This window comes from Mauremys mutica, chromosome 4, assembly GCF_020497125.1.
Source record: "Mauremys mutica isolate MM-2020 ecotype Southern chromosome 4, ASM2049712v1, whole genome shotgun sequence".
Lineage (NCBI taxonomy): Eukaryota > Metazoa > Chordata > Testudines > Geoemydidae > Mauremys > Mauremys mutica.
The window spans coordinates 138,846,269-138,902,088 of record NC_059075.1 but is presented as its reverse complement, the minus strand read 5'-3'; the positions used below and the strand labels follow the sequence as shown (position 1 = coordinate 138,902,088).

Here is a 55,820-nt window from a genome sequence, read left to right as displayed (position 1 = left end):
GACCAGGTCTCTCTCTAAGAGACAGGTAAAGACTTCAAGAGAAAAGGCAGATCGATGTCCGGAGGAGCTGAGGGGTAAACTGAGATCCTGGGCTTGATTCTTTGTTTTCCTGAACCATTTGACTTCATTTACATTACAGCAAAGTGGGGTATGGCAAATCCCAGATCCAAATTGTGCCAATTTACACACACACTTTGCACTGGTGTAAGTGACAATCCCAGGTTCACGGCAAATCCTCCTTGATGTTTAAGTGTTAGCGTAACGCTAGAATTCCAAAGTATTTGTCTTCAACCTTTTGCTAATGAGCCCGACTAACCTGTGCTAGGCTAGAGGGGTTTGCTGGTCCTTTAAATGGCTGCTCTCTATCATTCGTCTAGGGTTTACAGAAAGTTTGAAGAAGCCGTAAGCTCAAAATAACATCCATGTGTACAATGTAGGGCTGTCAAGCGATAAAAGTGCAATTAATCGCTATTAATTTTTTTAAATAGAAAAATACCATTTATTTAAATATTTTTGGATGTTTTCTACATTTTCAAATAAATTGATTTCAATTACAACACAGAATACAGTGTACAGTGCTCACTTTTATTTTTGATTACAAATATTTGTGCTGTAAAAAACAAAAAGCAACAGTATTTTTCAATTCACCTCCTACAAGTACTGTAATGCAATCTCTTTGTCATGAAAGTTGAACTTACAAATGTAGAATTATGTACAAAAAAAACTGCATTCAAACATAAAACACTGTAAAACTTTAGTGCCTACAAGTCCACTCAGTCCTACTTCTTGTTCAGCCAATTGCTCAGACAAACAATTTGGTTACATTTGCAGGAGATAATACTGCCCACTTCTTGTTTACAATGTCACCTGAAAGTGAGAACAGGCATTCTCATGGCACTGTTGTAGCGGATGTAGCAAGATACTTATGTGCCAGATGGCTAAAGATTCATATGTCCCTTCATGCTTCAACCACCATTCCAAAGGACATGGGTCCATGATGATGTGGGGTTCTGCTCGCTAACCATCCAAAGCAGTGTGGACTGACATAGGTTCATTTTCATCATCTGAGTCAGATGCCACCAGCAGAAGGTTGATTTTCTTTTTTGGTGGTTTGGGTTCTGGAGTTTCCACATTGGAGTGTTGCTCTTTTAAGACGTCTGAAAGCATGTTCCACGCCTCATCCCTTTCAGATTTTGGAAGGCACTTCAGATTCTTAAATCTTGGGTTGAGTGCTGTAGCTATCTTTAGAAATCTCACATTGATAACTTCTTTCACTTTATATTTGACAAAACGCAAAGTGTTCTTAAAATGAACGACATGTACTGGGTCATCATCCAAGACTGCTATAACATGAAATATATGGCAGAATGCAGGTAAAACAGAGCAGGAGACATACAATTTTCCCCCAAGGAGTTCAGTCATAAATTTAATTAACACATTTTTTTAAAGAGCGTCATCAGCATGGAAACATGTTCTCTGGAATGGTGGTCGAAGCACAACGGGGTATACCAATGTTTAGCATATCTGGAACGTCACTACTTTGCAATGCTGGTTACAAAAGTGCCATGCGAACACCTATTCCCACTTTCAGGTGACATAAATAAGAAGCCAGCAGCATTATCTCCCATAAATGTAAAGAAACTGGTTTCTCTTAACAATTGGCTGAACAAGAAATAGTGGACTTGTAGGCTCTAAAGTTTTACATTGTTTTGTTTTTGAGTGCAGTTATGTAACAAACAAACAAAAAGATCTACACTTGTATGTTGCACTTTCACGATAAAGAGATTGCATTACGGTACTTGTAGGGGGTGAACTGAAAAATACTATTTCTTTTGTTTATCATTTTTACAGTGCAAATATTTGTAATAAAAATAATATAAAGTGAGTACTGTGCACTTCGTATTCTGTGTTGTAATTGAAATAAATATCTGAAAATGTAGAAAAACATCCAAAATATTTAATAAAATTTCAATTGGTACTCTATTGCTTAACAATGCGATTAAAACCGCGATTCATCACGCTTCATTTTTTTGAGTGAATCACGTGAAATAACTGCGATTAATTGACAGCTCTAGTACAATGCTATTGTAAGTGCTGCAGTATTTTTCTTGGGGGCTAAATGGGATTCCATCAGTAGCTGCCGAGCAATAGCCCAGACAATTCCAGGGGGCCGTTGCTAGTTTTGAGGAACCACAGACAATAAACGTGTCATAGCCTCCTGCCCTCCCGCCCTAAAATGACAGCTTGGTTTTCAAGAGCCAGCCACTTTGTGCATTGCCTGCATGTAACTGAGGGCTTGGCTACACTTGCAAGTTGCAGCGCTGGTAGAGGCTTTCCAGCGCTGCAATTAGTAACCGTCCACACCTGCAAGGCACATCCAGCGCTGCAACTCCCTGGCTGCAGCGCTGGCTGTACTCCTGGCCAGGTTGGGGTGTAGCGATTGCAGCGCTGGTGATCCAGCGCTGCTCATCAAGTGTGGACACACACCAGCGCTTTTATTGGCCTCCAGGGAATAAGGAGATATCCCAGAATGCTTTTAACTAAAATTACTCTCTTTGTTTTGTTATGCAGCCTCTCTTTGTTTTGTTGTGAACTCCGATCGGAGCTCCCTTGAACTGCTTATCTAAAAAACAAACACTGATCACAGCAAACAGGAGCTATCTGTACCTGGCTGTGAACGATCAAATGAGAGGCAAGCAGTTTGCTTGACAGAGAAACAGCGTTGGATGCAGGCTGTTGCAATTAAGACTAAGGGCTCGCGAACATTTTGTGATTTTTCAATCCAGGGAAGCTAACACACAGTGTTGGCTCCAAAAATCCACTCTCTCTATCTTCCCCGCTCCCTGTCACAGTACACCACCCTCCACCCCCCTCTTTTGAAAAGCACATTGTTGCCACTTGAATGCTGGGATAGCTGCCCATAATGCAGCACTCCCAACAGCGCTGTAAATGCTGCAAATGTGGCCACACACCAGCGCTGGTAGCTGTGAGTGTGGCCACACACCAGTGCTGGCCCTGCACAGCTGCACGACCAGCGCTGCAACTCCCAGCGCTGCAACTTTCAAGTGTAGCCAAGCCCTGAAAACCTAATACGAAGTAAAGGTCAGAGATATATTGAGGGAATGCTTTTACCACAGCTGAGCTGCAGACCTTCAGCATCCCGATTCCAGTGGCACCGCGCCTTACTCAGAAGCATCAAACGGCTCCACTGCGTACAGCAGTTCTGCTTTCAGCCAACACCTCTGTAACTGTTTTGGGACCAGTTCACACCCATGTAGAGGTGGAATTAACTCCATGCAAGTCAGTGGAGTTATTCTGGATTAATGTGGACGGGACAGAGCTGCTACAGAGCGTAAAGCAAGAACCACCTTTGCCCAGGGGCTAGTACAGAGGACTGAGGGCCCAGGTTGTTATAGATACACACAGAGCCATGACAGCTGGGTTCTATTCCCAGCTCTCTCTGACAGATGTGTTTAGTGCAAGTCAGTCCCCCTTTGAGCTTCTATTTTCTCATCTGTAAAAGTGGGGGGAGTTACTTAAATTACCACCCCAGGTAGTAAGGATTGGTGTTTGCAAGGAGTGTCAACATTCTTGGAGAAGGGCTGTTCTAGAGATGCCAAGTCTTACTATACGAGACCCATACTGGCATCGTCAGGAACAACAGCGCGAAGGTCCACATCATCTTCCAGACAAAGTGCTAGAACTGGATTTGTCTTAGGAAAGCAAGAAGTGCCTATCCCAGCCCCAAGCACTGCTCCTGAGAGATGGGCCTCCGATACTGGGGTGACCTGGGACAAGTAATTGCCCAGCCGTGCCTCAGTTTCACCCTCTAAAATGGGGATAATGATACTGACCTCCTTTATGAAGCACTTCAAGATCTACAGGTGCCGAGTACCATGTAAAAGCGAGGGGGTATGAGTATTATTCAGCCCCCACCTCAAGACACATTTAGAGTAAGTCTGTCTACGGAATGACACACCTTATGCAGCCGGAGAAACGGAAAAGGTGGCTCAAGTTTTCAGCTTCTCAGCCTTCAGGCTCTCTTTAGAAATGTATCAGCTTCTGACATAGATGTGGCAAAAAAAGTTCTCTTGTTGAAGTGACATACAAGTACCATTCCGGCCAATCAATGAACAACAGTGGCAGCTGCGCATCAAATCCCAGATCTACATCTCAGCCTTTTAGCCTCCAGTAAGGAAAGGAAGTATCCGAGACCTGCTCTTTGTTGCTCTTGACAGGCAGCTGTCTCAGCTGGGTGCCTCCTTTGACTCAATAATTTCATCCCATCATAGAAAGCAGATGAAAAGCTGGAGACAAAAGTGATCTGATTTCTTACAATATTCCTGCTGTATCAGTAAGCACTGGAATGTATTTTCCTGGAAGCATGTGGCACTGCAGAGAGAGGGAATATGCCATACTCTTGTACGTGGCAGGACCAGATGCACTGAGAATTTACATGCGGCAACTGTTACATTGTCAATTTGTGGGCTGGCTTCATAATAAAGAAGTTACCAGTTAGATAGTCGCAATCCCTGGGGTATCAGAATTCCGTGTATATGATCTAAAATGTAGTTTACTACAAGCAAGCAAATCTAGGCTTTTTCAAAGGGGCCTCTGGTCGTCAGACATCCGAAATCTCCCAAAACCTCCCCCCAAATTATCGTCCTTTGATGCCTGTCTGAACCTAGTTGGGTGGCCTACATCCAGTTCTTATTAAATCATCAACAGGAGATAACACCACAGCTGATCATCTTTCGAGATAGAAGGACAACTCCTCGCTCAAGGGGAGTCAGGATGCGGAAAGCTTACGCAGCATTGCTGAAATTGCTCTGGGGAACAAATATTCCTCGATGCTGACTTCCCCCATTATTCCTGCACAGCGTTCACACACAGCCAACAGTTTGTCAATGGGACATGAGATGAAAAATCAAGCCAACAAGCATAGCACCTGTGCCATTTGTCATGCCCAGAACTTAATGATTTTATCCCAAAAGCCTAAAATATTCGACGACAGCGGGGGAGATGCAAAGGGAAAGCTGCAGCTGACCGGGCATTCAGTACAGGTTCCTTGCTGAGCTATAATAGATATTGTACAGTTGGCTGGCAAATTAATAGATCATTCCAGATACACTCCAGGGACTCTAGCCAATTTCATTATAGCCATCTTTTCTCAGCACATCATATGCTCTGTAAGTAAAACAAATAAGCTGCAGTTGCGACTGGCAGATGGAAGAAACAAATTGGCTCTCATGTAGCAGGCCTGGCTAGATCAGCATAAGAACAGTCATCAGAGCAAGTCAGTGTTGCTCTGGGGGACTTGTAGGGGGAGAGACGGTACAGTTGGAAATTCACTAGTGTGCCAATAAATATCAGCCAAGATTTTCCAAGAGCAACTGGTGATTTTGGGTGCCCAAGCTGACATACCCCAAAGGACATAGTTGACATACCCCCAATTTTCAGAGAACAGATGCTCAGCATTTTCTGAATAAACTAACCAACCAACCATCAGGTCTGGTTAAGGTGCCTTAAGCTGGGCATCCAAAAAATCACTAGTCCCTTCTGAAAAACGTGGCTATTGTTCTTCTGGTGTTTTGACCCCATGATCATACCAATATTTGATAGCATTTCTCCCAGTACAAGTGGAGGGAATATTTCCAAGTCCAATGCCATCAATGGGAGTCTTTCAATGGACTTCAAGGGGCTTTGGATCTGGTCCTTCAAGCATACACTTTGCAGGTGTATTTTAAGCTCTGATGTTTGAAAGTGTGGTCCTATTCAGCATTGCCAGCTCTTGTGATTCCATCACGAGACTTGTGATACTTGCTGTTTTTATAAAAGTCCCAGCTCCTGGAGAACTGTGATTACAAGAGAATCTTATTGTTCATTTAAAAAAATACCACAAAACAAAAATATCTGCAAGTTGCTAAGCCTCATGGTTGAGGAGGAAAACTGGAAAGTGTGAACCACGCCCACATGGACCCAAGCCACAAGAAGACAAATATAAAGCTTGCCAAGATGTATTACTGTGTAATTCTCAGGATTAAGCCCAATCTCATGGTTTTGGCTCATGATTTTTTGATTGCTTGGGGCTGGCAATACCACGGGCAAAATCCACCCCAGACAAGGGTGCCAGCCCAAGGCCTGTGCAGCACTTATTATCAAGACTTAAGTGATACACAGGCATCCTACACAGGTGTGAATTTCACCCTTAAGATCTTAGGCGAAAGGGTTCCAATACCACAAGTCACACCTTCGTAAGCAGATTTGCATGGACTTCTCATTATGCTTGGAATCACTTGATGTATCTAGTGGTATCCCTGAGATGTGTCTCTCTGATATATTTGTGATGTCTTTAACGTTTGCTTATGCACCTATAGATGCTCTTTAAAATAAAACAATACCACTGTTTTAATTCATTAGAGAAGAACGAGACTGGAAAGGGAAGGAACACAACTGCCATAAAATTCTAGACAGCAGCTTTTGTAACTGAGGATAATTATAAGCCAAAGGTGGCAGTTTATCATAATTGCAGGGACCCTGGTAATGCTGTCCAGAGAGGAGAATAATAATGGCCATAGTAACGCTGTTGCTAATAGCTGTGCCTGAGTAGGCGTTTCCATTTAGGAGATGTTCGGCATTCTGCTCGTTGCATATTGTCTCGAGTTGGAGACTGGCTCACAAATCATTAGCCTGGGTTTGATTCTCCATGACACCCACATTGAAGGGGATCTCATTTAAATTCTGTAATTGATCACTACCCTACAAAGAGATTTGTTTGCCTGCTACTGAACATAGTACATGGGTGCTCTCCTGAAAGCACTTCACAAACATTAAACTTCACAAACTCACCCCCTCGCCATGTGGTAAGAGAAAAGTGTTAGCCTCACTTGAAACTGAATCAGGAGATGAGCAGCCTGACTTTTCAAAGGTGACGCAGTCATTACAGGCCGTGAAAGCTCAGCATCTTCCTGGCTCAAGTTCTACAGGGAGCGGGCGTTAGTGCTCACGAATTCCTGGCTCTCAATTCTGTGCTCAGACCCTCTTTCTATGGGTCTGATTCAACGCCCACTGCAGTCAATCAGAACACTCTTATGGACCTTAATAGAAATTGGAGCAGTCCCTATGGGCTCAGTCCTGTTCTCATTTAAGTCAATGGCAAAGCTCTTATTGACTGAGGGCTTGGCTACATTTGAAAGTTGCAGCGCTGGGAGTTACAGCGCTGGTCGTGCAGCTGTGCAGGGCCAGCGCTGGTGTGTGGCCACACTCACAGCTACCAGCGCTGGTGTGTGGCCACATTTGCAGCATTTACAGCGCTGTTGGGAGTGCTGCATTATGGGCAGCTATCCCAGCATTCAAGTGGCAACAACATGCTTTTCAAAAGAGGGGGGTGGAGGGTGGTGTACTGTGACAGGGAGCGGGGAAGATAGAGAGAGTGGATTTTTGGAGCCAACACTGTGTGTTAGCTTCCCTGGATTGAAAAATCACAAAATGTTCACGAACCCTTAGTCTTAATTGCAAACAGCCTGCATCCAACGCTGTTTCTCTGTCAAGCAAACATTCACTCCCTGCCTCTCATTTGATCGTTCACAGCCAGGTACAGATAGCTCCTGTTTGCTGTGATCAGTGTTTGTTTTTTAGATAAGCAGTTCAAGGGAGCTCCGATCGGAGTTCACAACAAAACAAAGAGAGGCTGCATAACAAAACAAAGAGAGTAATTTAGTTAAAAGCATTCTGGGATATCTCCTTATTCCCTGGAGGCCAATAAAAGCGCTGGTGTGTGTCCACACTTGATTGCAGCGCTGGTGATCCAGCGCTGCAATCGCTACACCCCAACCTGGCCAGGTGTACAGCCAGCGCTGCAGCCAGGGAGTTGCAGCGCTGGATGTGCCTTGCAGGTGTGGACGGTTACTAATTGCAGCGCTGGAAAGCCTCTACCAGCGCTTCAACTTGCAAGTGTAGCCAAGCCCTCCGTTAGTCAAGGGTAAAGCCATACATACAATGGGACACAAGAGAATGTGCCCTGTGCTATCCACTGCAGTGTGATATCTCCACATACAGGCTGAATCTCAGTGTTATAAAAAAAAAAAACCATGAAAATCAAATTGGAAAAAATTCAGATATTAAACCTGTTATGCCTGCCATGAAACAAAGCAGTCAATTCTTCTGCCAAATGCATTTTAAACTAATGGTCATAAGAGATCCCAAACTCTGTATTTTGCAGTGGAAAGGGGAGGATGTAAATTGGTAATAAAAACACATATTATGCTTAATGATTTATTGACAACAAGAGTCAGAAAATTAGCTGTTCTAATAGGGTTTTACCATGACAAGCCATACGTTAAGCGGTTAGAAATTGTGTATATCATTATCAAGCCTATGAAGAAAAGACATGGTCTTTGCCATTACAATTTGTGTTTCCCTAACAGCTTTGGTTTGAACTCATTTTTGGTACATGATTCAACACAATACCCTGATGTGCAAAGGGCTAGGTGCAACAACAAGAAGTGTTTCTCTGGGCAGTAGGGCTTTTTAAGCCTCCTTGTGCAAATATTTCTGAAAGCCTGTTTACATGAAGTCCATCCTGAATGTGAGAAGACAGCATCAATGGGGACACAACTCAACTGGAAACGGAATACATCCCACTACCACTAGAATACAGAGTGCCCAAGAGTCAAATGAATTGGCCCTCCAAGATGGACAGGATTGTCAGCACACAAGAGGTCTGGGAAATAGATTTGAGTGTAGGCAGAGAGCTGTATTATAGATTTCTTTAGTTTACTGAGGCTTATAATTGACACCAATGTAGGAAGGCTAATTATGCATAGTGCAGTTCTTCCCTGCTTTACAGAACACCTTTTTACAAACATCAAGCTGCTTTACAACCTACACCCACCACTAAATTGCAGAGCACAACTGCTTTTATAACGGTGCTGTCAACAATGCACAGCTGGCTTAGGATAAGGACAAATATTGTATGCAACCGAAACTGCAGAAGGAATGTAGAGGAGTAGAAGATGGACAGAACCCATATGAGACTTTGCTAGGACACCAGAGCCACGGCCCAGCCCTACCCAGCTCTTGCAAGAGTGCCATGGGATCTTTAATAACCCCCAGTAGTTTTAGATCTAACCTTAAAGACCACATCCTCCCACACTACTCTGAGACAGCTGCTGAATGTCTCCCTCCCATCCAAGTACTGACCTAGCCTAATGATGCTTAACTGAGGAGATCGTAAATGCTCACAACCAAGGCCTGGTCTGCACTAGGGGGCAGGGTCAATGAGAGATACGCAACTTCAGCTACGGGAATAGCGTAGTTGAAGTCGAAGTATCTTATTCCGACTTACCTCACGGCGCAGGATCGATGGCTGCAGCTCCCCCTGTCGACGCCGCTACTGCCGCTCACCCTGGTGCAGTTCCGGAGTCGACGGGCGCACGTTCGGGGATCGATATAGCACGTCTAGATGAGACGCAGTATATCGATCCCTGATAAACTGATCGCTACCCGCCGATCCGGCGGGTAGTGTAGACATACCCCAAAGGTGTTACAGCTGTGGGCTTCCCTTGGGAGCTGGAGAGACTGCCCTACACACACTCTCTTCTCTGCCTAAAGGGATCATTTAGCAATGGATGTCAGAGTAGAAAAGTGACACCTCACCATCAGGTTATGCAGGTGCGTTATTGCATTAGCTCTTAAGACTCAGGATTTGGACACTGCAGTAGGTGACAATGTGCAGTGAACCTTTAAGCCAAGTGATTTCAGACAGGAAAGGTAATAGGAAGTGCTGTTGTGCAAACAGCTGGTAACAACAGATGCCCATGGGGTCAGGTCCTTAGAGGTGCTAAATAGATTAGATCCATTGATTTTCAGTGGAACTACACTCTTTTCAACCCAGCGCATCCAGCCCTTTTAAAAATTGTGCTTGCTGAACTGCCTGGAGGGGAGAAGAGTGGACTATGCAGGATGCATCTGCTTATGGGGGCATGGTAAGTTAACAAGAACATTACTCACCAGTCAGCCTCTTCCAGGTAATCAACTCTGTGTTGCACTGTCTGGTTGGCCAGAGCCACTTGGCTATCACTCATCCTAAGCGGGATTGGCAATGCTGTTGTACTAAAGTCAAAGGAAAAAGTCAGACTCAGCCTCCAGAGCATTTGTGTGTGAAAACACACCATTAATTTCTCCCTCAGCTCCCTTCTCTGGACTAACAAGCAGCCAGAATACAGAGAGATGGAGGGCTTCACCAAAACACAGCACTGCTCTCTTTCCCCTATAAAAACTTCTAGCTCCCACTACTCATCAATTCAGCGCACTCAGAAGGAGCTGAGGGGAATGGCCTAATTAGCCACCACCAGTCCAGCCCTGCTCCCTTGATAATCCTAACTATAGACCTTCCTGTTAACCCTCTGCCTGCCAATCCCAGCACGCCATCTACCTACCTCATTGCAGGCTGTTTCCTATTTCAGGGAGTTCTGTAAAAAGTACATCCTGGAGAGTGACAAGGGAGCTAATAAAGTAACAACCCTAGCAATCAGCAGGATCCAGAATGCCACAACTGGGATAAGATTGCTGGGTTAACTAGGAGTCGGGAGAAGAATACAAAAGAGCAGTGCACTTGGCAAGTGATTCTATTTCCTTTGCTGTTCGGAATATATTGTAGCAAAGCCAAACACACCTAGCACTTCATGGTGGTCACTATGCTGCATGGTGGTCAGCTAGAACTTTGTGGTGATAGCAGGAACAGAACTCAGATCCTCCAGTGCCAAAAGAATGAGCCGCTAATCACTTGTGCCAAAGGAGAATCTCTTTTAGCTGCTTTCATTACAGAGCCAATGACACACAGTTGAGCAGTTCTGCCTCTGTCCACTAGAGAGCAGCAGTTAAGTATTCCATAATTATACTGTAAAGAGCACTGAGGGTCTCAGATGAAAGCTGCTATAGATATCCCAGGTATTAATGAATAATGACAAAGGAATACGAGCAGGAAAGGGACCAAGCTCTCATTGAAACACAGCTTTGAAAACACTAGCCAATGTGGCAAACAAAATGATGAGAAACAAGCAATGAGTACATGTGTTTATGTTTTAAGGTCAATCTGTTTGAAAGATTTCCCTGAAGTTAATGTTGTTCTTTAATGACTTCTTTTGATTTCTTCCTTCCGAGGATAATTTGTCTATTGTGGATTAGCATCATTCCTTTGCAAATATCTTTAGAAACACATTCTTTGCTCAGCTATCCTGGTGTAAATGCAGAATAAGAGCACCAGCTTTGAAAGAATTGCTCCAGGTTTAAACTTATGTAAGTGAGATCAAAATCTGCCCCTGAAACTATTTAGATGCATCCTTCTCTCTTCAGAATCTTCCCTTCCACCTCTACCTTCAATTGGTTTTTCATTGGTGTGTCCTCTATTACACTTTTAAAAAAAAAAATCTGGTAGAAAAATCAGCTGTCTGATCCTAAACTGTAAAATATTGCATTAATCCCTGTAATACATCCCTCTCTCTAACAACTCCAGGACCTCAGACAGGCATTTTATAGGGATGTGCAGTTTCTGTCCATAGGGTCACTCCTGAATATAAATGACCTTTGATTAAATACAAACTGTGCTCCTTGTGCCCTTTAGAGGTGAACTGCAAAATTGCAAACCTTTATTAAGAAAATAATTGGACTCTTACAGGCAAACTAGCTGTAACATTACAAATACCCTGAGTCATAGCAGTCCAACCACCAGCAGGCAACAAATCCCATATCAAGAAAAACAATTTACATCAAGGGCCGGGCTTTGTTTTTGTTTTTTCCTGCAAGGAATGGCAACAGAATTGTTTATTGATGAGTACATTCAGTTTTTGTTCCCACAAAACAGAAATAATTGGCCAGTGGAAAAAGAAAACATCCACACTGTAAACTACAGGGCAAGGATATATACACCCCCGCTCCCCCACAATAAATGGCATGCAGCGTAAGAAATAAACACCGCTGACTTTGATCTGATACTTTAATAAAACTGCATATTGTAATAGTGTGAATTGCAGTTAATGGTCTCAGTATTTTCTTTTTGTTTTTCCAGTGTAGCTTGTTTCTGAAACGCTTAGTGGAAGCAGTTGTTGCTCAAACTTCCAAACTCAAAGCTCTGCCGACATGCTTCGAACTCTGATCTGCAACAACCCCTGCTGTTCTGGTTCTGAACCAATCATTCTGACAAATCACAGTGTATAAAAATTAAAACTAACCTTAAAAAGAAAAAAAACAAAACAAAATCCTCTCCCCTGGATTGAAAAAAAAAAATCCAGCGAGTTCCTTCAGAACAAGCCATGCAGCACAGTTAAAAATCCCACTGTCCCAGAGTGCTCAGGTTCTCTTCTCTTCCTCTACCGTGCCCATCACTGTGGTATCTGAACCCATTGTGATCATGGAGATACAAACTCGACCGGTACCAATCTTTCCAGGACCGAGATAACAAATCATAATGTACTTTACATGTCTTCCTCGAAGCTCCTTTTTGAGATCAGGGCCTCACTGGACTTAAACATAGCACGAAACAGCTCCCACCCCAAAGAGCTTACACCCTAAACAGTTAAGACAGACAAAAGGTGGGAAGGAACAAAGGATGACTCGCCCCATCTTACAGACAGCGAACTGTGTACTAACACTGAAACGAAACCTTTCCCACCACAGCAGGATTTTTTAAATTTCAATTTCCTGCTTATCCTCAAGAACAGCAGCCTAGCCAGGCCCAGGAGACACTGCGACATACAACGGCCTGCACATCTACACAAAGCAGGGGGGGAGGAGGGTGTCTCATTTTAGGGCTACCTACTCTCTGGGATTGTGTTTACACTAGGATTTTGTAATTGCTAAAATTTCCCATCCCCAGTTGATCTCCACCAATTACAGCAGCGGTTAGCTCCCAGGGGAGAGAGGGCTGCAGGGGACTGCCAGGGTTTTAAGTACTATGTCATCTGTCCCTGCTCAGAGCAGGTCTGCACGAAGAAGGAAAATTCCGTTAGGGAGAACACAGTTGGGAAGTGAGAAAATCAGGGCAGCAGGTGGAAAAGAGGGAGAGAAATAGTTTTTGAAGGAAAAAGAAGGAAAGGGATCTTAAGAATAAAGAAGTGAAAATCCAGGGGAGAGAATATTATGGGGCAAAGGGGCATTAAACCCCCAAATAGAGGAAAATCCTCTTAATTATCCCTTCTAATTAATATAAAGCACACATGCAGATAAGGCTCTTTATAAGCATTCATGAATTGAAACTTCACGACATTCCCAAGAGGCAGGAAATATTATTATCCCCATTGTACAAAAGGGCGAAGTGACTGGCCCAAAACCACATTTTGAACAACTGGGCACAGAAGCCAACTCTCCTGACACCCAGCCTCAGGGTTTAGCCACAAGCCCAAAATTCGCCTCCTGCAGGCAAGAAACGCAGTCTCCTTCATACAGGAGAGAAGTACACTATCATCTGTATTTTTGGCACTGTAATTTGTCTGTTGACAGAAGCTATTGCATTTCTAATTGAGTCATCTATTGTATTTCTTTTGGCTCAAACTATCTGTAACATGCTTTGCCTACTGACGGAAATTATTGTGTTCGCATCCCTTTCCCCATGAATTTTCATGAGGCTTTTTTAACTGCACAGCACACACCCTAAATCTATGACAAGGAAGACTGGACAGTTATTCCAGACTGAAGACTGAAACTGCTCTGCAGATGGATTCACAGAGGATAGGTTCTTCTTCGCTGGCTGTGTAGAAGCTGCTGGCATGACCCTTCCACCAAGAGTCTAGAGATTGTTTAAGTTGTTCTGAACTAGCCGTAGTGGAGTAGCCAGTTTTCTGCTCCCTGTCCGACGGGGGACAGCTGTCTGTCTGATGACGTGAAATTGCAGTGTTTGGGCTAGGAAGGCTAACCAGGCTTGTTAGGACATCAAAAATTTGACCAGTTTCACAAAATTCTTGTAATGGAGGTAAGTATCATTATCCCATTATACAGCTGGAGGGACAGTGGTAGGGAGGTCATGCAGTGAGTCACAGAGAGAGCTGGATCACTTAGGCATTGATGTCAATAAGAATCTTTCCACTGACTTTAATGGGAATTGGATCAGACCCTTAGTTTGTACTATTGTACAGAGGAGGAAGCACAAGTCCTCTATAAAGTGTATTGATACCAGAGATTAAAATCAGTGCCTTAGCTGTGAAAGTCTTGGGAAGTAGACGGTACCTCACCCAGTGCACTAAATGCCCTAATAACAACTATGTGGGTGAAATGAGACAATCACTACGCTCTCCAATAAAGTCACACCGAAAAATGATAAGACAAAACACCCTATCACCCGTGGCCGATCACTTTTCACAAAGGGTCACTCCTGATCTGACCTCTCAGTCCTCATCCTCCAAGAAAACCGGCACAACATTTTCAAAAGATGAGCCTGGAGTTTAAATTCATAACTTTGCTAGATATTCAAAATCAGGACTCAGTAAAGACACTGAATTTATGGCTCATTACAATAAGCGGTAAAACACTGACCCTCCTTTGCCCGACAACTGCAGAGTTGTCAAGTGCCCACTTCACCTTGAATGCTCTCTTGCAATGTGCTAACTCCTTGTGCTTAATCTGTTCCACCTTGTATATAGCTGTGTCTCTCTGAGTACCTTTTTCAGGTCTGAAAAAGAGCTTTGTATAAGCCCCAAAGCTTGTCTCTCTCCCCAACAAAAGTTGGTCCAATAAAAGATATTACTTCACCCACCTTGTCTCTCTCAAATCTCAGAAGAGGTGGGATGGGAAGGTTTGGGAACTGCAGAAAGAGGGGAATATGGCTCTGTAGTGTGTTTGACAGGTGATAGTGCAAACAACTGAAAGAGGGTGAGAGAAGGGAGAATAACATTCCCTGCCTGGGAGGCTGCTGAGCATTTAAAAGCATCAAAACAGACAATTTAAGGATGGGGTAGTATTTCTGGGGTCTCCCTCCCCCTTCCTACAAATAAATCACTGGTGGTGAAAACAGGTCAAGTGTTAAGTCCTGGAAATCTCAGCTTTGTAGGAGAGTCAGAGTGAGCAGAGATATTCAGCAGAAGAGATGCAAGGCATCTTCTTTTATTCCCTAAGGGAGGAAATTGACAGCCACCTGTGTGTGCTGCTTCTCTGACTCCAGCCAGCCGCAGCTCAGCAACAGGGTGGCAGTGGAAGGGAGCAGGAGAGGGCAGGCAGCTCCCAGGCTATAAAACTCAGACCCAAGCCAGACGCTGTTCACACATCGCAGGCTGCATTCAGAAGGCACTACAGCACCTAAACAGAGACCAGACATTTTAACACCGGAAACCTGGCTTCTTTAAAGTTACTCTCTGGATGAAAAATCCAATAGATGGAGCATCTCTAAGGTGCTTCTTATTTATTTTTATTGCATTTTTAAAAAACAAGAAAGAAAGGTTTTTTTCCCCTGAAACTTAACAGCAGGGGTGAAGTGGGTAGGGGGGATTTGGGAGCTGACTAGCCCCGGCTGAAAGGAGATTTGGAGCTGGCTAGCACAAGAGGGAGAAGAGGGATTTAGGAGCTTTCCAGGGGGATATTGCATCAAATTACTCAAGAAGAAGGTTTGAAATTGACCTGCCTACCAGGAGAGGAGATTTGCCATCAGTTAGTTGAGGACTTGTCTGAAACCGAGAGAGAGAGAGAAAGAAAGGACTCACTCAGGTTTGGGGAAAACAACAGGGGAAATGCCCAGCTCCAGGGTCTGGGGGGTGAGGAAATGGAGCAGCTCCAGCTCAGCTCGCTAGAGGGATTCATTTTAAACACGCCTCTTTGAAAAAGAAGTTTGCTGGTTCCACGGTTGTCTCCAGCCCCAGCAGCTCTCTTCCCCCCTTGCCAGCCGGCCGCCTCCTCCGGCCCAGCTCTCCCAGCAATGGAGCCGGGTTGGGAAAGGAACAGCACTCCCTGCAGCGACCCTGGGGGCATCCTGACCCAGGTGGGGGATCTCAACTGGACTCTCTTCCACACCCGGGACGAGGAGCTAGCCCAGGCCGAGATCGGGGTGCTGGCCACCATCCTGGCAGTTGCCGCCGTGGGCAACCTGGGGGTGCTGCTGGCCATGTACCGGCTGAGGAAGAAGATGAGCAGGATGCACCTCTTCATCCTGCACTTGGGGCTGACCGACCTGGGGGTGGCGCTTTTCCAGGTGCTGCCCCAGATGATCTGGGAGGTGACCTACCGCTTCCTGGGGCCCGACCTGCTCTGCAGGGCCGTCAAGTACCTGCAGGTGCTAAGCATGTTCGCCTCCACCTACATGCTGATCGTGATGACCCTGGACCGCTACATGGCCGTGTGCCACCCGCTGCGCACCCTGCGACAGCCAGGCAGGCAGGCCTACCTGATGATCGGGGCCACCTGGCTGCTCAGTGGCCTGCTCAGCCTGCCCCAGGTCTTCATCTTCTCATTGCAGGAGGTGCATCAGGGCTCCGGGGTGCTGGACTGCTGGGCTGACTTCAGGTACCCTTGGGGCGCCCGGGCCTACATCACCTGGACCACGCTGTGTGTCTTCATCCTGCCCGTGGGCATCCTCACCATCTGCTACAGCCTCATCTGCCACGAGATCTGCAAGAACCTCCGGGGCAAGACGCAGAGCGGAGCAGAGATGGGAGCGGGGCGCCACTGCAGCCAGGCCTCCCGGGTGAGCAGCGTGCGCACCATCTCCAGGGCCAAGATCCGCACGGTGAAGATGACCTTTGTCATCGTGCTGGCCTATGTCGCCTGCTGGGCGCCCTTCTTCAGCGTGCAGATGTGGTCGGTGTGGGACGAGAACGCCCCTGATGATGGTGAGTGATGGGGGGCAGGGAGAGAGCCGGGTTGCAGTGCAGGGGCACCTCATACAGCTTGCCAGCCGCACCCACCCCCAGGCTGGGGTGTGTACATGGGCATTCAGGGCAGCCACTGGCTTCTAAAGCGTGACCCCTGGCCCCAACACAGGTACGACACACACAAAACACACTCACACCAAACATGCAGAAGAACACACTCATGCAGAATACAATATACAGATCCTCAGAACACACAAACAGCACACACAGAATGCACAAAAAAAACTGAACTCAGAGAATGCATACATGCATCCAGAATACAATATACACACACACACACACACCACACTCACGCAGAACACACAGAGAATACACACAGCACACCACAACTAAGATACACTCACATATTCAACCCTCCAATATGCAAAAAAAAAAATTTGTTCGCACACAAATGATAAACACAGCAAAAAGATAATCTCTCCGATGGTTTGTGATTATTTACACACATTCTACACACACACACAAAGACACAGTCTATGCACACACACACATTAAATGCACATCCAGTCACAAAGATATACTCACATATTCACTCACAAAGCTATATATACACACTTTTCCATACACAGACACATTCATTCAACAAAGATACAAACACATAGTCACACCCACATAGACAGACCCACACATACTCACAGACTGAGCAGCACACATTTTTACAAAATAAACCAGATGTCTGTTGTCTGTCTCTCTCTCTCTCTCTCTCACACACACACACACACACAATTTATTAAACTGATGATTTAATAATCATTCATCTCCATTTAGCTTAGAACGAGCAGTATGCAGGTGTGTATTGTGTGTCTCTGAGTGGATACAGATACAGACCTTTCAGTCTGAGACACAAAAATTTGCTGGAAAATTGTCCCACTATTGTTCCATTGTTATTAGAGTTTGTATGGCAACACCCATTTTTTCATGTTCTCTGTGTATATATATCTTCCTACTGTATTTCCCACTGCATGAATCCGATGAAGGGGGTTTTAGCCCATGAAAACTTATGCCCAAATAAATTTGTTAGTATCTAAGGTGCCACAAGTACTTCTTGTTCATTCCACTAGTCACTGTGGTACAAATTATTTCCAAACTGATCAGAGACCCATTTCCAACAAACCACCGTTTTTTGTAATCAATCAAAATGCTGTTTTTTTTATCTTGTGGAGTTTAAAATGTTACCAATGTCACATCGCTAAATGCAATTAACAGAATCCCAGTGCAAAGTGCTAACATGTTATCCCTGATGCAAAATCTGCTGGCAATACTTTGATTTCTCTGTTCTTGCTTCAGAGCTTTGCCACACTTCGGATCGACTAGTTCTTCAGACATAAGCAGTTTTTCAGTGTTGCTTTCATCCCAGTCATTGCAAAGGATGACATTTTACAAAGAGATATAGATGCAAAAGGCAGCAGCATTTTTAGGAGGAGATCATTAGAAGCATGTATGAGATTTCATTTATTTCTATGTAAAATAATAAAGATTCTGATCCAAGGCTCTAGATGCTCTAACAATCAATCAATCGTACAACAAATACAATTACATTAAACCCAATGGGACTTGTGCTCCTAAATCCTCTAAGTGCTTTTGCAGATCTCCCCCTTACAGCCTCACACATTATATCTGGATATTCAGTAAGGGTGAAATGCAGCCCCTGGGCAAAGGGACAGCACAAAACCCCATAACCTAACTCTAAAGGCTAAAGAGGGACTTAAGTAGTGTCTAAGCCTGTGCAGAGAGCCAGCACAAGGGTGAATTTCATCCTTAAGGCATAGAGCCGCCGCTGTCACAGTGTCTTGAGTCTGAAATTCAGTTCCCATTGAGCCGTCAGTCCAAACTCCAATCACCATCTCTAGCTATTTAATGTTCAGAGAAATAGAATTAACAACTGCTTCACTGGAAGCAGTTCTCACCTCGTCATACTTACTAAAAAGTCTTTCATTTCAGACACTGGAGCAGAAGACGAGAACTTAATTTGTAATCTTCCTACATGCCTACCAACAACACTGCCTTTCACAGGGTCCATTAGGATTTCAGCCTCTAAATGGAAGCTTTTACAAAATTCAAATGAGATTATTTACATTGTTGTCTATTCTACCCCCTTCGTTCCAAATTGTGTTTTCTCAGACTTTGTCTATCGTTTGAATCAGATCCCTGAAGTGACAAATGAATCCTATTGAATGTATCAACTCTCAGCCGGGTATGCTGGATTACACAGCCACTCAGGGTCAGAAAACAGTGGGTCAGATGCTGATCTTTCCTACAATGTCATAAATCCAGAATAAATCCACTGGAAATTAATGGAATTACTCCAGATTTATTCTGGCGTAAGTGATACCAGAATCCGGTCCAGTTTCTGCACAATGTTCCCTTCAAGAAATAAAAACATCCTGGGCCAGATTCTCATTTCCGCTAAGGCCCCTTTACTCCGCTCTGACAGCGGGGTAAAGATAATCCATGCCCACATTAAGGATCTTTACACTGCTAGAGCCGTGTAAAGGGGACCTTAATGTAAATGAGAGTCAGATCCTTCGAGTTCAAGCCGCTGGTTTAAAACTTATTAGAATAGCCACTGTACATGGATATAGAAAAGCAGCTAATGGGTGACTTTAGATAAACCTAGGTAGAAAAGAAGTTGCTGGTGCTCAGCTCCTATCTCCTCACAAAGTCTGTAGAAAAATCTTTGACAGGGCCATTGAGCTGATAAAATTTACTGGTGTCACAGCAGCTAAGTTGCACCTTAAGAGATTTTCTCTGTGCTGCAAGAGCCTTTCTGTGTATGCTGCAGCAAGCTCCCTCTATACACTTGATCCAAAGCCCATTGAAGTCAGTGGGAGCTTTTCTGCTCACTTCGGGGGTCTTGGAAAGCTTTGATCCTAGCAACATGGTCACTCCCCAGGCCCTGACAATAGCTGCTTGCACCATCAGTCTGGACAGAATAACACCATTCCCGCTGAGCTCCAGACACCCTTACACACGCTGCGTGGCACTTGATTCACGGAGTGGTCCACAGACTTCAATGGGACTGTTTGAGGAGTGGAATACGTTTCATGAGTAAGGGTGCTGGAATCTGGCCCTGCTAGTTATTTTCTTGTTAAATAATGGAGAAGGCTGAGCATTTGCTTGCCTGTCGTATTTGTAGAGAAAAGTCTGCAGAGCCAAATCACTGCTGTTATTAGAAATCTAGCCAAGCCCAGGACTTCTGCCCCTCCAGCAGCATAGACTCCTCAAAATGCCATGCAAACATCTTGGCCTTGTGCAATCCCAACTGAGTGGAAACGATGCACATCAGGAGCTGCTCCATTGTTTTGGCATGTAACAAGGCTGTGGGAGAGCAGGGAGGATTTTAACTGTGTCCACTGGTTATGATTTCAGTGACCTCCATAATGGACGGCAGGATAAAGCTATTTGCTGGGGCTGTGTAGCCCTAGCCGTTCTTTAACATACAGCGCTGGATGGCTTGCAGGCTTTTGCCGACACAGGTGCAGACTTTTGAAAAGGTGCCTTCTGATTGCTGAGAGCAGATCACCTCCTCTGAAAGTGTGCAGTGAGGCTCCTGGGAGGGGACTGATGGTGTGTTTGCAGGTGTCTGTGACAATTGTTTACATGTAGGATGTCATAAGCCACTCTCTGGTTACATCACACACACACTTTGGGAAATTGTTTCAGCCAGTAAATGGAAAGCCAGGCACCAGCTAGCTCCTGTCTCAGTATTTACAGGCTCCTGATGGTTCCACAGGCATGTCTCTTCCCTCTGGTGGCATGGGAAGTCTCTTTGCACTCACTTGTGTCTGGAAGTTAGGCACCCAAACAGGATGGACATGCCATGCACTGCCAGATCACACCACACATGTGAGTTGACTTACAGCCTCAATCCGCAAAGATGCAGGCTATCCCCGCAGAGTCCTGGTTGGGGCAGTGTTCTCCTGTAATGTGCATGGATGTTATTATTTGTTTGCCAGTGACACCTGCCCAGATGAGCTTAGAGCCCCACTGTGCAGGGTGCTGCACAATCACACAGTCTCTGCCCCATAGAGCTGATCGTTTAAATAAAATAGGCAAAAAAGACAAAGAGGGGAAGGGACGTGATTCGCCCAACAAATCAGTGTCAGAAGCAGGAATAGGACCTACATCACAGGCCAATGCCTTGTCCACTGGACCATGCTGCTTCTGTCAATACACCGCAGGAGAATTAATAGGTGTTTTTAACATGTTCTTTGCAGAGTCCACCAACATGGCATTCACCATCACCATGCTGCTGGCCAGCCTCAGCAGCTGCTGCAACCCCTGGATTTACATGTTCTTCAGCGGGCACCTCCTGCACGACGTCCTGCGATACATCTCCTGCTGCAGGAGCTTCCGGCCTGGCCTCAAGAGGCAAATCTCCAACGGGAGCCTCTGCAGCAGGAAAACCTCCATCCTGACTCAGAGCCACCAAACCGCCACACCTGGGATCCAGCTGCAGCAGGGGGACTTGAAAGATTTCTACCAGTCCTACGAGGACACGGTGACGGAGTCAGGTGTGCTCTAGAACCACGGCTCGCACCAGCCGCCATTGCAGGATGCACTGTGCCGTCAGGTGATCCTCGCTGCTTGCCTGTCACTCAGAATTTTGAACGGACGTGGGACTAGAGGACACACCTGATGCCTCCTGGGTGGGGTGGAGGACAGGGGGAAGGGAAGTCCCTTTGCATCAGGCAGGATCTTATTCTGCAGGAACCTGTGGGTTTAACCCGGCAAGCACCACGGTGTCTCTCTTGCCTTATGTGCTTTGCTACTGTGCAGAAGCAGCATCTCTTTCACTCTCTTTCCCATGCGCAAAGGAAATCAGGTCTGGTCCCCCTTCCACCTGCCCCTGAAACACCAGGAGAAGCAGTCTAGTGAAAAGATATGGTCAATGTGCCTCTGAAATAACATGGCTCCCACTCCCCACCTTCAAGGCTGTTCTACCTAGAAGTGGGTATAAAAACAAGCATCACTGAAGCTTTTACAGGGCCTTACTGAAGCAAAGCTTCCATTGAAGTCTTGGGGGCCTGATTCTCACTTACACCGATGTCTGGAGGGAGTCAGCCCACTTATGTCAATGGGGTTCCACCCGTGGACAGTGAGAGGTGAATCAGGCCTATAGACTACAATGGACACTTTGTCTGAGTAAAGCAGCATTTGGTGCATTGCTATGAAGGGTCCCTTACACTGAACTGTACATTTGCAGCTCAGCGTAGGAACGTATTACAAACCAGCCCCCTGCCCTGAGGGCACGGCAGTCCAACGCTGGGGGGCCACAGTTCACATCCACATGGGTGGGCCCTTATGCCGGCTCAGATCTGATTGCAGGATCAATTCAAGGCAACAAGTCTATTCTTGCGCCATTCAATTCAACGGCCAGACTCCCCTTTGCTATAATAGGAGCAGGAGCAGGCTCTCAGGGCCAAGCCGTGCTGTCCTTTACACCACTGTCAATCCAGAGTAACTCCCCGGGTGTCCGCGGGATGGTTCCACGTTTCTTTAAAATACGATGTCAATTAAAGTTCCTGTAAAGTGACCGGTGCTATTAGCAAGAGGCAGCTCAGCTAAGCCTGCCTGAAAATTCATTAAAAATAATTACGCAGCCTATGGACATGGTTTGCTCAGAGAGAAGAAAATTCAGCTCCTCCAGGTCAAAACGTACCTTTTACAATGTGTTAGCTGCTCACTCTGTTAGTAGCTGTGTGCGACGCTGCCCTCTGCTGCATTGCATGTGTAGAGTTCCCTCAGTAGACTAACTCCATTGAGGTCACTGGAGTTTTATTAATTATTGTCATTTATATTGTGGAAGCACCCAGGAACCCCAGCCATGGACCAGGACCCCCTTGTGCTAGGTGCTGTACAAACACAGAACAAGAAGACAGGCCTTACCCCACAGCACTTACAATGTTTTTACAGCAGTAGATTGTAAGCGAGCAGGGAGTCAAGCGAAGTATTTAGGAGCCTGATTCACTGTTACTTTGCCCCATGTGCAGCCATTTACACCCGTGTAAAGGGTGTGTAAAATGCCGCCAGATCCGAATGGTATGCACTGGTATGAATGACAGCACAAGAGGCAGGATAATAGAGAATCAGGCCTGGTGAGTTCTCTCCCTGTGCACGCTCTTCTGGTGAGTTTGTTCTTTGTATGTAATTGATGGCTGCAGAGCTTCATCGCCTGGCACCTAATTTGGCTGGAACCCTGGAAGTCTGTATCAGGGGTCTGCAAAGCACAGGGCTGTACGTGTGCCATCTATTGACGGGTTGTTTTAGGGCAGATCCCATCGACAGCCCTCCTTGCTTTTTTTTTTTGTACCGTTCCACAAGCTCAAAGCAAATGGCAGTTTTGCTGTGGTCAAGTAGCTGATGCCCAGACCTTAGGGTAATTCAAATTATCCCTTTGAATTCTGTAAACCCGTTTCTCCTAGTCTTTAGCAACATTAGGCACCTGTCAGGGATGGTGTAGATAATATTTAGTCCTGCCTTGAGTGCAGCGGACTGGATTAGAAGACCTCTCAAAATCCCTTCCAGTCCTATGATTCTATTATTCTACTTCTCAGACTCTCTCTCTCAAAAAAAAAACAAAACAAAAAAAACCAAACCAAACAAACCACCAACAATCCATCATGTTTTTTCCAAGAGGGGACAACTCAGAATGACAGGGTCATGAAAGCAACATTCTATTCCCTGTGCCACAAGGCGGAAGGTTACCTGATGCTTGTGATGCCTGTATGTGGCCACATGTTATTACATAGCCTAAGTTGGCCTGTGAAATTACCATCAGTGGGTTTGCAGTGTTGTTGTGGCCGTGTTGGTCCCGGGATATGAGAAAAGGTGGATGGGGTAATATCTTCTGTTGGACCAACTTCTGTTGGTGAAAGAGACAAGCTGTTGAGCTCCACAGATCTCTTCTTTGGGATCCCTTGGTGGGAAAGTACTGGTCCTCCCTGCAGAAAGAAAAGGTTCCCTCTTTCCACCCTGCAAAGGTTAGTTTTGTTTTGAGGTGCAGCTTGCCTTAGTGCTTAGAGTAAACCTGCCTTGTAGAGACCTTTGTCTGAGCTCAGTAGTTCACCTGCTCCTTTGCTGTGTAACTTCCCAAAGGTACTTTGCTGCTGTAGGAAGCACTGGTCTTGGTTCCCGAGAGGGACCTCTTTCCTCTGAGTCTGCATAAGCCCCGGCCCATCTGCCACAGAGGATGCTGTCATGTTAGAGATGTAGTTGTTCATGTTCTGGAGTCCTGAACACCTGTGATCCTTAAAGGGCTAGGTGGAGGAGTCCTGGCTAAATTCCAACTAATCTAGACAGTTCCGCCCTCCCTAAATGCATTGTGCCATTTCAGCTGGATTCAGCATTCTTATTTCTTGGCCTCGGCTGTTGTGCAGTGATACTGTGCGCTATTAAACAGCTGCTGCATTTCATCTCAGAGGTGGCTGCACCCCAGTGGCCGATGAAGAGGAAATTGTACTATGCATAGGTTGTACATCAGTTAGTTAAGCTTGCAACCCATGCAAAGCTTGTAGAGTGCTCTGGGGTGCTACAGTGGGGACTTTCAAAAGGACAGAAGGACAGTTCAGGGGTTAGGGTGCTAGCCTAGGACTACCTGGGTCTCTGCCACAGGCTTTGGCAAGTCATTCAGGATCAGACCCTCAAAGGGTACCTAGGCACTCAACTCCCATTGATTTCAGTGAGAGTTAGAGCCTTAGCCTCTCTGTAAAAAAATAGGAGACAATAACACTGCTTACTATACAGAGGCATTGTGAGGCTAAATACATTAAAGATTGGGAAGCGCACCAGTATTACAGTCCTAGGAGCCATATACAGACCCTAGATATGTATCCCACACTCATTGAGTTAGGCACATCATTCCCTTAGGCTCTGTTGAAAACTCCAACCTACATATAGAAAATGTCAGATTACATTACGCTTCTGCGCTGACCTCTCCCTGCATTGCCTTGACTTCAAATCACATCTCTCCCTTTTTGCCAGCTCTTCTAGAGAGAAAACCAACAAATCCATCTCTCTTTTTGACATCTACCCTTTTAATTCTGTAGCCCCATTTCTCCTCAGCCTTAACATCATTTCCCAGTCTCAAAAACAATCCATCATGTCTTTTCCTACAGGGGACAAGTCAGAACAACAAGATCATGAAGACCAAAAAAAAAATCTCTGAACTCACAGATCGATAAGTCTCAAAACCCTTCATTTAAAAAATAAATAAATCCCAAGTTTGACTCTGTTTGAAATGTACTGGAGGCTTCTGGCAGTTCCTTTGTTCTGACTGCAACTGCTGCCAGATGCTAGGATAGATAATGCACATCAACATAGGAAATAGAACCTTACCGTATCACAAAGGGACCCATGTCTTCGAAAGCTTTTATTGTTTCGCTTTATTTCTTGCCAAATTCTAAGTGGCCCAGAATAGAAAAGATGGCAACATGCTGCATTTTCAGCAGTCACTTGATAATCAACAGATTTTCCATGAGCATTTGGTATTTATTCCTCATGTGTTACTCAAGGCACCTGTGTTACATGGCAGACAGAGCCCTAGCAAGCTGACTATATGTGTGGCGTTATTTAGTCCTCCATTCAGCAGAGCATTTAACTCCATCCACACTTTCACCAAAGAGCACATTTATCTTCTGAAGTTAAGCATGTGCTTAGGGGCTTTGCTACTAGGATGCTAGCACCTTCTTAAAGTTAAGGCTCTGCTTAACTGCTGTGCTGAATCAGGGCCTTTCTGCAGAGCATTACCTGGGGAAAAGCATGTCCTGACTCTTCCGGGTAAATCTCCCAGCCCCGGTGGATAGACTCAGGCTAGTGGGGTGCACACTGGTACTCATTGTAAAGCTGAGTAGACAGAGCTTTAAAGGTGCGGCTCGGGTTTTTCTGTATCTTTAATAAAAGCGTAAAAGGACTTGTAATGGTGTGTTTGCCATGATACTAAGCAGACTGAGCATATCAGACTCCAAATCTTGTTTGAAACTGTTTAGTGCAGGGCCGTGACTGGGTTATATCAATACTGCTGGCCTTTCTAAATGAATACAAGGCTCCTCTTCAAACTACCAACCACCATCAGCTCAAGCCCTCACTCAGAATTTCAGAGATCACTAAATACCTCCCCTGGAAGCCTTTGACAGGCGATACTTCCCCACTCAAAAGCACTGAGATTGTGAACGAAACAAGGAAAACTTCACTAGGGAAAGAGAACACAGCATCAATCCGGGAGAACACAGCAGCAATATAGTCCAATGATATAGATGCAAAGTCAAACTCTCCCACAGTGACCTGGGCAGTAGTCTACTAACCCCACCTGCTGGTGTCAATAGCCAATAGCCTTTGCTATATCCCAGCAACTCTCACATTCGTGTACTGGTGACCCCTTTCACATAGCAAGTCTCTGAGTGCAACCCCGTTATAAATTAAAAACACTTTTTAATATATTTAACACCATAGACTCATAGACTTTAAGGTCAAAAGGGACCATTATGATCATCTAGTCTGACCTCCTGCACAATGCAGGTCACAGAATCTCACCCACCCACTCCTGTAACAAACCTATAACCTATGTCTGAGCTATTGAAGTCCTTAAATCGTGGTTTGAAGACCTCAAGCTGCAGAGAATCCTCCAGCAAGTGACCCGTGCCCCATGCTGCAGAGGAAGGTGAAAAACCTCCAGGGCCTCTGCCAATCTGCCCTGGAGGAAATTCCTTCCCAACCCCAAATATAGCAATCAGTTAAACCCTGAGCATGTGGGCAATCAGTTAAACCCTGAGCATGTGTGCCCCAGGAAAGAATTCTCTGCAGTAACTCAGATCCCACCACATCTAACATCCCATCACAGACCACTGGGCATACTTACCTGCTGATAATCAAAGATCAATTATAGACCATTATAAATGCTGGAGGCAAAGTGAGGTTTGGGGTGAAGGTTGACAGCTTGTGACCCCCCATGAAATAACCTTGCAACCTCCTGAGGGGTCCCAACCCCCAGTTTGAGAAACCCTTCTATATCCCTTCCCCATCTGTTAAACCCCACTCACAGTTTGGAGTCAGTAGGGTGGATCACAGTTTCAGAGTCTCAAGGGGCACTTGAGCAGAATTGGTTCCAGCCCCCTGGAAAATGCTGCTTGGTTCTGTCCTAAGGCTCCACTACCTAAGATGTAATGACTTCAGCTTTATTTAGTGGCTGGGTCTGAGTGGCCTCGCCAGAGTTCTCCCTGCTGTGCTGAGGTCCTCTGCAGCTTCAGAAAAGAGCCCTCTCTGCATTGCACCCTGCAGAAAAGCTAGCCGTGTCTCTTGTCTTACCATAAAGTCCTCTCAACAACACATGATCCTCGGGAAAGGAAAATCAAGAGGACATGGAATCCTCAAACAAAGTCCTTGAAAGAAATTAAGAACCGCTTTCACCTGGATCTTCTTTTAAGCCAGTTCCATTACCTAACCAGTTCTGAGCTTGCTGCTCCCAAAGTGTCACTGGAGGAATTCTGGTTAGAAAGCTTATGCAAAAGAAGATGTCTGTAGTTCCACTTCCCCCTGTTCACCAATAAATGAGGGCAGAGATTTCCTCCCTCTCTGGAGCTTCTCTCCAGCTGGAGTACTGGGTAAATATACAGCTGCTCGCTGGCTGTTCTGCCTGCTGTTCGCCAACAGATGGGAGTAGAATGCTCCTTCCCCTTGCCAGCTTCAGGCCACCTGGTTTACATAGACTTCAGATTATCCTTCTTATTGATTTCCTACTTACTCCCTGCATTCCTTATGCACTCAGCATTCCCATGAGCTTCTCTGGTGCATATTGTTACGAAACTGATCCTTTAGTTTCCTGGGCACTGCACCTTTACATTTCTGAGCATGCAGCTTGCTTGTCTGCAGGAACCCAGCTGTTTTCTTCTCAGAGCTGCTGCAGCCTGTTACAGCCAAGAGATCTACATGCTGTGCTCTCTGTTGGGGCATTTTCTTGATGTTCTTTCTTGTTGCTTTTTTTACTTCCTCTGAAACAAAAGCCATTTTCAGCTGAGAGCCAGGTCCTCTGCTGGTGTAAATCAGCATAGTTCCATTGAAGTTAATGGAACTATCCCAAATTTTCACCAACAGAGAATCTGGTCCCAGAAGCCTATGGCTGTTCTTGGAATCTAGAAAGACATAAGGGGTCTGATTCTCCTTGACACAAAGGCCTCTTTGCATCACTCTGTCAGCATAAGGAGGCTTTAAAGCGAGCGTGAATTTACACACCCTGAAAGACCCCTTTCCTCTGCCTGAACAAGCAGTACTGCCACCCCCAAATCTTCCAAAAGCATGAGTCCACTCCCCCAAAATCATGAGACTTTTTAAAAAAAATAAAGGATGGAACCTTTTTCTTTGCCTTCTGGTTTCTGCACCTTTAGCTCGCACTTGGTTCACATTTTCAAGCATCCCTCCGCAATCATGAGGGCTAGAAATTTACTTTTTAGACTGAAAGAGTGGCCTAGCGACTAGAGCGCTGGTCAGGAATTCAAGAGACTGGGGTTCTAAGCTTGGATATTAGACTGGTTTGACTGGCTGACCATGGGCAAGTCACACCCTATCCCTGTGCCCCAGCTTCCCCATCTGTAAAATGATGATGAACGATACTAATGTTCTTTATAAAGCGCTTTGAGATCTACTGATGAAAAGCGCTAGGCATTAATACTCAGGGCCGCCCAGAGGGGGGGGCAAAGGGGGCAATTTGCCCCGGGCCCCGGGCTCCGCAGGGGCCCCCAAGAGAACAGCGGAGGCTCCCGCCTCCGCCCCTCTCCTGGAGCCTCAGCGCATCAAGCGCCGAGTCTCCGCCGGGGCCCCTGAGCCCCGCCCCGCTCCGAGCCGCGTGGTCAGGGGGCGGGGCTGGGAGCTCCGGGCTGAGCTCAGCTCCCTCCTCTCAGCCTGGAGCTCCCAGCCCCGCCCCCTCACCACGCGGCTCTGAGCGGGACGGAGCTCAGGCCCCGCCGGCCACACGCTGCGGCTGTTCCGGCGAGGCGCTGAGACTCCGGCCGAGGAGGGAGCCGGGGGTAAGAGGCTGGGGCCGGGGCGGGGGGGAAGCGGGCCCCGCTGCCGAAGCACAGCCCGGTCTTCGGCGGCGGGGGGCCCCCCCCCCCTGCCGAATTACCGCTGAAGACTGGGCTGCACTTCAGCGGCGGGTCCCGCTTCGGTGGTAATTCGGCGGCGGGGGGGCCCCGCCCTGGGTCTTGGGGCACTTCGGCAGCGGGTCCCGGAACAGAAGGGCCCCCCGCCGCCGAAGACCCCGGGCCCCCGGAATCCTCTGGGCGGCCCTGTTAATACTAGTGTCATAAACCACCATGGTTCCAGCAGCTGGGGCTATAAGAAAATCACTAAAAATACTGAGATTTGTGATAAAAATCACAAGAGTTGGCAACACCGTGTAACTGAAGACCAAGCCTTTTGGGTGCTAAAGCAGTACAGGATCGTTCTAGTGAGTACACAGCCACGGCTCCTTTACAGTCAGTAGCTCAGATATGAGGGTGATATGCTTTGAGTGGGGAATAAATGGCAGGTGCAGATGGATCTTGAACAAAACTTCTGCTTTCATATAAAGCAATAGGATGAGGGAGCAGAGCTCCTACTTGGACGTAGTGGTGCAGATGCTTCTAAAAGCCACTGATTTCAGAAGTCTCTCATGTGCTCTATCTGTTTCTAATTTGACTTGACAGAAAGAAGACCTGGGCGGCTTTGAATCAAAATACAATTCACATCATGGCCAGTTCTCACTGCATTCCAAGCTAATGGCACAGCTCCCATGGCCTTGAACGGGAACAGGAGGAGGACTTGGGAAATCACTACAAAATCAGCTCATTGGTTTGTGCAGCAGGCAAACTAATATACGCCACTCGCTGACAGCCTTGCTCAGTCCCTGGAGAGCACAGAGACGTTGCTGCAGATACAAGTTCCCTTTGATGAAGCGTGTCTTGATTATTAATGTACTTCTGCAAAATCAATTGGCCGAACAACCATTATGGGCAGGAAGTTAGAGAGAGGCGTAACCTGGGAGGCTCAGTTCCAGCCCCACCTAACATGCCAGTGTTCTGGCTTAGGCCCATAAGCAATAGGCCTGATCCTGTGAGGTGCTAAGTATCCTGGACTCCTATTCAAGTTAACAGGAGTTGCGGGTGCTTGGCACTTTGTAGGAGAGGTATAGCCCCACAGGAGCAGGACCGATATTACCAGGTTGGAACTGCTTTCATTACTTGGCATCATCCCAGTGCAGCACAAGGCCCCTGCACTACTTTAAACTTATTGTGAGCACTTAAGCGGCAGTTAAATCATGCATAGACCTTGCATCTTGAATTTCATGTATTGACTTTGAAATTGAATATAATGCATAGGGAAATCTATTACACACAGAAACCAACAGCCTGATTCTCCACTGCTTTGCACCTGTTGTTGTCACGTACACTTTGCACTGGTGTAAGTGACTACACAAACTATAGGGGAATGGTCATTCAGGCCCCAAGTGTTTGCCATACCAGTTCAAAGCATAGGTTCCGCAAATCCCTCATCCTGCATCTGGCAGGGACCAGCTCCCTACAAAACAGCACACCAAAGCCAGGTGCCTACAGGGACGCCGAGTGATAGGATTCTGTGTGTTCAAGTGCATCTTGTGCCCACGGACTGTCAAGCGTGTTCTTAAATCCTGGCTCTGACGTTACTCCTGACATTTCAGAATCTGGGCTCCACTGCTCAGAAAGGTAATTGCGAGACAGTCTGGGATCAAAGCTGCAGGCTGGAAATTGCTGTGGAGGCCGAGGTGGTGTTTTGGGACAGGATTAGGAAAGGCTCACAGAACACGTAGGTAGAATTTCAATTCATGGACTGAGAAGGCCAGAACATTATTGCAAGACAAATAGCACAGGACTGAACCTTAAATCCTTCCGTTCTCATACTGCATCTTGAAATTTAAAGTTTGAAGTTTATTTTTATTAGCCAGGATGGGCAGGAATGGTGTCCCTAGCCTCTGTTTGCCAGAAGCTGGGATTGGGTGACAGGGCATGGAGCACTTGGTGATAACCTGTCTGTTCATTCCCTTTGGGGCACCTGCCATGGGGAGGGAGTTAGGGTGTGGGAGGGGGTTGTGACCTGGGGCAGGGAGTTCGGGGTGCGGGCTCTGATCGGGCAGCGCTTACCTCAGGCGGCTCCCAGTTGGCAGCACAGCAGGGCTAAGGCAGGCTCCCTGCCTGCCCTGGCTCCGCACTGCTCCCAGAAGTGGCTGCCATGTCTGACACCTAGGTGGAGGGGCTAGGGGGCGCTGCGTGGTACGCAATGCCCGTGCCTGCAGGTGTCACCCCTGCAGCTCCTATTGGCTGCTGTCCCCAGCCAATGGGAGCTGCGGACCTGGCGCTGGGGGCAGCGCGTGGAGCTTCCCTGATCATCTCTGATCCTAGGGGCCGCAGGGGTATGCTGGTCTCTTCCAGGAACTGTGTGGAGCTGGCCAGACTTTTAACAGACTGTGAACCCCAGCTTCCCCCCACAGCGGGGCAAGCCAGTGCTCACGGCTTCAGCCCCACCGGGGTGTGGGGATGAGGCCCGGGGCTTCCGGCCCATAGTGCAGAGACTTGCCGTGGCCTGGATGAAATGAAGCAGCGGGCTGGATCCAGCCTGCGGGCTGTAGTTTCCCCACCCCTGAGCTAGCTGGCTGTTACATGCAAATTAAGTATTGTATAGTTCACAAGGGTTCTCTTCTCACCAGTCTGAACTGACTGTTAATGAAGGATCGGAAAAACTTCAAAGGGAGAAAAATAACAGCAAGAAGCAAATAAGGGAGTGGGGGTGAGTTGAGAACCCTCTCAAGATGCACATCTAGGTTTTGCTGTACTACAGCAGGGCGGGGGAGCCAAAGAAGTAATTGGACAGCAAGTTTGCTTCATGAAAGAGGGGCCGCCCAGGTTTGGCAGAGAATGTTGGGTTAGAGACCGGGCCGCCCAGAGGGGGGGGCAAGAGGGGCAATTTGCCCCAGGCCCCGAGCCCCACGGGGGCCCCCACCAGAGTTTTTCGGGGCCCCTGGAGCGGGGTCCCTCACTCGCTCCGGGGGGCCCGGCAAACTCTTGCGGGGCCGGGCGTAGGAGCTTCTGCCGCTCCCGGTCTTCACCAGCGGGGGGTCCTTCCACTCCAGGGCGGAAGGACCCCCCGCTGGCGAATTACCGCCGAAGACGGAGCGGGACCCGCCGCCGAAGTTCAGCTCGGTCTTCGGCGGTAATTCGGCGGCAGGGGGCCCTTCCGTACCGGGACCCGCCGCCGAAGTGCCCCGAAGACCTGCGGCGGGGCCCCCCTCCGCCGAATTACTGCCGAAGACCGGGCTGCACTTCGGTGGCGGGTCCTGCTTCGGTGGTAATTCGGCGGCGGGGGGGGCCCCCGCCGCGGGTCTTCGGGGCACTTCGGCGGTGGGTCCAGGAACGGAAGGGCCCCCCGCTGCCGAAGACCCCGGGCCCCCGGAATCCTCTGGGCGGCACTGGTTAGAGAAGCTTCTTTGGACAGGAGAATAATTTGCATGCAGTGTTGTTGTAACCATGTCGGCCCCAGGATATTAGAGACAAGGTGGGTGAAGAAATAAGAGATATTACCAGGAGGATAGTTTGTTAGTTAAGTTCAGTGTCCAGGAAGTGCGTTATGATTTTGTTTTATACATAGCCATTTGTTTCCAGCAGTCTGACGCGTGGTCATTTGAATTTCTGCTCTTGGATCATCAACTTATTCTTGTTTTCACCACCACAATACCTTCGTGCTCTGGTGTTAACTGAGGATCGCCACTTTGCTTAAGTCTTACAAGCTGGTGTGTGCTGTTCTTTTTGGAAAAGCAGCCTTCTCCCCTGTGGGAGAGCCTTCTCCTTCAGTGGTAAAGGGCTGGACTCTGCAGGGATGTTCCAAGGACACAGGGGGCTGGCGTGTGCCTATCACTACCTGTGCAGAGACTGCGAGGCCTGTGGAGGCCTGGAAGGTAGCACTTGCAGGGAGCTGTTCCACAGCAGGCACAGGAAAGACTCCCTCACACCCCGGACAGGTGGTGGAGAGGTGCCTCACAACCCTGGGTACCCCTGACGAACATGACTGTCCTCAGCTAAAGAATGTCGCAGGCAAATCATCTTCAGAAAAGAGAGCCCCTGCCTTGTGGCTGGGTCTGATTGCCTGCAGAAGTGCCCAGGGAACTGTCACTCGAACACTATGAAGAGCTTTTAAAAAAATTAAAAGAGGAAGGGAGGAAAAAAAAAGTCAGCATTGGTCAAGAGAAAAGACAAAGGTGGTCCAGGAAATATATTGAAACATTTTAAAAGTTGGGTTTTTTTTAATTAATTGACCTCAAGCAAATAAAAACACAAGTCAAATCAAAGGGCCAGTTCAGTTGGTGTAGCTCCATTGAAGTTGAATTAGGTTTTACACTAGCTGAGGATTTGGCCCCGTATTATATTTATTGGGTGTTCTTCATTACTCTCTCCTCTAACGTGAGAACAAGGGGAAGCCAATGAAATGGAAGAGCATGTTTATCTCTGAGGAACGGAAATGCTGTTTTTACACAAGCTGTGAATAACCAGTGGAACCCACTGCTGCATTGTATCAACACAGCCAAGAGCTTTGTAGGATTCAGAAAGGAAGAGACCTTTGTATGGATAACAAGAACATGCACAGTTACATTAGGCAGAATAAAATGTTATAAGGAATATAAAGCTTCATGCTTCAGGACATGACAGCCACTAATTGACGAGGATTAGGAGGAACATACCTATATGAACAGGTTGCCAGTGACCCATGTGAAATGTGCAGAGACAAGATACAGGATACTGACTAAGGATGGATCACTGATTTGACCTGCTGTGGCAATTCTGATGTTCCTAAGGAAAACTTAGTTAATAGCATCTCAATAATCACAATTTCACTTCAGTATATTCTCCGGGGTTGGAAGATACAGGGCTCGAGCAGGTCCAGAAATCCACCTTCCTTTTTTGGGGATCCACGTTGACATAGTCTGCTCCCATCTTCATGTTCTCATAGTCCCCTGCAGTGCTTGCACTGCGACCGGTAGCTTGGAAGACCAGGGATGTGTAATCGACCCCTTCTTCTGACCGAGGACACTAGCGTATGACAAACAGAAACCAGACCCGAATTCAGTCTAGTCTTCACAGCCATGATCAGCTCTGGTTCAATCATAGTGGCATGGCTCACTTTAGGGGGTCCTACGACCTCTAAGCTCACTACTCAAATCCTACCCGTGTGTACATTTATCTATAGTCAGACACATTTGCATACCATGGAGAACAACTGCCATTCAAACCTTAGTGATTTCACTTACTATTTTAGTAGGATAATGAAGTGAATTTGCTTGGGATTTTGCTGCCATGTCAGCAGTTTGATTTTGGGTCAGCAGCAACAGCTGTCAATACTGCAGATGGCACTGAGATCATGAACATTCTGTTGCTTTTCAGTGTTTTTCTCACACACACACACACACACACACACACACACTCTCTCTCTCTCTCTCCCTTTCCCACCCCCCCCATCGCACATACACAATATTCTGGAGTCCTGGATCTGAGTAGCCCTAAAATTCAGGCACTATGCATGCTCTTGTTGGCACCCTCCCCACCCCAGCACCTCAGTCCTCCCCTGCTAGTTTCTCATGTTTCCTCCCCCAACCAGGAAGTACCCTGCAGAAAGCACCATCATCTGAGAGCCAATGTTCTAAAGTGTAAACCTGGGGAGGACATCATCAATCAGTGGACCAGGAAAAATTGCATGTGTGTCATCTAATCTGGCCAGCTGTACCCTCTGCAATAGTCCCACTCCCATTTTATCTCTCTTCTCTTTAAGTCCTGATGCCCACACCTTTCTCTTGGCAGTCTGCTGAATGGTGCCGAAGCTGGGAGTTAGGCTGAAGTCCTGTGGGGCAGGGATTGTCTCTTACTATAGGTCAGATTTCCACGAGAGTTCAGCTCCTATTTGTGCACCAAATAAGTGGGGAGATTTTCAGGGGAGCTCATCATGCTGGGTGCTGCTGAGCTCTTGGGAAATCTAGTCTCAAGTGTCTGGACAGCAGCATCTAATAAAATGGAGCCTAGACCTGGTTCAGGGTATACATTATGTCTACATTAAAAGAATAAATAATATGAATAAATAAATAAATAAGCATGAGGTTGGTGCCATTCCATTACCTGCCTAGTGGAAGGGCTGCTGTCTGAGCTCTCGGAGCTGTCTGAGGAAGTGCCACTGTCACCTTTTAAAAAAAAAAAAAGTAAACATTTGTACCTCGAATAACTATAAGTAAGGAAATGGGCAGGGAGAAGAGCTGAATGGGAAAGGGGGTTAGCAGTAGATAGAGGATCTCTCTCTCTCTCTCTCTCATATGGTGTTTGTCTATGCACATGGCACCATTTCTCAAACAATAATGCACAATTCCATTTTCTTGTCTCTTGGGGGTTCCAGTCATGAGTCCAAAATGGGGCCCAATCCTGCTATCTTAATTTTTTGGCAAAGCTCCCATTAACTTCCGGGGAGGGAAGGGAGGGAAGGGTTGGGCCCTTTAATTGTTAGGATGTGATTCTCATTTACACTAATGCCTCTTTACACCACCCTGGCACTGTAAAGGGGCCTTAAAATGGGCATATGGCCCCTTTATATAGCGTCATAGATTCTAAGGTCAGAAGGGAACTGCCTGCATAACACAGGCCACTGAACTTCCTCAAAGTCATTCCAAAACATATATTTTAGAAAAACATCCAATCTTGATTTGGCAATTGTCAGGGATGGAGAATCCACCATGACCCCTGGGAAATTGTCCCAAGAGTTAATCCCTCTGACCATTAAACATTTACACCTCATTTCCAGTTTGAACGTGGCCGGCTTCGGCTTCCAGCTATTGGATCACGTTATATCTTTCTCTGCTAGATTAAAGAGCCCGTTATTAAAATATTTGTTCTCCATGGAGATACTTATAGACTGTAATCAAACCACAGCTTAAGCTTCTCTTTGTGACGCTAAATAGATTGTGCACTTGGAGTCTACCACTAGAAGGCATGTTTTCCAAACCTTTAATCATTCTCATGGCTCTTCTCCGAAGCCTTTCCAATTTATCAACATTCTTCTTGAATTGTGGGCACCAGAACGGGATACAGTATCCCAGCAGAGGTCACACCAGGGCCAAATACAGCCATAAAATAACCTCTCTACTCATACTCGAGATTTCCCAGTTTATGCATCACAGGATCACATTAGCTCTTTTGACTGCAGCATCCAAATGGGAGTTCATGTTCCACTGACTATCTATCACAACCCCCAAATGATTTTCACAGTTACTGCTTCCCAGGATAGAGTCCCCCATCCTTATGCTGCCAGATGTGGTGTAAAGGGGCCTTCAGGCTTGTCTACACATGGAGCTATTCCTGATTAACTCCATATGTGGGTGTCTTGTTCCTGTTTAAATTAACCATATGGCTTAAGGAAGTCCCTGAATAACTCCATGCATAGACAAGCCCTTAACAGAAATGAGAACCAGGCCCTTAATATAGTCCAACTCTGCAGCATTATGGTTGATTTTAAATTGGCAATTTGAAATTTTGCTTTTCATGCTGATTTTTTTTAATGCCCCCTCCCAATATGTGCAGTGAAACTCCACCTCCCCCCAGCCCTGCAGCCTGACACGTGGCATTACTGTACATCAGCAATATTGATCAGGGAATTCAAAAGTTAAGTGTGTTAGTGGCGCCCGATGATCATATTCTCTAGTATAAAAATGTAAAACATGAAGAGTGCTGGTGTCACAGGCCCTTATCCGCCTGTCTGGAGGACTGAATGGACACGAACTCATCTGGCAAATGGAATGGGGAGGGAGGAGGTGATGTGAATTGCTAATGCATATAGATCACTTGTACAGGTCCTTCATCCCCCGTCCTAAAGCTAGGTTGCGTTTGCGGTTGCTGCTGCCCAGTTCTACTGCTAACATATAAAGAGAGGCTCATCCCTTCCAGTGAATCAGGCTGACAGCGAAGTATTTTCATAGCTAGTTAAAGAAGAAATTATTGTGTAATGAATAAACTGTCCCCACCCCCCACCCCCTTCTCAAACACAGAAATATGAATGCAGGACCCACACCTTATGTCACTCATCATTTGCAAAAAGAGTGCAAAAAACACACTACCATAGCAGAGGAGTAACGTTAGACTCCCTTAGAATGGGTGTAAGTGTCAACATGAGGTGAAACGCAGAGGTGAATCTGGCCCTGTGTTTCCAAATACCTGTCTGCAGGAACAAGTACCTGAGGTCAGATATTCAGCCAGCTTCAACTGGCATTGGGCCACTGAAGTCAATGAAGCGATGCCAATTTACAACCGCTGAAGAGCTGGTGCAAGCACAGATTTGAAGATTGCAGGCTGCACCCACTGAGCCAAGACTTGATTATTTGTCCCCAAAGATGCAATCTTACCCCGGATGCGTGGCCTTTTCAAAACCTCATTTGCTGCCTGGCAAGTGTTGGGTTGTTCTGGTTTTGTAGAAGGGCTGCTGCTGCTCACCTGATTGCTACAGGAATGATTGTCTGAAATGGAAAGTCAGATTTGCTGATTACTTCTGCTACTGTAGGGAAAAACATGACAAGGACCATCGCTTCAGGGCATGAGCTGATCACTAGGCAGGGACAATAAAAAAAATCCTTCCTACTATAGTATAATGATGCACAAGGGGCTAGGTTGTTTGTGGTTTTCTTGTCTGTTGTCATTTCTGTGCCTCCCACTGGAGCACACAGTACAGGGCATTACAGGAGATGGTGCACTGAACTACAAGCAAAACTGGTCCCTCCTAGAAGTGCCCAGTGCTTACAAATATGAAAAAAAGTTCCCCCCCCCACACACACATACGTATACCAGCTATTCCAGTCCTGTGCTCCCCACATCCAGATCTGCCAGTGCCCCTCAATCCACATCCCAGCATCCTCTGTTATTCCATTCCTGGGACTTTCACACACAGATCTACCACTGCACTACAACCCAGTCCTAGAACATCTCATGTCAATCCTGTGAGGGCCTCTCCTGAGCAGAAGTAATCATTTATATCATACAACATAAAAGTCAGAGTGGGCTATTTTATTTTTGAGGGGAACAAATGAATGAGAAATTACTGAAACTACCAAATTGCAAGGCCGCCCAGAGGGGGGGGGGGCAAGTGGGGCAATTTACCCCAGGCCCCGGGCCCAGCAGGGGCCCCACGAGAGTTTTTCGGGGCCCTTGGAGCGGGGTCCTTCACTCGCTCTGGGGGCCCCGGAAAACTCTCGCGGGGCCCAGGTCCCCGGAGCTTCTTTGCTCCCGGTCTTCGCTGGCGGGGGTCCTTCCTCTCCGGGATAGAAGGACCCCCCCCGCCACCGAATTACTGCTGAAGCGGGACCCGCCGCTGGAGTGCAGCCGGGTCTTCGGCGGTAATTCGGCAGCGGGGGGGTCCTTCCATTCCGGGACCCGCTGCCGAAGTGCCCCAAAGATCCGCGGTGGGGGCTGCACTTCGGCGGCGGGTCCCGCTTCGGTGGTAATTCGGCGGGGGGGTCCCCGCCGTGAGTCTTTGGGGCACTTTGGCGGCGGGTCCCAGAACGGAAGGACCCCCCACTGCCGACTTACTGCTGAAGCGGGGGCCCCCCGCCGTCCAAGACCCCGGGCCCCCGGAATCCTCTGGGCGGCCCTACCAAATTGTGATCTAAAGCAGATTTAGACTCAGATATCTTGTGGTGAAAGGTTCACTGTGCTTCTGAACCTCCATCTGTACAAATGCAAGATCAGATTAAGCAATAGGGCTGGTTGTTTTTGATGTTGATTTTGATGAAAATTTCCCACATTCCAACAGGGAGATTTGAAACAAAAAATGTTTCAAATCAACTTTTGGAAATGCAGTGGCATTTTTTGTTTTAAAATATCTATTCAAAAGAAAAAAATTGTTTTGAAACAAAAACAATAAAACATCAATCTATTGACTTATTTCATTTTGATCCAAAGTGTCAGAATTTTCCATTTCAACATTTCTGATGCAAAACTTTTTGGAGTTTTTCATGTCACAATTTGTGTAAAAATATTTTTGACTTTTCATTCTGATTGGGAACAGAAAATAATTGTGAAGCGTTGACATTTCCCGTGAAAGGACAAATGTTCAAATTGCTGTAATTATAGACTAGTATAGACTATTTCATGTGTAACGTCCTGTCAGACAGCTGACATTACGGGTCAAATTCTGCTTGTCTCACTCATGCAAGTTGTCCCGTTGACCTGAGTGGGTCTACTCGTGTGAGTAAGGCTGGCAGGATTTCAGCTTACTTAGTATGTATGTGATGACAACACAGGGTACCTCTACATAGCAGCTGGGAGGTAGAATTCTCAGTTTGCGTAGCCATACACACTGTAGCAAGCTTGTCTACACCAAGGGCTTGTCTACACCACGCGGCTTTTAGCGACAAGGCTGTGTCAACACAGTGTAAAAAGTCAGCCTGTGTAAATGCTCTTTTTCGGTACTTCATTGGCACGTTTGCCGACAAAATACTTCCAGCCCCGCGAGCGGCGTTAGCTTTGTCAGCAGGACAAAGCTGCGTTCACACTGCCACTTGCGTCGGCAAAATGTTTGTCTTTTGCCGGGGGGAGGGGGGAGGAGGAGGGAGGCTGGGGCTTTTTTAAGTACTCGCGAAAGACAAAAGTTTTGTCGACAACTTCGCAGTGTAGACAAGCCCTAAATCTAGCAGAGTGGCCTCAGCAGCATGGGTGGCAACTCAGGTTAGCAGCCCTGGTACATACCCAGGCAATCGGGCGGGACTGTACGTGGTGTCTAGCCTGACTCAGTGCTGCCACAGCCACACTACTATTTTTAGGTGCTAGCCCAAGCAGAGCTAGAGCGAGACGTCTCCCGAGTTGGAAATCCCACCTTCCCCACTGCCGTGTAGACATACCCATAGTGTCCTGTTGTAATGTTGTTGTGCTGCAGCAAAGCCACCCAAACACCGATTCTTTAACCCCTGCACTACTTGCTTTTTACTCCCAAATATATTACGTCTGTGGGCCCCGCCTGTCCTGCATTCCACACACACCGGGCCAGAACCTCAGCTCGTGTAAATCAAAGTAGCTCCTTTGCCTTCAGTGCATGACGTCAATGGCACTACGATTTACACCTGCTAAGGAGTTTATCCATCTGTTTGTCAAATCGCATTGGAACTTGTTTAAAAAGGACCCCCATTCATTCTCCTCCCCCATCTCCTGGAGTGCTTGGCATTTCATAACCAGGACTAGCCATCGCAATTCACCAGTTTGTGACCCTTAACAAACCAAAGAGTTACTTTTTATTGGCTCTTGGGCCAAATTCATCCCGTTCACTTAAATAGATTCACACCAGGGATGAATGGAGGCACATTATAAATGAAACCAATAAGAGATGAAATTACCTATTTTCCTGCTGAGCTTGATGTAAAGCACTAGTAGGAGAAGAACATAGAAGATAGAGGTCACACCTGAGATGCCAATGTTTATCCACCAATAATCACACGTGCTAAGGGAGAGAAAACAATCAGGTTATGTTAGATCTTTCAAGTGCTGATGGGCTGACATGGTTTCAGATAGGACGTCATTTTTAAGGTGATTTTCAAAAGACTTTGGCAAAGATTTTCAACAGTGACCAGTAGTTTGAGGTTGCCAAGCTTTTGGGTGTCCAATTCGAGACAAACTAAATCTGATTTTGGGTGCTCTGCACTTTCTGAAAAAAATCAGGCCCCTTTAAGGAATCTCACATTGAAAGGCACCCAAACAAGACAGTGGCATGGCATAAGAATCTATATAGAATAGGATAGAAATTGGGCTCCTAAAAATGGAGACACCCTAAAATCACTAGTCACTTTTGAAAATCTTGGCCTAACTGACTATCAGACCTGGTTGTCCAGCAAGAATATATAGTTGCCCCAGTGACAGCCAAAATGAGATTTTAAAAATAAGCAGAGAGGAGTCCAAACCCCTTGGGGCTGGACACCCTTGAATTTTGATGCCTTCAAAATCTGGAGCCCATTTCTAGTTCTACAGATCGGGTTACAGGGGAGAAGATCAACCACCAAACTCCATGGGGAATCGATCATCAACTCCCTTTCATAGCAGTTTTCTCCCTCTAATAAGCAGCACTAATGGCCACTGCTCCATACCGCGGTTGGGAGCACCGAAAGGAAGAGCTGTTTTATGCAGAGCTTACCTGAGACTCATCCTCCCAGCAGAGAGTCTTCACAGGCACGAAAAATGCTGAACAAGTTGCTGAGGGTTTCTAAGGAGAGAGAAAGAGACAGGGCAAGGATATCTAGGGAGCTAATAGCAAAGAGGCAGCAGTGTCTTCAGGGCCAGATGAACACACAAAGGAACATGGCTGGGTCCCCCCGGCTCCGATAAAACAACAATAATAATACTGTGCACGTCTATATCGCATAAAAGTGGGGAAAACTCAGGAACAGGGAGGCTGAGCAATTTGCCCAGAGCAACACAAGGGCTCAGTGACTGAGCCAGGAATGGATCCCAGAATGCCTGACTCCCAGTCCCTGATCACTAGACAAAGCTCCCTCCTGTGCATCTTGGGCTGTCTATTGCACTCCTCTTGGCTTTCATTTCCCTGGAGCTGCCCTGAACCACAGAGGTTAAAACCATCCAATACCTCACGGGATGCCCTACGTCCTGCCCCCATAAATCAGCTACCAATAAGTGGATCAATTAATGCTAGCTATGGCACTGCGCTGCACTGGGCAAATAGCAGCTTCCTTAAGTCTTTCTTACCATCCACTGACCCTTATGTGGACTTGGTGATGGTTCACCGCCAACTGCAATAAGGAGACAGAAACGATGGAGAAAAAATGCAATAGTCTAAGCAGAGAGATCCAACAAAGAAAAGAAACTGATGCTGCACTATCATAAATGGAGAGGCAAGGGGATAAAAAAACAACAACAATGGAATGGACTGTGTGCTGGAAATGAGGGAAGAAGTAGGGTTAGGAGGAGACATTATCATCATTAAGCCAGACCCCAGCCAGCTCCATTGACTTTAATGCCGATTTCCACCAACCAAGGATCTGGCCCATTAGGTTTCTACAGAGGCATCTGCCCGGTAGGACTTTTCCAAAGCTGCAAAAATTAGGTGTAGGAAAACAAATAAAGGGCCTTCCTCTTATTTCTAATTCATGGTCTATCTTTTACGAAGTGTTGCTCCTAGGCCTATCTACCAAATTCTCCATTCTGTGACAAACTCATTGAAACCCACCAGGTTGCCCTGGTGTAACCAAGGGGAGAATACAACTCCCTTTGGCTTGTAGGGGAGGTTTTCCATTGACTTCAGCGGGAGCAGGAGCAAGACCTGCGAGGGGAATCTAGTTGTAGGCATGATAGTAATCCAGATACGCATCGCGCCTGTTTTGCATTGTAATGGCCCCTCCTGTTGTTTGTACATGCAGTTATTTCCCATATGCTTTGCCTCACCCCAATTTACTTTATATGTATCGCCATAATAAAAATGTTTTAGAGGGGAAAACAAAGTGCTACTTTATCAGACAGGCCTGCAGCGACAGGTGCTTAATAAAAACTTGTCACAGTCACAGATAATACAGAACTGTAAATAATAATGTTATTTCCCTGTCCCCCAGCGTCTACCTCCATTAGACAGCCACTATCTCACATTCTCCCACTGACTCAGGAGCAGGATTAGGTTTCTATAAGGGATTCTCTACATAGTATATAATTAGAGGTTCATAAAAAGGACTCGACACCAATGAGAAAACTATTTCTTTTCCAATTATAACATTCGGCTAGATGACACATTTTTAATGCAAAGCTCTGTTGACTGCAAACTGTGGTCCTGCTGCATGACAGACTCTTTTTACTTCAGCGGTACTTCTGATTGCAAAGAACATCAGTATCATTCTGAAGAGTATGTTTCTCTATGGGTTCTAAAGGTGCAGAGCAGCAACAATTTCTATTGACTTCAGTGGGAATAAAATTGCACTATCAGGATTCAGCATTTCTCAGTGCTTGATCCAAATCAGGGGTAGGCAACCTCTGGCGCGCGTGCCAAAGGCAGCACGCAAGCTGATTTTCAGTGGCACTCACACTGCCCGGGTCCTGGCCACCAGTCCGGGGGGCCTCTGCATTTTAATTTAATTTTAAATTAAGCTTCTTAAACATTTTAAAAACCTTATTTACTTTACATAAAACAATAGTTTAGTTATATATTATAGACTTATAGGAAGAGACCTTCTAAAAACATTAAAATGTATGACTGGCACACAAAACCTTAAATTAAAGTGAATAAATGAAGACACGGCGCACCACTTCTGAAAGGTTGCCAACCCCTGGTCCAAATGGTGCAAGTTGGGCCAAAAGTTATTCAGTAACAAATAATAATACTTAGCTCTTGTATAGTGCTTTGCATCCAAAGATCTCAAAGTAAGGCTACTGTAGCCTCAAACATGCAGATTGTTAGTTGCAAAACCAGAGCTCCATGAAGCATCCTTTACTCACATGAATAGTCCGTACTCACATAAGCAGCCCCACTGACTTTGGTGGGTCAATTATGTGACTAAGGCCCATAATTAGCCATTGCTAATGAGAGAGAGCAAATATGCAACTGCTAATTTTCAGCTGCACGATGTGATAACAAACCAAGTGAGCTTTTCTCCGGATGAGGCATGAGAGAATTTGCAGAGTACTATGCAAATTTGGGTTATTTTAAAAAATGGCGTATTTGGCTTTCTTTGCCAGGGGTTGGGAGTTCCACAGAATGCTCCTGCATTGATCCAGTGCCATGTGCCCCTGGGGCATTCTTTGGGTATGTCTATACCATCTCCAACAGCGAGCCTCCCAGCCCGGCTCAACACCTTCGAGCTAGGGGGGTTTCATGCCAGTGTTCTAAAAACAGCTATGTAGACAGCACTTTGAAGATGCAGCTCAGGCTGGAGCTTGGGCTCCGAAGCCCACCCCCACCCCAGGCTTCAGAGCCTGAGCCACAACTTCAAAGCGCTGTTTATATAATTATTTTTAGCATGCTAGTGTGAGCCCCACTAACCTAAATCTATCCACCCAGGCTGGGAGGCCCCAGACCAGGAAAACACTTTGTCTCCAATGAGTGCTCCCTGAAGAGAGATGCTTTACCGAATTGGGGCCTTTGGGCCAAGATGTAACTGACTGTTTTCCATGAGTTTTACCAAAAGACGACAACACTTTCCAGAGCTTTGTGATCCCAGAGGGTGTGGGAAATCATTAGGGTGTCTCAGTGACCTCTGCTAATCATTCCCAATGCTGAAAAACAGGGACATTTTGTGGGGTCTTTCTGGTGTATATGTTACAAAGGCCTGTTCCACAAGGTTTGCTTCGGTGAGTTTTATTGACTTTAACCTACAACTGGAAACCCTAATCATTCCACTCTGCATAAACTTCACTGGCCATGTTTTAATAGTTAAAATAGTCATTACATGAGTGGGGCAGAGACACAACTCTGTGTGTGCGTGTGCGTGCGTGTGTGTGTGTGTGCACGCACTGCCCTTCTCAATGGGGCCCTGATCCTTGACTGGAACTTCTGAGCACTACTGCAATCCAATAATTCAACACAATTAGTACATAAATTAAATAAGTTAATAAATAATAACAATAGTAAACCTAAAATTTGTTTTTCATAATTTTATCCTTTTTTTTAAATGCCCAAAAAAGCATCTGAAAAATACAATTTAAAAAAAGATGAAGTAACAAATAAAAGCCACAAACCACAAGTGCCGAAAGTTAGGCTCCTAAACCCATCTAAAGTTAAGCACCTAAATAAAGGACGTTGGATTTTCAATGTGCTGAGCCCCAGCAGCTCCCATTGGGATTTGTGGGCACTTAGTGGAAAAAAAATTACATCTCTTTTATTTAAAGCCTACACGTGGACTTAATAGCCTAACGCTAGGTACTAAGACCCAGACCCTCAAAGGGATTTAGGTGCCTTACTCTCATTGAATTCAGTGGGGGCTAGGTGCCTAAATACCTTTGAGGATTTGGCACTTAGGTCCTGATTCAACAAAGCCCTTAGGCACTTTTGAAATTCCTAGTGTAAGCTAATTAGGTGTCCAAATTCCATAGCAAATTAATGGGAATTGGGCACCCACTTCCCTTATACGCCTTTGAACATCCCAGACTTAAACATGTGCTTAACTTGAAGTTAATGCTTACATCCCATTCAAGTTAGTGAGACTTAAGCATACGGATAAAGTTAAACATCCGCTCTGCTGCACTGGGGCCCTCAGCTTGAAACTTTTGGCCATAATATCCGAGAGAATTCAACTTTATAACTAAGGTTTACAAGCCAGATTTAATTTGCATTGTGTGTTTTCAATTTTGTAAGGGCACGTTCAGTTTAGATAAATGCTTTAAAATGATCGAATAACGAAAATGAAAATAAATGCTTATGTATAATTTTTAACAACAAACGTCTCCTATACAGAGACAGGTTTTAGATGAGAGGAGCCATAGAAACGAGATAGATAGAGGCTCCGTCTGCACTGTGGATCAGAAAATTATTTTCTATTTTGATCCCAGAACAGAATATCCAAGAGTTGCTCAACAAAACATTTCTCGAGAATCCTATTCAATGTCCCTCTGAATCCATCTTCGATATAATTCTACTTACCCGAAGAGTTAGGCAACTACCAGACTAGACGTCCATTTCTTGCTTTTTTTTTCCACCTCCCCTATTGAACTGATGCATCCCCCGAAGTATCCTTCTTAGAGGGCTGTCATTCTTAAATGGTTCATTTCCTACTGCGGTGCAGGAGATGATGCTGAAGCAGATAGCAATCTGAAAAGTGAGTCGGTGTAAAGGAAATTACAAAGAAAGACACAAATCCAAAATTCACTAGCAGGCGTCTTCTTTGCTTACATGGTTATAGTTAGATAGAAGAGATTATTTTCAAAATGTATTTAAATATATATTTTAAAGATAAAACCTAATGAGATATTGACTGCAGCTGCGCTTGCTTTGCTCATTATGTTCTTTCTGCCTTCTTCCGCCCCCCGCCTTCCTCCCAGCATATTAACGCTGCAGATTTTGTGAAGCCTTTATTCCTGTTAGTAGCTCTGGCTCAAGGAAGATGCCCCATTGAAAGCAAGGATTTGCAAGGAACTTGTACTACTAATGTCCACTGAATGTAGCAATCGGAGGATATGTGCCTGATCCAAAGCCCACTGGAATCACAGGAAAGACTATATTGATGTCAATAAGCTTTGCTGTGTGGCCTCAGTTCAGCAGAGTGCTTAAGCATATGCTTAGAGTGAAGCATGCATTTAAGTGCTTTGCTGAACTGGAACTTATATGTACAGCTTGTGCCAAATCTTGCCCTTATTACCGGCCCCTTTGGTTTCAATGCCATATACGCTGCTCCAGGGGTTTGAAGCCAATGGAGTGGTGCAAGCAAACATGCTTGTGTTTTACATTAGAGATTCAGGCCTTGATTATGTTCATTTTCTTTCAGCACTCCTGAGCTAGGAGGACGTCCCAGCCTTGTCTAGATTAGGATTTGAAGGGAGTGATGTTAACCTATTCTAGCACAGTTAGAGGTCTGGCATAGACAAGACAGAGTAGGCTTCACAATGTGCTAACCTGGTTGAGTTGAAGCATAAGCTTTCTTGAGTTTCACTGGGCCACTGTAGTGCACATTAAAGGCAATGTGCCTTATCCACACGAGGATTTTAAAGCACATCATTTAGAACCTGTGAATCAACCTGTTCCAACAACACCCCTTTTATCCTGGTTTAGACAAGGCCACACACACCAAGCAAGTGACCCTAATTAACTGAGGGAGGGAGGAATCATTATTCAGACTGTTTAAAGCGTCTTGGATTGTTAATATCTATTTAATTCAAAGGCTTGAATAAATAGGAAGAAAAGCTCTTTCGTTAAAGGTTCACCATCCCGGCACCTTCCAATTCAAGCTGAGAGGGCCATGCACCATGTACATCCCATCTGAGCTTTGTCTAGACTGGGATTTCAAGGGGTGCTGTTAAGAACATAGCAGCTAGCTAAGAGGTGCTAACCAATGCAGTCTAAGGCTTTGGCTACACTTGCATTTCAAAGCGCTGCCGCGGCAGCGCTTTGAAGCGCTAAGTGTAATCAAAGCACCAGCACCAGAAAACTCTCCCAGCGCTGTCTGTACTCCACTTCCCTGTGGGGAATAACGGACAGCGCTGGGAGCGCTTTGACTACACTGGCGCTTTGTAGCGCCGCAATTTGCAGCGCTGGAGAGGGTGTGTTTTCACACTAAGGGTATGGCTACACTTGCAGCTGTACAGCGCTCCCGCGGCAGCACTTTGAAGTGCGAGTGTGGTCGCGGCGCCAGCGCTGGGAGAGAGCTCTCCCAGCACTGCAGGTACTCCACCTCCCCATGGGGATTAGCACTGGGGCACTGTTTACACTGGCGCTTTACAGCGCTGTAACTTGCTGCACTCAGGGGGGTGTTTTTTCACACCCCTGAGCGAGAAAGTTGCAGCGCTGTAAAGCGCCAGTGTAGCCAAGGCCTAAAAGCCTAGTGTAGAAAAAGCAGGGTAGATATTAATGAGGATACTGATTCTCACCTCCTTTTGTGAAGCACTTTGAGATCTACTGATGAAGAGTGCGACATAGGAGCTATGTATTACTAATTATGATTAACATGCCTTAAGATGGTGGCACCCCGGGGGCTATGACAGGCTGAAGCAGGACACATACCTAGTGCTGGCCCTGGGTCTAGGGATTCTCATTCCACATCCCGGAGTCCTCCAAGGAAAGTGCTAACAGAAACCAGAAAACACAAGACTGGACCTTCCTGGCATTTCTAGAGTAAAAGACACATCATTAAAATTAAAAAGTTCTCAGGACCTTTCCTAAACCATCACGAAGAAGGAACAAACAGGCACAAACTCAGCTATGTAACATATGTTCCTTCCCCTATGCAGATTCCCTTTAAACACTGGACCTAGCTGCGAGAGGGGGCTCTGAGTTACATGGGGATGAAACAGGCCCTTTGGTATTTATTTTATTTGCTCTAATTTAGAGTTGAGACCATCCCTGCTACTGGCTCAGTTTGTCTGGCTTCCCCCCGGCGTTTTCCCTCATTTGCCTGCTCCCTGCTGGCTTTGTCACAATTGCCAAGTGACCCAGTGTCTGCTCAGGCGAGGCGGCCCACTCATGTGGGCTGAGTCACTTTCTTTCCAATACTGCGGAGGTCCCCATCTTACTGGGACAGGTGGCTGGGAGGGGGTGGCAGACAAGATGGGAGATGTCAGGGAAGAGAAAAAGGGCAGAGAGCGCAGGGTGGGCGAGAGGAATTTCAGAAGCAGCGTAAAGGAACAGGTTTACTTCTGTGGAATGGATGGAAGGCAGGGGGTAGGGTCAGTGGCAGTGAATCTGCTTAATTTGACAGGTTTCAGAGTAGCAGCCGTGTTAGTCTGTATCCGGAAAAAAAACAGGAGTACTTGTGGCACCTTAAAGACTAACAAATTTATTGTAGCATGAGCTTTCGTGAGCTAAAGCTCACTTCTTCGGATGCATAGAATGGAACACACAGACAGGAGATATTTATACATACAGAGAACATGAAAAGGTGGAAGTATGCATACCAACAGGCAGAGTCTAATCAATTGAGATGAGCTATCGTTAGCAGGAGGAAAAAAAACTTTTTGAAGTGATAATTAAGATGGCCCATAGAAGGTGTGAGGAGAACTTAACATAGGGAAATAGATTCAATTGGTGTAATGACCCAACCATTCCCAGTCTTTATTTAGACCACAGTTAATGGTATCTAGTTTGCATATTAATTCAAGTTCAGCAGTCTCTCTTTGGAGTCTGTTTTTGAAGTTTTTTTGTTGCAAAATTGCCACCTTCAAGTCTGTCACTGAGTGGTTAGGAAGGTTGAAGTGTTCTCCCACTGGTTTTTGAATGTTATGATTCCTGATGTCAGATTTGTGTCCATTTATTCTTTTGCGTAGAGACTGTCCGGTTTGGCCAATGTACATGGCAGAGGGGCATTGCTGGCACATGATGGCATATATCACGTTGGTAGATGTGCAGGTGTACGAGCCCCTGATGGTGTGTCTGATGTGATTAGGTCCTGTGATGGTGTCACTTGAATGGATATGTGGACAGAGCTGGCATCGGGCTTTATTGCAAGGATAGGTTCCTGGGTTAGTGTTTATGTTGTATGGTGTGCGGTTGCTGGTGAGTATTTGCTTCAGGTTGGGAGGCTGTCTATAAGCAAGGACTGGCCTGTCTCCCAAGATCTGTGAGAGTGAGGGATCATCTTTAAGGATAGGTTGTAAATCTTTGATGATGCGCTGGAGAGGTTTTAGTTGGGGGCTGTAGGTGATGGCTAGTGGTGTTCTGTTATTTTCTTTTTTAGGCCTGTCCTGTAGTAGGTGGCTTCTGGGTACTCTTCTGGCTCTGTCAATCTGTTTTTTCACTTCAGCAGGTGGGTATTGTAGGTTTAAGAATGCTTGATAGAGATCTTGTAGGTGTTTATCTCTGTCCGAGGGATTGGAGCAAATACGGTTGTATCTTAGAGCTTGGCTGTAGACAATGGATCGTGTGGTGTGTCCGGGATGGAAGCTGGAGGCATGTAAGTAAGTATAGCGGTCAGTGGGTTTCCGGTATAGGGTGGTATTTATGTGACCATCGTTTATTAGCACAGTAGTGTCTAGGAAATGGACCGCTTGTGTGGATTGGTCTAGGCTGAGGTTGATGGTGGGATGGAAATTGTTAAAATCTCGGTGGAATTCCTCGAGGGCTTCTTTTCCATGAGTCCAGATGATGAAGATGTCATCAATGTAGCGCAAGTAGAGTAGGGGTGTTAGGGAACGAGAGTTAAGGAAGCGTTGTTCTAAGTCAGCCATAAAGATGTTGGCATACTGAGGGGCCATGCGGGTACCCATAGCAGTGCCACTGACTTGAAGATATATATTGTCCCCAAATGTGAAATAGTTGTGGGTGAGGACAAAGTCACAAAGTTCAGCCACCAGGTTAGCCGTGATATTATCGGGGATACTGTTCCTGATGGCTTGTAGTCCATCTTCGTGTGGAATGTTAGTGTAGAGGGCTTCCACATCCATAGTGACCAGAATGGTGTTTTCTGGAAGATCATTGATGGATTGTAGTTTCCTCAGGAAGTCAGTGGTGTCTCGAAGATAGCTGGGAGTGCTGGTAGCATAGGGCCTGAGGAGAGAGTCCACATAGCCAGACAATCCTGCTGTTAAAGTACCAATGCTTGAGATGATGGGGCGTCCAGGATTTCCAGGTTTATGGATCTTGGGTAGCAAATAGAATACACCTGGTCGGGGTTCTATACAGACACATGCCTGGAACCCCGACCAGGTGTATTCTATTTGCTACCCAAGATCCATAAACCTGGAAATCCTGGACGCCCCATCATCTCAAGCATTGGTACTTTAACAGCAGGATTGTCTGGCTATGTGGACTCTCTCCTCAGGCCCTATGCTACCAGCACTCCCAGCTATCTTCGAGACACCACTGACTTCCTGAGGAAACTACAATCCATCAATGATCTTCCAGAAAACACCATTCTGGTCACTATGGATGTGGAAGCCCTCTACACTAACATTCCACACGAAGATGGACTACAAGCCATCAGGAACAGTATCCCCGATAATATCACGGCTAACCTGGTGGCTGAACTTTGTGACTTTGTCCTCACCCACAACTATTTCACATTTGGGGACAATATATATCTTCAAGTCAGTGGCACTGCTATGGGTACCCGCATGGCCCCTCAGTATGCCAACATCTTTATGGCTGACTTAGAACAACGCTTCCTTAACTCTCGTTCCCTAACACCCCTACTCTACTTGCGCTACATTGATGACATCTTCATCATCTGGACTCATGGAAAAGAAGCCCTCGAGGAATTCCACCGAGATTTTAACAATTTCCATCCCACCATCAACCTCAGCCTAGACCAATCCACACAAGCGGTCCATTTCCTAGACACTACTGTGCTAATAAACGATGGTCACATAAATACCACCCTATACCGGAAACCCACTGACCGCTATACTTACTTACATGCCTCCAGCTTCCATCCCGGACACACCACACGATCCATTGTCTACAGCCAAGCTCTAAGATACAACCGTATTTGCTCCAATCCCTCGGACAGAGATAAACACCTACAAGATCTCTATCAAGCATTCTTAAACCTACAATACCCACCTGCTGAAGTGAAAAAACAGATTGACAGAGCCAGAAGAGTACCCAGAAGCCACCTACTACAGGACAGGCCTAAAAAAGAAAATAACAGAACACCACTAGCCATCACCTACAGCCCCCAACTAAAACCTCTCCAGCGCATCATCAAAGATTTACAACCTATCCTTAAAGATGATCCCTCACTCTCACAGATCTTGGGAGACAGGCCAGTCCTTGCTTATAGACAGCCTCCCAACCTGAAGCAAATACTCACCAGCAACCGCACACCATACAACATAAACACTAACCCAGGAACCTATCCTTGCAATAAAGCCCGATGCCAGCTCTGTCCACATATCCATTCAAGTGACACCATCACAGGACCTAATCACATCAGACACACCATCAGGGGCTCGTACACCTGCACATCTACCAACGTGATATATGCCATCATGTGCCAGCAATGCCCCTCTGCCATGTACATTGGCCAAACCGGACAGTCTCTACGCAAAAGAATAAATGGACACAAATCTGACATCAGGAATCATAACATTCAAAAACCAGTGGGAGAACACTTCAACCTTCCTAACCACTCAGTGACAGACTTGAAGGTGGCAATTTTGCAACAAAAAAACTTCAAAAACAGACTCCAAAGAGAGACTGCTGAACTTGAATTAATATGCAAACTAGATACCATTAACTGTGGTCTAAATAAAGACTGGGAATGGTTGGGTCATTACACCAATTGAATCTATTTCCCTATGTTAAGTTCTCCTCACACCTTCTATGGGCCATCTTAATTATCACTTCAAAAAGTTTTTTTTCCTCCTGCTAACGATAGCTCATCTCAATTGATTAGACTCTGCCTGTTGGTATGCATACTTCCACCTTTTCATGTTCTCTGTATGTATAAATATCTCCTGTCTGTGTGTTCCATTCTATGCATCCGAAGAAGTGAGCTTTAGCTCACGAAAGCTCATGCTACAATAAATTTGTTAGTCTTTAAGGTGCCACAAGTACTCCTGTTTTTTTTGCTTAATTTGAAAGTCTCCATAGGATTACATAAACTTCACTGTGCACTTATCTGCAGCATTTATAGATGCTGAATTCAAACCAAAATTAGGAGCTGGCAGAAGATTAGCGGTGGAAAGTCCCATACTCCATTTCCAGGTCAGATGCTATAATGAAGAGCATTAATTATTACTACTCATATTCCAGGATCCCCTAAAGGCCCCAACTAAGATCAGGACCCCATTATGTTAAGTGCTGTAAATACACATACTAAGGAACTGTCCCTGCTCTGAAAAACTTGCAGTATAAATAGACAAGACAGACAAAGGGGGAGAAAGGAAGGATTATTTTGCAAATAGGGAACTGAGCCCCAGGGTGAAATTAATTGATTTGTCCACTGTCTCACCTGGAGTCAGTGGCAGAGCTATGGATGGGCCCCCAATCTCCTAAATCCCAGTCTGGTGTCTTAACCACCTCTCTCTCTCCTGTCTGATAACCTTGCCAGATCTCTAGATTGGGCAGATAAGGGGTTCAAATCCAGCCCAGGGCTGGTAGTAGAACTGGTAGGAAAACAGGTTTTCCATCCTACAGGAATTTCTGATAGTCCAGCATTGATTTTCATTCTGAATGAGGATAGGAAAAACATCCAAATTTCAAACATTTCACAAAATGAAAAATCCAAACAAATTCATTCCAGAAACATTTTGATATTTTTGAATGAACAAAACCTTCTGACTTTCAAATCTAATTTTTTTTTGCCTTGCACAGTCGATTCAAAACAAAAACACTGAGTCGACATTTGGACTCGATATCAATTTAAAATGAACATTTTCATTCAGATTTTTCTGGACAGAAAATTAAAAAATAGAATCAATAATTGATATTTTCCCACAGAGAATTTTGATCAAAGCCACATTTTCCTAAGAAAAAATTCAGTTTAAACTTTTCAACCAGCTCTAGGGCATAGTGGCCAAAAGTTGTTGCTAGTTGCTGACTGTTTAGTGGCCGATATGAAACAAGTTTTGTGACTCTCAGCCAGGTCATATCACAAAACCACTGCAGTAAATGGTTGGCTAAAAAGGCCAAGGATTGATGAGCCCTGAACTCCCCAAATTAGAATCAAAGACCAGTTCCCCACTGCCTATCACTATACTTGTCCCGTAGATAATGAAGTGGCAGAATCCAAGGGTGTCCGCTTTAAATCCACTTACATAAATTGCGCTGGTTTGTGCTTTAGTCCCTGTATTGGCCCTGTGAAGCAATCCCTTTCCCCTGGAGGTGTGAGAGGGGAATTCATGCAGCTGAAGATCAGACCACTGATTAAAAAATACTGTAACAGTGTAACGGTAACAGGAAGTGGCTGCTGATCAGACATCTCCACAGGGCTGCTGGCTTTATACATGTTGCCTAATAAAATAAACAGCCCTTGCCAGACCCTGCACCCCCTGCTTTTCCTTGTCTCGCTGCCATCTTCTGAAGCTTGCAGAGAAGAGCTGGAGGCAATTTGATTTGGGGTTGGTGGAGCGGTAGCTGTACAGTTAAATGCAATGGACCGACATCTCTTGTTGATTTCAAGCCTATGCTGTGTGTCCATCTTTCTTGCTCTGGGAAATAAATGACCGTTTTATGGGCGGAAATCTGCCAGCTGTATTCCTACACACAGAGATGTTCAGCTAGTGTAAATCAGCCTTTTATTTGTTATTAGGTGTATTCCAGTAGCTCTCGGGGCCTCAGTCAAGATTGGAGTCCTATTATGCGCTGCAACCTGAAAGAGCTTACAAGGTGCATACACCAAACAGATGAAAGGGGAAACGCGCACAGAGTGGGGAAGTGATCCATCCACTAGGGTGACCAGACAGCAAATGTGAAAAATTAGGACGGGGGTGGAGGGTAATAGGAGCCTATATAAGAAAAAAACCCAAAATCGGGACTGTCCCTATAAAATCAGGGCATCTGGTCACCCTACCATTTACACTCACACAGCAGGGTCAGTGGAAGAGTTGAGAATAGAACCCACATGTGAGACGTTTAAAGCCTTCTATGAGAGAGTTAGACACATAACTCAGATGTCCAGAGCCTCGGTCCATTGACCTAATCACTGGACCATGCTGCTCTCTGATGCAGCAGAAATATTTTGACTCCATCTGTAGACCTAGACCAGACCATAGTATCTTACTCCACAAATGGTCCTACTGGCAGGTTTACTCGTATGAATAAGTGCTACTTGTTGTAAATAAGGGTGAAGAATCAGAGGCTCTGTGGTCACGTATGCCTTTATGAGTAGCATGCCAGCATTCGTGCACCATCACTCCCAAATCTCAGCCCCTTGCCCATCACAGAATCTAATAGCAGAGCCCTTCTTTCAAACTGCATCCAGTCGGCCTCCAGTCCAAGCCAGCACTGATCCCCTCCGGCCTGTGAGGGGCCATTAGAGCAGAGTTAGAGTCCTCCATCCAGCTGAGTGGATACATTAAATATTCACCACCATAGCTGGCACCTTTACTGGCAGTCTCAGCAGGGAGGCCAAAGACTGGCTGGGCCCTAGAGAAGGTGTCTGCAAGGCAGGATTGAGGCATCCTGGCAGGGCAATATGGGGAAGGTTGCCCACGCTGCACCTGTTCGGTGGAGAGGGAGAGGATTTCGCTCTCCAGGGCTGCTGTTGATCTGGCACCTCTCCCCAGCAAATTCACTAAAAGGACCAGATCCTCATCCAGTGTCAATCAGTGCAGCTCCCTTGAAGTCAACAGAATCACATCCATTCACGCCAGCTAAGAATCTGGCCTACCAGGTCTCAGAATGACAAAGTGTTCACAACAACAGAAAATTGTACCAGACTCTGCACATTAGCACACTTCAGAGACAATACAAATATGCTTTTATTCCAAGAAGCTACATCAGAGCATTAAAAAATGTACAATAGAGTCAATGGGTGAAAGGAAAAAATAACTATCCAAACACGGATATTCCTATTTTTCCTAATTTTCAACACAAGAAGAAACACAAGGTAAATTACAGTCCCTGTAGGTGTGGCTGTGATTCCTTCTAGGCTCTCCCTTACAGCTGGCATCTTGACATGTGCCAGGCCAAAGTTTGGATTGCTAAGGCTCTGTAGATAAAGGGCCAACACTCAGCCAGCGTAAATCAGCACTTTAAATGGTGCGATGCTGATTTACACCAGCTGAGTTTTGGCCCACAGCCAACCCAGAGAAGCAGCTGGAAATAATTATTTCCACAACAGCAAAGTTAGGTGCCTCAAAGGATCAATCTGAACCTGCTACAAGTTAACAGTGATAATGCCCTTGTAGTCTTTGTAATTCGATAGAGCATTCATCACTACGATAGCTGAGTACCATCGTTTTCAGATATTCTCTGTTCCTGGTATTTATTGTATGTCATCAAAACACAATCACTAATCATACTTTGCCATCACCAGTGGGAGGATCTTAAGACACTTCATAAACATTGTCGAGCTTGGCTCCTCTGTGAGGTAGGGAAACCGAGGCACAGAGAGGGTGAAGTGTCTCGCCCACAGTCACAGTGTGCCTGTGACTGAGCTGCGAGTACACTTTGGCTCTCCCAACTCCCATTCCTGTGGTTTTACTCCAAGATCATCGTTCCCTATTAGGTGGGTGTTGCTTTTGGTCAGATGAGGGCTGCACACAATGGGTGATGCTCATGGGCATTGGAATGATTCATATATGTGGCATATATGTGGCATCCTCTCTCCGGAGTGCAGCAGGGCATATTTTCTCATGTCTGAATATGTTCCATGTGAGTTAT

The 55,820-nt window shown here is 46.0% G+C and overlaps 2 protein-coding genes across 2 annotated transcripts; one reads left to right on the top strand and one right to left on the bottom strand.

Moving 5' to 3' along the window:
* The first annotated feature begins 15,898 nt into the window (after positions 1-15,898).
* Positions 15,899-21,844, top strand: AVPR1B (arginine vasopressin receptor 1B). The gene is made up of 2 exons (XM_045014439.1): positions 15,899-16,808; positions 21,068-21,844. The coding sequence occupies exons 1-2, from the start codon at positions 15,899-15,901 to the stop codon at positions 21,373-21,375; spliced, it is 1,218 nt and encodes a 405-aa protein (XP_044870374.1). The 3' UTR covers positions 21,376-21,844.
* An 11,346-nt stretch (positions 21,845-33,190) lies between these two features.
* Positions 33,191-45,626, bottom strand: RHEX (regulator of hemoglobinization and erythroid cell expansion). The gene is made up of 6 exons (XM_045016725.1): positions 45,489-45,626; positions 41,046-41,114; positions 40,255-40,358; positions 37,279-37,389; positions 35,012-35,073; positions 33,191-33,934 (listed from the first exon to the last, which is right to left on the bottom strand). The coding sequence occupies exons 2-6, from the start codon at positions 41,054-41,056 to the stop codon at positions 33,728-33,730; spliced, it is 495 nt and encodes a 164-aa protein (XP_044872660.1). The 5' UTR covers positions 41,057-41,114; positions 45,489-45,626; the 3' UTR covers positions 33,191-33,727.
* Between the last annotated feature and the right edge of the window lie 10,194 nt (positions 45,627-55,820).

Bases quoted from the DNA above. Each gene is read 5' to 3' on its own strand.
- AVPR1B (XM_045014439.1), top strand. From the start codon at position 15,899: ATGGAGCCGGGTTGGGAAAGGAACAGCACTCCCTGCAGCGACCCTGGG. The intron at 16,809-21,067 runs GTGAGTGATGGG...TGTTCTTTGCAG, and splicing joins CGAGAACGCCCCTGATGATG to AGTCCACCAACATGGCATTC.
- RHEX (XM_045016725.1), bottom strand. The intron at 35,074-37,278 runs GTAAGATTGCAT...TTTTTTTAAAAG, and splicing joins GAAAAGGCCACGCATCCGGG to GTGACAGTGGCACTTCCTCA. The intron at 33,935-35,011 runs GTAATGGAATGG...GTCATACGCTAG, and splicing joins GCAGCCCTTCCACTAGGCAG to TGTCCTCGGTCAGAAGAAGG.